The 72,089-nt window shown below is 40.7% G+C and overlaps 1 protein-coding gene across 3 annotated transcripts; it reads right to left on the bottom strand.

Moving 5' to 3' along the window:
* Nucleotides 1–34,985: 34,985 nt before the first annotated feature.
* On the bottom strand, nucleotides 34,986–62,794 carry LOC311003931 (polypyrimidine tract-binding protein 2-like). 3 transcript variants are annotated; one of them, XM_083995843.1, is made up of 14 exons: nucleotides 62,663–62,794; nucleotides 60,020–60,047; nucleotides 56,755–56,815; nucleotides 52,344–52,516; nucleotides 51,480–51,620; nucleotides 51,125–51,280; nucleotides 50,184–50,294; nucleotides 48,180–48,390; nucleotides 47,332–47,447; nucleotides 42,565–42,598; nucleotides 40,859–40,951; nucleotides 38,797–39,013; nucleotides 36,283–36,360; nucleotides 34,986–35,129 (listed from the first exon to the last, which is right to left on the bottom strand). In XM_083995843.1, the coding sequence occupies exons 1-14, from the start codon at nucleotides 62,668–62,670 to the stop codon at nucleotides 35,000–35,002; spliced, it is 1,557 nt and encodes a 518-aa protein (XP_083851969.1). In that variant the 5' UTR covers nucleotides 62,671–62,794; the 3' UTR covers nucleotides 34,986–34,999. The 3 variants fall into 3 exon arrangements, with proteins under 3 accessions (XP_083851969.1, XP_083851970.1, XP_083851971.1); XM_083995844.1 differs by having other exon boundaries at nucleotides 48,192–48,390; XM_083995845.1 differs by having other exon boundaries at nucleotides 56,797–56,815.
* Between the last annotated feature and the right edge of the window lie 9,295 nt (nucleotides 62,795–72,089).

Below are 72,089 nucleotides of genomic sequence, written 5' to 3'. Positions count from 1 at the left end.
AAAGGGCTGCTGGTGTGTGTGTGTGTGTGTGTGTGTGTGTGGGGTTGATTATTATTGTTCTGACCCGTTGACGCTGAAACATCAAAGACTGAGAGACTGAGGTCGAGTCAGAGGTGAACGGAGGGAAGTGAAGCTCAGTTGTGTTTGTGTTATTATTTTGTTTTTCTCTCGTTCACTCTGACTGGAAACAACTCTTTTCTTTTTTTTGCACTTCCCGGCTCTTCTCTTCTGTCCCTCCTGGGTACCCGTAGCTCAGTGCTGAGGTTGAAGGCATAAAACAAGATGTTTAAAGAGGAATTCTGCAGGATTTTTCACCTTAACTCTGCTCCATTTGTATCTTAAGGCAGAAGTAAGGTGAATGTTTGTGTTAATATAAGTCTTAAATAGTTCTATCTTCCGACAGCAATCACTTCTATAGAGTGTTTGGTCTGAAACACGGGTCTGTCAGTCACTCTGCTCTGAGCCCAGGAGAAAACTTTCCTTGTATCCTACAACCTTTATCCAATGAGGAGAGAGAACGGCATAAAGGGGCAGTCCTCTCTGTGAGTGCAGCCAAGGGATGCGCCTGAATGTGGTGATGTAGGGACGAGGACCAATAGATCCATGACGAGGGCGGGGACTGCTAACTCCATCTGCTGACAGGAAGTTAGACAAAACCACCGGATCGCTTACTACTGCTTTAACTCTGCTCCATTTGTATCTTAAAGGGATAGTTCAGCTTTTTTGAAGTGAGGTTGTATGAGCTACAAATGCCCATTAACGGCCGTGATATACTTGCTGCTTGATCGAACGTACGCGTACACGTCGTGTCTTGTCTGTGCCAGTCTGTGCATATACTTGTTGCAGCACCACACAGCCAAAACGCACAATACCGGCGGTCTCCACTTGGGGCAGACAAGAGAAATATAACCCGGTCATTGTGTAAAGCCCCACGATGTCTATGAGGGATGATTAATCAGCGTATTTTCACCGCCGACGAAAAGTCCCGTCTCAAAATAATACAAGAGTACGATCTAAAGTAAAAACTTATAATGCATCAGTTGGTCCGAAAAGAAGTTAGTTTATCTGGAACTAACCAACTCACTCAGTATCCCTCAGTATTCCTCCACACAGAGAGGCTCCACAACAATTCAATTCAATTCAATTCAATTCAATTCAAAGAACTTTATTTTTCCATTAGGAACTTCATTTGTGGAAAAGCATCAGTGCAAGTTTAAACAAGATAAATACATAGATAAATACAAATGTTAAAAAACGCGCCGTATCCCTCCGCCTATCACCGATGTGGGAGAGGCGGAGTGATGCAACGCGTTGCAGAGCAGTGGGGGACACATTAAAGGAGAATTCCGGCCATTTTTTACCCCTAAATCGTTGTCCTGATGGTCACCCGGTGTTGGTTGGAGCAAAAAAACGCGACTAAAATTGATGCAGGCAAACCAGTGTTACCATGGCTACCCGGCACTAGGGATAGTGACAATGCTAACCTATGTGGGCAATTCTTTCAACAACAACAAACACTCAAATATCTCTGGTACATGACTGGAATCTCGAAACACTGCGTGACCATCAGGAAAACGATTTAGGCGTCAAAAATGGCCGTAATTCTCCTTTAAAGTGACAGACCAGACATTTACATTTCTCCTGAAACGTGTGTGTGTGTGTGTGTGTGTGTGTGTGTGTGTGTGTGTGTGTGTGTGTGTGTGTGTGTGTGTGTGTGTGTGTGTGTGTTTCTTGTATTTGTGCTTCATCCTCTGCTGTGAGCACCAGAGTGTGTGTTCCCTGCTGCTGTCTTTATGTCTACACACCTTTTTCCCCCCATGTGTGTGTGTGTGTGTGTGTGTGTGTGTGTGTGTGTGTGTGTGTGTGTGTGTGTGTGTGTGTGTGTGTGTGTGTGTGTGTGTGTGCGTGCGTGCTGAGAGGACAGTGGGCCTAGTGGAGTGGATCTGGTCAATGTAGTGTGGAAAGAGCTGCAGTCAACGCTGTGGAGTCAATGACCCCTGAGCCGGGGGAGGAGGGAGAGTTACACTGCAAAAACTCAATATCTCATTCTACTTAAAATAAGACTCATCACATAAAAAGCAGCTTGTTTTTATACACTTTTTACTTCTTTCAATGATATTTTCACTTGAAATAAGTAGAAAAATCTGATAGTGGAGTAAGTTTTTCTTTCTTATTACAAGCAGAAAAAACCTGCTTTCACTGGCAGATTTTTCTACTTATTTCAAGTGAAAATTTGTTTGAAACAAGTGAAAATGATCTAAAAACAAGTTCATTTTTAGGTGATGAGTGGAAAGAGATTAGTTTAGACTAGAAATGAGACATTTTGACAAGAAATAATACAAATATTCTTGGAAAGATTTTGAGTTTTTGCAGTGTAGTTAGGCTACTTTATAATAATATCACTCAAGTGAAGGTAAAAAGTAGCCATCCAAATATTTACCCAAGTAAGAGTAAGAGTAAGTAAGTAAAATTTCTCCCAAAAAAATTCGAGAAAAGTGGTAAAATTTCTAAAAATAAAAATAAAAAAAGTAGAGAAAATAATATTACAAAAAAAAAAGTGGTAAAAATTTCTCAAAAAGCATTCAAAATTCTAGAAAAAAATGGTAACATTTCAAGAAAAAGTGTTGTGGGCCCCCTTGAACCCTCCCGAGGACCGCTGGTGGTCCCCGGACCTCATGTTGAGAACCGTTGTACTGGTTAACTGCAGTGTAGACAGTGAGTTGATGTTTATCTGCTATGATGTTTGAGATCTTCATCAAAGAGCAGCAGCTCCTGAACGCCTCACAGAGACGCGAGGGTGCGTTCACTGACTCGACTTCAGCTGTGAACAGACCATAGACTCTAGGAACAGACAGAAGCTGCAGCAGCCGTTGGTTCCCACGGAGACGGAGTCAGGAGATCAGACCGTGGTGGCTGATGGGAAATGAGACAGAAAGAGATGATGTGAGTGTCCCGCTGCGTGATCCATCCCTCTCTGCAGGAGTCGAGTACAGCACGGATTATCTTCCTCCTCCTCCTCCTCCTCCTCCTCCTCCTTCTCCTCCTCGCACGGCGGCGGCCATGTACGTATATATATAACTGCATCATACAGTGTCATGCAAAAGTTGATGAACTGTTCACATTAACAGACATTTTAAATCAGGGCTTTCCAACTGTAGTTATCTATGGTAAAAGCTTATTAAAGTAAAAACATCTGTGATTTTCCGGTGGTGCAACAGGTTTCACTACAACAGACCGACATTGAACTCACCACGTTGTTACTGGACCAGACGGTGACGTCGACTCGTGTTCCTCTGTGAGTCAGGATCAGTTCACGACTTGTGTTTACAACAGTGGTGTAAAAGTGAAGTAGCCTACACTCTGCAACTGAAGGAGGAACACATGAGATAAGATAAGATAAGATAAGATAAGCTACCATAAGATACCATTCAATACCATTCGATACCATTCGATACCATTCGATACAATAAGATAAGATACCTTACCATAAGATACGATACGATACGATGCGATGCGATGCGATGCGATGCGATGCGATACGATGCGATACGATGCGATACGATGCGATGCGATGCGATGCGATGCGATGCGATACGATGCGATACGATACGATGCGATACAATGCAAAACGATACGATGCGATACGATGCGATACGATGCGATACGATGCGATACAATGCAAAACGATGCGATACGATGCGATACGATGCGATGCGATGCGATGCGATACAATACAATACGATACGATACGATGCAATACGATGCGATGCGATGCGATGCGATACGATGCTATATGATACGATGCGATGCGATACGATGCGATACGATGCGATATGATGCGATACGATACGATGCGATACGATACGATACGATAAGATGCGATACGATATGATGCGATACGATACGACACAATGCAAAACGATATGATGCGATGCGATACGATACGATACAATACGATACGATACAATACGATACGATACAATATGATGCGATACGATATGATGCGATACAATAAAATAAGATCATCCTTTACTCGTCCCATGATGGGAACATTTCATTACTTAACCTTTATTTATCCAGGTAAAATGTTAGAGAACAAATTCACTAGGAACAGCACAATTCACTGCAAAAAACTCAAAATCTTACCAAGAATATTTGTCTTATTTCTAGTCAAAATGTCATTTCTAGTCAAAACTAATCTCTTTCCACTTAAAATAAGACTCATCACATTAAAAAGTAGCTTGTTTTTAGACACTTTTTACTTCTTTCAAGCAGATTTTTCGCTTGAAATAAGTAGAAAAATCTGATAGTGGAGCAAGTTTTTTCTTTCTATTACGAGCACAAAAAACTTGCTTTCACTGGCAGATTTTTCTACTTATTTCAAGTGAAAATTAGTTTGAAACAAGTGAAAATGATCTAAAAACAAGTTGATTTTTAGGTGATGAGTCTTATTTTAAGTGGAAAGAGATTAGTTTTGACTAGAAATGAGACATTTTGACAAGAAATAAGACAAATATTCTTGGAAAGATTTTGAGTTTTTGCAGTGTCCTCCTCAGTGGAGCTTTAATATGTGACATTTTTCTTTCCCAGTTTGTTATTACGATCACAGATAAACGATAAAATAAATTCATATCAGAGGAAAGGTTGAAGTGTCGAAGCTGATAAGTGAAATTTAGAAAACCACATGTAGTAGAGTGAGTGACACGATGCTGCAGGAGGAGAGAGGATCGGTATCATCCCCCTCCTCTGTAACCTTCCACATCTTTATCTCTGTCTGTTCGCGGCAGCAGCAGCAGCAGCAGCAGCAGCAGCGGTAGATCTCTCCGTCTCTCTAACAGCTCTGGGACCTAGCGTCCTCGTCCTCTGTAGAACAAAGACTCTGCGTCTCAAACAGAGATAAAACAAACAGAACAAACGCACACGGCGCCTCGTGTGTGCACGATAAACTCACAAAAGGAATTCCTCCTCTCCTCCCTTCTTCAAGACTCGGAGCAGACAAAGACCAGCGACCGTCCTCTGAAACTCTGCTATTACAGGATGTGTGTGTGTGTGTGTAGTTGGTTTGTGTGTGTGTGTGTGTGTGTGTGTGTGTGTGTAGTTGGTTTGTGTCTGTGTGTGTATTTATGAAAAGATTCCTCCTCACACACTCTAATGTAGATTTAGATTCTTTTTAACAGCAAGTCGACAGATAAAAGTCTGAACTCGTCATGATCGACCAACATCACTCTGTGACAGAGTGGGCGGTCATTTTAGCTCTAAACTCTGTAAATATATCACTTTATCCACATTTCAAACATGTTTAGGAGAGAAAGTAGCCGTTTAGATCAGCAGTGTGTCGTTAATTTGTCTAAATACCAGCTGTTTACAATTTTGTTTGGACGAATCCGGCGCTACTCAAGCTAGCCGTTGTGACCAACGCACTTCCGGTTACTTTCACAAAATAAAACACCCGTTGCCCTTTACATACAGAAAACTATGAGGATAGAATTTGTGCTTTTACTTTGAAATAGGAAGCTAAACTACCCTCGATGTAGCTAGCTTGAACCAAAATAAAGCGTCTTAGCTTGAACCCTCCGTTTTGACCGATCTCGTCCCGTTAGCGGCATTTGACCGCTCAAGATGCCTTACCGGAGAGTTTTGTCAGCTCTGAGACGAAGATCGGCCCGCCGGTTTCCGTTTAGAGTTGCTGAAGAGTTTCTCTGATGACTTTAGGTGGAGGCAGGCTAACACTACCCATACACTTCCAGTGTTTGAGCTAAGCTAATTAGCGACTTTAGGTGGAGGCAGGCTAACACTACCCATACACTTCCAGTGTTTGAGCTAAGCTACTTAGTGACTTTAGGTGGAGGCAGGCTAACACTACCCATACACTTCCAGTGTTTGAGCTAAGCTAATTATAATAATAATAATTTAGCTAAAATTTTTCCAAAAACTTACACCATTGGTGCTTATTTGAATTGACTAAGAAAGTAACGTTCTTCAGTCTCAGAACAAATATTTGTGTAGCCTATCTCTGGCGTTTGTTTCAAAATTTTGTCCAATGGGGTCCGTGGTCTAATTTATGTCAATTTAGGGTCCTTGATGTAAAAACGTTTCAGAACCACATGGTTTAGGTAATGTCAGAGGAGTGGACGGTTCAGACCTCTGAAGGAGTCTGAGTGTTCAGATTTCCGATGCGTCCTGAATGCATCTTCCACACCTGTTTCACCTGAGACAGACGTTGAGTCGATGCTGTCATGTGACCAGAGCTCAATTTCCTCTAACGACCCCTCCTCCTCATCCTCCTCCTCCTCCTCCTCTTTCCTTGTTGTTTCCTTGTTGTTCTTCTCCCTGATGAACTCAAACTCACCGTCAGAACCGTCCAATCAGAAGCGTCCGAGCTGTTTTTGTTCTGTTCTCCGTCCTAATGAGAAGACGAAGCCGCGGCGTCTCGGGTCAGAGTTGATGTTCTTTACGTGGGACGATTAAGGCGGCTGAGAGAGTTAATTGAGATTTTCTGCCTGTTGACTCGTTTCAACGCCTCCTAAAAAAAACTAAAAGAAAGTGGTGTAAATCCGTCGGTCGGTCGGCGGCGGGATGAAGAAGACGCTGGTTAATTGTGAAGCTGTCTCATTTGCAGATGCCCCGCTGCTAAAGGTCTCCCAGACTCACCTTCTCTCCTGTCAGACATCCCAACTGGTAATTACGCACTAATTACAGACACACACACACACACACACACACACACACACACACACACACACACACACACACACACAGGCTACGTGGTGAGTCTCACACTTCTCTGGGAAACTTTTTGTTACTTGGAAACGTCCAACAGAGAAAACGACTCCACTTGTTTTATTTTGTTCTTAATTAAACGTGTTGCATGACTCCGACTGTTTTAATGTTGTTGATGTGAAACCTGAAGAGTTAAAACACTTTAAATAACAAACACAACAGCAGCTCAACACCCGGGACGTCCTGAAGATCCTTCAGAATAAAGGTAGATGTTTGTGTTAAAGCTCCTTCAGAATAAAGGTAGATGTTTGTGTTAAAGCTCCTTCAGAATAAAGGTAGATGTTTGTGTTAAAGCTCCTTCAGAATAAAGGTAGATGTTTGTGTTAAAGCTCCTTCAAAATAAAGGTAGATGTTTGTGTTAAAGCTCCATACAGTATAAAGGTAGATGTTTGTATTAAAGCTCCTTCAGAATAAAGGTAGATGTTTGTGTTAAAGCTCCTTCAGAATAAAGGTAGATGTTTGTATTAAAGCTCCATACAGTATAAAGGTAGATGTTTGTGTTAAAGCTCCATACAGTATAAAGGTAGATGTTTGTATTAAAGCTCCTTCAAAATAAAGGTAGATGTTTGTGTTAAAGCTCCTTCAGAATAAAGGTAGATGTTTGTGTTAAAGCTCCTTCAGAATAAAGGTAGATGTTTGTGTTAAAGCTCCTTCAGAATAAAGGTAGATGTTTGTGTTAAAGCTCCTTCAGAATAAAGGTAGATGTTTGTGTTAAAGCTCCTTCAGAATAAAGGTAGATGTTTGTGTTAAAGCTCCTTCAGAATAAAGGTAGATGTTTGTGTTAAAGCTCCTTCAAAATAAAGGTAGATGTTTGTGTTAAAGCTCCATACAGTATAAAGGTAGATGTTTGTATTAAAGCTCCTTCAGAATAAAGGTAGATGTTTGTGTTAAAGCTCCTTCAGAATAAAGGTAGATGTTTGTATTAAAGCTCCATACAGTATAAAGGTAGATGTTTGTGTTAAAGCTCCATACAGTATAAAGGTAGATGTTTGTATTAAAGCTCCTTCAAAATAAAGGTAGATGTTTGTGTTAAAGCTCCTTCAAAATAAAGGTAGATGTTTGTGTTAAAGCTCCTTCAGAATAAAGGTAGATGTTTGTGTTAAAGCTCCTTCAGAATAAAGGTAGATGTTTGTGTTAAAGCTCCTTCAGAATAAAGGTAGATGTTTGTGTTAAAGCTCCTTCAGAATAAAGGTAGATGTTTGTGTTAAAGCTCCTTCAGAATAAAGGTAGATGTTTGTGTTAAAGCTCCTTCAGAATAAAGGTAGATGTTTGTATTAAAGCTCCATACAGTATAAAGGTAGATGTTTGTGTTAAAGCTCCATACAGTATAAAGGTAGATGTTTGTATTAAAGCTCCTTCAGAATAAAGGTAGATGTTTGTGTTAAAGCTCCTTCAGAATAAAGGTAGATGTTTGTGTTAAAGCTCCTTCAGAATAAAGGTAGATGTTTGTGTTAAAGCTCCTTCAGAATAAAGGTAGATGTTTGTGTTAAAGCTCCTTCAGAATAAAGGTAGATGTTTGTGTTAAAGCTCCTTCAGAATAAAGGTAGATGTTTGTGTTAAAGCTCCTTCAGAATAAAGGTAGATGTTTGTGTTAAAGCTCCTTCAAAATAAAGGTAGATGTTTGTGTTAAAGCTCCATACAGTATAAAGGTAGATGTTTGTATTAAAGCTCCTTCAGAATAAAGGTAGATGTTTGTGTTAAAGCTCCTTCAGAATAAAGGTAGATGTTTGTATTAAAGCTCCATACAGTATAAAGGTAGATGTTTGTGTTAAAGCTCCATACAGTATAAAGGTAGATGTTTGTATTAAAGCTCCTTCAAAATAAAGGTAGATGTTTGTGTTAAAGCTCCTTCAGAATAAAGGTAGATGTTTGTGTTAAAGCTCCTTCAGAATAAAGGTAGATGTTTGTGTTAAAGCTCCTTCAGAATAAAGGTAGATGTTTGTGTTAAAGCTCCTTCAGAATAAATGTAGATGTTTGTGTTAAAGCTCCTTCAGAATAAAGGTAGATGTTTGTGTTAAAGCTCCTTCAGAATAAAGGTAGATGTTTGTGTTAAAGCTCCTTCAGAATAAAGGTAGATGTTTGTATTAAAGCTCCTTCAAAATAAAGGTAGATGTTTGTATTAAAGCTCCTTCAGAATAAAGGTAGATGTTTGTGTTAAAGCTCCTTCAGAATAAAGGTAGATGTTTGTGTTAAAGCTCCTTCAGTATAAAGGTAGATGTTTGTATTAAAGCTCCTTCAGAATAAAGGTAGATGTTTGTGTTAAAGCTCCATATAGTATAAAGGTAGATGTTTGTGTTAAAGCTCCTTCAAAATAAAGGTAGATTTTTGTGTTAAAGCTCCTTCAAAATAAAGGTAGATGTTTGTGTTAAAGCTCCATACAGTATAAAGGTAGATGTTTGTGTTAAAGCTCCATACAGTATAAAGGTAGATGTTTGTGTTAAAGCTCCATACAGTATAAAGGTAGATGTTTGTGTTAAAGCTCCTTCAAAATAAAGGTAGATGTTCGTATTAAAGCTCCTTCAAAATAAAGGTAGATGTTTGTATTAAAGCTCCTTCAGAATAAAGGTGGAAATACTAAAGAGTTAAGGTGGAAATCCTGAAGAATTAAAGTGAATAAATTACTTATGTATTTATGTGAACGTACATGGTTCAAATGTTGAAACTCATAATAAATGACAATAAATTCATCTTATAGATTTTTTTAAAATAAACTTCATTCACCCAGCTATATGTTCTTCATGTGAAGGTGATAACACCATGTGACATATTCGCTGACATCACGCAACACATATGTTGTATATCACACGTCTGCAGCTGATGAATAAACAGCATCCGTGATGCTAATTAACTAAACGTATGAAACAGATAATTAGACTTCCTGTGAGTGTTGAGGAGAAGCTGCTGCTGCTCAGCTTCACCTCGACCCCCCGACCCCCCGACCCTGATCCACAGCGACTTCCTGTCAGCTGCTCATCTGTGATTGACGGCTGAACTGTGACGGCCGAGTCACAGACAGAGAGAAGAGAAGAGAAGAGGCAGCGAGCGATGACGAGTTGATCTGTTGCAAAGTGACAGTTACAGTCGCTTTAATTAGTCAAGGTTCAAAATTCTGTCAAAGGAAAAAAAAAGAAAAAGAAAAGAAAAGTCTCATTCCTCAGAGTGAAAGCAGGAAGGTGTCAGAAGCTGCAGCTCCGATGTGTTTCACTCACTAACTCACACAATTATAGTTCTTTATTTTTACATTTGATTAAACTCATCTGGTTTGATCTGTTTGTTGTGACTCGACGTGTCAGAAACTTTTCCACCTTAACTCTTTAGTATTTCCACTTTAATTCTTTAGTATTTTCACCTTAACTCTGTAGGATTTCCACCTTAACTCTTTAGTATTTCCACCTTAACTCTTTAGTATTTCCACCTTAACTCTGTAGGATTTCCACCTTAACTCTTTAGTATTTCCACCTTAACTCTTTAGTATTTCCACCTTAACTCTGTAGGATTTCCACCTTAACTGTTTAGTATTTCCACCTTAACTCTTTAGTATTTCCAAAACAGAGCAGATTTCAGAATGAAACACTCAGAGAAACCAAATCCTGCAAGTTGCTGTTGCATGGATGGATGGTGGGTCCAGGTGGTGAGGGGGCGGGGCTTAGTTGTGACATCACAAAGAGACAGGAAGTCCTGACGGCTGGTTTTTAAAGGCTCAGTTTCTGAATCCAGGCTGTGTGCATTTCTCTGTGGACTGAGGCTTTGATACTTTCACAGTATTAAGGAATAGAACATTGTTTAGATTTATATTTATATTTTGAAAATGTTTCTTATGCAAGCGTCTTTGAGCATTTACAAATGAAATATATCATTCATTTATTCATTTATTAACTGTTTGGAGACGAACTGGACCAGCTGAGCTCTGGAGCTGCTGGTCTCTGATCAGTTAATGGACACGGTGTCTGTTAAAGTCCGTTTGTCCCCCGAGGACGTAGAAACTGTGTGAAATGTAAATGTCACTAATAAAAACACTGTCAGATGAAACTCAGCGTCTCTTCTCCATCGTCCTCGGGGAACTTCCTCCACCTCCTCCACCACCTCGTTTTCTTTTCTTCCTCGGTTGGATTTAATTGTGCGGTTGAACACACTGACATCTTTGATCCTAAATTATTAGAAGCTTTAAAAAAAGAAAGAAAGACGAAGTGCGTGTCGGTGTCATGTTCGTTGGGATGTGGATTCCTGACAGAACATGTGAGGGATGTTTCAGCAGCAGCAGCAGCAGCAGCAACTCGTCTCGTCTCAAGCAACACTTCCATAACCCTGTGATGGCCGCGCTGTATTTTTAGAGCGGCTGACGGATGATAATGAGCATGTAAATGTTTGGTTTCCTCCCAGAGAGCCGCATGCAGACTCTTTTTTCCCCGCGCGCACACGTAGCAGCTACACATTTCTCTGGTTAAATCATCCCAATTAGCCAACAAACCCAGACGGTGTCTCGGGGGAACATGCTCCCAGCAGGAGGGCCGGATTAAAGGAATCAGACTGTGCAGCTACGCTTGTGCTCTACAAAAAGAAAGAAAAAAAAAAGGAGAGAGAAAAGAAAGAAAGAAAGAAAGAAAAACAACACATTTTTATTCTTCTTTGATTCCAGACTGAATGGATTTCCAACACAGACATTTAATGATTGTGTTTTCCACACCTTCATGACTCCATATACAGGATGTTTGATGGAACATTTTCACATCACACACGACGACACGACACTCTGAAGTCTGAAGACCTTTTTAAAGTCACAGTGCAAAGCTTGAAATTCCCTTTTGTTCGCCGCTAAAGTGCTGTTTTAATATCTTATTTAAAGCCTGTGAGTTTCTGTAATTTAAGCTTTTGTTCCAGTCGACAAAGAAACGACGACGAAGACGAGGTCGAAGGAGGAGGAGGAGGAGGAAGCTCCCACATCAAGCGTCGTGTAGATTCTCTTTCTCCTTCTCTCTGCGTTTTATTTCTAAGAAGAAGGTTTTAATATCTCATGCTGAAGCACTTTGATCACACGCGCTCCGTTCATCTGAGGGTGTCACATGGAGTTTAGTCAAAGTTCAGTTCAGTTGAGACTTCCAACACTCTCTGTCTCTTCATATCTCTGCTGCTGCTGCTGCTGCACCGCCGTCGCCTAGAAACCGCTTCATATATAAGAAGCAGAGAGTTTCTATAGAGCAGGAAACGACATCACAGCCTCAAGCCGCAGTTTCATTTATGTTGGAAATGAGTTCGGATGTTATAATAAAGCTCCATACGGTGTAAAAGTAAAGGTTTGTGTTAAAGCTCCTTCACAATAAAGGTAGATGTTTGTGTTAAAGCTCCATACAGTATTGTGCTATTTTATTATGTATAGTTTGTTCTTTATATTCTTATACTATATGTTGTTATCGTCAATGTGTGTCTGTGTAATGCTGCTGCTGCACTGCAATTTCCCAGCTTGGGATCAATAAAGTCTATCTATCTATCTATCTATCTGTCTATCTATCTATCTATCTATCTATCTAGGCTAAAAGCTCCATACAGTATAAAGGTAGATGTTTGTATTAAAGCTCCTTCAAAATAAAGGTAGATGTCTGTATTAAAGCTCCTTCAAAATAAAGGTAGATGTTTGTGTTAAAGCTCCATACAGTATAAAGGTAGATGTTTGTGTTAAAGCTCCATACAGTATAAAGGTAGATGTTTGTGTTAAAGCTCCATACAGTATAAAGGTAGATGTTTGTGTTAAAGCTCCATACAGTATAAAGGTAGATGTTTGTGTTAAAGCTCCATACAGTATAAAGGTAGATGTCCATGTGTAGTGTGATTATAAAGCAGCTCTAGGTTCTATATTAATACTGTGAAAGTATCAAAGCCTCAGTCCACAGAGAAATGCACACAGCCTGTATTCAGAAACTGAGCCTTAAAACCAGCCGTCAGGACTTCCTGTCACTTTGTGATGTCACAACTAAGCCCCGCCCCCTCACCACCTGGACAACACCATCCAACAACTTTCCTCTGAGTGTTTTATTGTATTTACCAGTGGCTCTGAGCTCTGATAACTCTCTAACTCTCTGCCTGTGTGTAATATTCCCTGAGCAGCTTCATTAGTAGAATCTGTTCTTCATTGACTTCCTGCTGCAGCCTCAGAGGAACCGCGACCCTCTGAGCTCTGATAAAAGCACCCGACCATGCGCCTGAAATAAACTTATTATTATAAACCAGCGCCAATTAGGCCCGACATTTTGTTTTGCATGCTGTTGCCGCGGAGACCTTGTTAAGGCGTCGCGGCGAGCAGGCGGCCTCGGTGTGACGACGACGACGTGGCGGCTGCTCTCGGACCAAAATATTTATTGGCTCTTTATTTTCCATATTTACTGTCTCTATGGTAAAAAAGGAAAAAGGAGCCGCAGCTATAATAAGAGTCGTAGTCGCAGTACATCACAGTGTCGAGGATCGCCTAGCTGGTTGCTATAGGCAACGGCTGAGGGTTCATCACCAACATCCACGTCTGGTTCCACAGGAAACTCATTAGTTCTATACATCTATACATGTGAATATGTTTATACAGATATATAAATAAATGACCAAGCTGCATATCACTTCTGTTTTAGCGTCTTTACACTGACTTCCTGTTTGGTTTGGAACTATATATATATTATATTATGTCATTTTATGCATTATTATGTTAGAGTTATGTTATGTTAAAGGGATAGTTCAACATTTTGTCAAATTGGCCCATTGCCATAATCCCTATAGTCATAGCAGTAGGTTCGTTACCTTTAATTGTTGGTGCAAGCTGTTTTTAGAACGGCGGAGCAGAGCCGTGAGCTGCTCAGAGTTGTTTTAGAGGGAAATACAGAGACTGCTTGATGAAAAACTGTCCCTGAAGGCAACGTGCATCAGTGGTTTTGCATGAATTTCCCTCTAAAACAACTGTGTGGTAACGTAGTGTTATTATCTCATAGCGTGGTGAATGTGCAGCTCACAACTTGTCCACCAGAGCGTTGTGGAGTTGTTGGATTGTGTATTTGATGAGTTTGATGAGGGAAACCAAGAAATCCCATGAAATCCTCACGTTCTAAAAACAGCTTGCACCGGCAATTAAAGGTAACGAACCTACTGCTATGACTATAGGGATTATGGCAATGGGCCAATTTGCCAAAATGTTGAACTATCCCTTTAAGTTATGTTATAGTAATGTTATATTACTATGTTAGAGTTGTATAATGTAGGATATGTTGTAATGTTAAATTTGTGTTATTATAGAGTAATTGTTATGTTATGTTTGAGTTTGAGCTGCGATCTAGAATCTGAACGCTGGATGTCACGGTTTTCTCCCCGTTTTTTACAGACTGGACCTTTAATGAGCCTCAGACTGTGGAGCTGCTTTAATGAGACGGAGAGTTTCTGACTTATGTAACTCTCTCTCTCTCTCTCTCTCTCTCTCTCTCTCTCTCTCTCTCTCTCTCTCTCTCTCTCTCTTGCATGTTGTGAAGTCAGGTCCTTGTTTGTCCCGTGTTGTTGGCACGGTAACAGATGATGGGGTTGATAATAAAACACATCGCAGCTCTGGATCCAATTAGAGCAGCAGAGAGAAATATTAACCATGATAAGATCGCTGGCCTCGGCCGCGGTCACGCCTCCTCACGCCTCCAACACACAGGAAATTAAACTTGTTTTTCCTGCCTGGAGTAATCTCCAGGCAGGAAAAACAAGTTTAATCATCACCACGGCGACCTGGCCGTTATGTCGGCGTGGCCCTCGGAGGCCACCGTACACTGCAAAAACTCAAAATCTGACCAAGAATATTTGTCTTATTTCTAGTCAAAACTAATCTCATTATAATTAAAATAAGACTCATCACATTAAAAGCAGCTTGTTTTTAGACACTTTTTACTTCTTTCAAGCAGATTTTCACTTGAAATAAGTAGAAAAATCTGATAGTGGAGCAAGTTTTTCTTTCTTATTACAAGCACAAAAAAAAACTTGCTTTCACTGGCAGATTTTTCTATTTATTTCAAGTGAAAATTAGTTTGAAACAAGTGAAAATGATCTAAAAACAAGTGAATTTTTAGGTGATGAGTCTTATTTTAAGTGGAAAGAGATTAGTTTTGACTAGAAATGAGACATTTTGACAAGAAATAAGACAAATATTCTTGGAAAGATGTTGAGTTTTTACAGTGTATCCTCGTCGTCCTTCCTGCCAATAATCAGCCCATTAAAACCAACGGTTCCTTCTCTACATAATCGTCAATTAGCCGTCGCCGTGGAGACGACCTCCCCCGGCTCACCTCACCTCGTTACCGGTGGTGACTCACCGGCCGTCGCCACGGCAGCAGCGCCATGTTCACGACCTCACACGGCGAGCGTCCACACGGAGACACGGGGGTTTAATGAGACGGTGAAGCTTCAGGTCAGACAGCTGGGAGGAGAGTAATAGATTACATGTAACAAAGGGTAACTGTAATCCGTTACAGTGTGACTATAATGTTGACAAAGAAATCTGGAGTTCATACATTGTGTTTTATTTTGAAACGTACAGGACACTCAGTGTGTTTGACTTCCTGTTTGAAATGATCTTCATCTACGACAGTGGTTCTCAACCTTTTTTGATCAAACGCCCCCCTGACCATACCATGATCCTCTGACCCCCCCCCCCAGAAAAAAAAAAGAAACAGATTACACATATCTGTTACTTTATTCATATTTCACTGCTTTTGTGAAGCTAAGACTCTGGTAAACATATTTCAAGCACCAAAACAGTTCGTCCTCATGACTGAAGGTGTGTTTTCACAAGGGATTTGAACATTTTCAAAAAGCAGACCTCAAATTTCCAGCATTTGGCCTAAATTAGTTATTTTTTACAGTTCTCTAAAACAAAAATGAGCCGTAATGATGGTAATGATGAGGGAGCTGTCCATGGTTACTTGGACCAAAAGTCTCTTGACATATCAAACAAAGAAAACTACGGACTATGGAAGTTTTATTGCTCAAAATACAAACGATATCATGATGTTGAACCCTATGTTGCGGTAAAAAAAAAAAAGATTGTTGATTCGGTGGAAACCTAGCTTTACAGGCGGGGGTGGGGGGTATACTTCACGGCCCAGGTGTTGTTACATCTACAATTGTCCTAAATGTTTGTTGGCCTACGCACCTGGAAAGAGAGTTTCTTTTTTTGGACAGTGAGTAAGAGCACAAACAGCTTTTCTCCTTTTTACATCTGCAATTAAAAAGGTGAATTTAGTGGAAGAATTGAGAAAATGGCCTTCAGCCTCAGAGGGTTAAGGGCGTGGATGTTAGGGCTGGGCTTCCTTGGCATGACAGTGAGTAGATGATTGGTGAATTGTCGATTTTGGGTGAAGTGACTCTGATGAGTCATCATCATTTTCTACGCCGGCAATAAGGAGGAAAAGGAGGGAAAGGGGGGAGGAGGAAGAAGAGGAGGAGGAGGAAGAGGAAGACACAAGGACGACAGGGTGGGAGAGAGAGAAACGAGCCAATCAGCTGCGAATGTGCAGGTGAAGCTCCGCCCCCTCCACCTGGTTAACGGACTCGATACTAGATACTCTGATAGATGTGGAGGAAAAATATATAAATTATTAAAATGAGCTCAGTGTGTGTTTGTGTTGGGTGGGGGGGGGGGGGCATTTGCATTTAGATAAACTTCAGTTTAATATAGAAAATCACCGTTTTATGTGTCGATCTGGTTTAAATCTCTATAAATGTCTCACTGGGTTTTTATTATTATTATTAGTGTTATTTCAGACCACCTGGGAGGGAGGAGGTAGTGTGTGTGTGTGTGTGTGTGTGTGTGTGTGTGTAGATATCACACAGGAACAGGCTCCCCGTTGGTTTCGCTGCCTCTCCTTTAATTAATAGATTATGTACACACGCACACTCCCGTCAGTCTGTCATTACCACGGCGACCTCTCCCTCTGCTGCCCGGCAACCTGAGACACACACACACACACACACACACACACACACACACACACACACACACACACACACACACACACACACACACACACACACAGCAGCTCGTGGGGGTTGAATGATGAACAGAGGAGTTGGAGGAGACATCAGAGTCTGAAATTCAAAATAAAAGTGTGATACAATATACACACACATATAGGCCATTATACTATTTATTTACATATTTATTTACTTTGCCGTCACTTCCTGTTTGGTAAAACCGTTTCATTGGCTCATTAATTGTAATAAGTTGTTTTATTTTATACGTTGCCTTTTATCTTTTTTACTGGAGCATTATTATCGTTTGTGTTTTTCCTTTCCCTCTTTATTTGTTTTATCATTTTAATTGCTTTTATTTAGATCGTCATTTTAATGATTTAATTTTTCGCATTTCGAGTTCAGTTTTGGTTTTTACTTTAAATCTCTCGTAAAACTCTGAGTTGTGTTTTGATCTGTGTAAATAAAGTTTGATCAAATAAACTCACTTTGTTTCCTGTCGTTTCCTCAGCAGAGAAGAGATGAAGTAGAATAAAACTAAACTGAACCGTGGTGAGTTCATGTTGTGACTGTGAGCTGGTTGTTCCAGATGTTTCCAGGTGCAACGACGTCGTTAACGAGTTGGAAACTGTAGATTTAGTTTCTTTATCGTCGTCGCTCGTCAATCAATAAATAAATAAAACTCCACTGAGTCGGTTTGTGTTTGTGAACGAGCAGCTTGTGGTTTTAACTGTGAACAACAGATGAACATGAATTAAGGCGACAAACTAACAGGCAAAAACAATGTTTTTTTAGAGATTAAGAGACACCAAACCTTCCACTTTGATCCCTTTCTATATTCTGGAGGTTTTTACAGAGGGGATTGTTGATATATCATTCACAGCCTCATTTATACAACATTTTATTACTAAAAACATGGAGACATTAGATGTTTTAAAGGGCTGGTGACAGTATTTTCTCATTTACAGAGTGATAAAAAGAGATATCCACAATCCTCCTCTGGAAAAACTAAAGACTCTAATGTGTTGACAAAATAAAACAAAGTAGCTTTATACGTACCTTGTTCAGATTTCTGTTCTGGAAATATATGCAAATTAGTGCATATTTCATCAGATATGGCCTCATTTACATATTTAAACATAAAAAATGACAAAACTTTTAATCTGAGTGATAAACTTAGGTAGTTTCATGGTGATCATGGCAAAAACTCAAAATCTTTCCAAGAATATTTGTCTTATTTCTTGTCAAAATGTCTCATTTCTAGTCAAAACTAATCTCTTTCTACTTAAAATAAGACTCATCACCTAAAAATGAACTTGTTTTTCGATCATTTTCACTTGTTTCAAACAAATTTTCACTTGAAATAAGTAGAAAAATCTGCCAGTGAAAGCAAGTTTTTTGTGCTTGTAATAAGAAAGAGAAACTTGCTCCACTATCAGATTTTTCTACTTATTTCAAGTGAAAATCTACGGAAGCTTATTGCATTCATTCAATAAAAAAAAAATACAGATCCTGTTTTTCTGAGTAATTTTTTCTGTTTTTCTGAGTAATTTTTTTGGGGGATGAGTTTTTCTGAGTAATTATTTCTGTTTTTCTGAGTAATTTTTTTTGGATCAGTTTTTCTGAGTAATTTTTTCCTGTTTTTCTGAGTAATTTTTTTTGGATCAGTTTTTCTGAGTAATTTTTTCTGTTTTTCTGAGTAATTTTTTTTGGATCAGTATTTTTGAGTAATTTTTTTTCCTGTTTTTCTGAGTAATTTTTTTTTGGATCAGTTTTTCTGAGTAATTTTTTCTGTTTTTCTGAGTAATTTTTTTGGATCAGTATTTTTGAGTAATTTTTTTTCCTGTTTTTCTGAGTAATTTTTTTTTGGATCAGTTTTTCTGAGTAATTTTTTCCTGTTTTTCTGAGTAATTTTTTTGGATCAGTTTTTTGAGTAATTTTTTTCCTGTTTTCTGAGTAATTTTTTTTGGATCAGTTTTTCTGAGTAATTTTTTCCCCTGTTTTTCTGAGTAATTTTTTTCCCCCTGGTTTTCTGAGTAATTTTTTCCCCTTGTTTTTCTGAGTAATTCCCCCCCCCCCTGTTTTTCTGAGTATTTCCCCCCCCCCCCCTGTTTTTCTGAGTAATTTTCCCCCTTGGCATTCAAAACATTGGACACATTCACTCCTTTAATTGAGAGGTCGATTTAATGGCAGCAGACATGACCTGCTTGTTTACTTTAATCACCCTGTCAACACACCCATGTGGGGCCCATGTGGGTTGCATATGGGCTGGTGAGTGGGCCCCATCTGGGCTGCCCAGGTGGGTCCCAGTCAGTTTTGTCCGGGGGCTCCATGGTGGCCCCATGTGGGCAAGCCCAGATGGGCTGAAGGTGGGTTTTACATGGGTCCTATCTAAAGCCCACTTGGGCAACCAAGGTTTCTCCCACATGTGGGCTGATTATGGGTCCCTACTGGGTCTTACACTGTACCCATAAGGGTAGTAACCATTATTATTACGGGCTAACAAATTTATTTTTGGGGGTTCTGCTGTTCGGCCTACTGCTTATTTCACAGTAGGCCCATACAGTACTTAAATCAAGCTACAATAATGAAGAGACAAGCAATAGAATTAATTATATTTTTATTTTATAAAAATGAGAATAAACATCCTTGTTCGTCACTCTGGGGTTATCTGTCTGGCCTGTCTTTTGCCTCCCCGGTCCCTCGCGCCAATGAGCCACTTCGACACCGCCCTCTCTCCATCTTTGCGCGTGATCTGGCTTGTCAGTGGGTTTTTCTTCAAGCCTCCTGCAAGAAAAAGAATATAATGGTCACTTACTTCACAGTGTAGACAAGGTCGCGCACATCCAGTTTAAAAGGTGCTGGCCTCAAAAATGTAGACAGGAAAGGCAAAAAAGGAGACCGCATTGATGTGCTAATAAATCTGCACATAAGGGAGCTGATATGTGCGGTCTCCACATACTTCATAGTGCCAACACAACTCTCAGCCAGGATTGTAAAGTGAACTATGTTAAAGGGATACTTCACCCAAAAATTATGATTCTTACATCAATTACTCACAACTAAAAATTATAACTTTTGGGTGAAGTATCTCTTTAAGAAAAGTGCTATAAAGGTACATTGTGTAAGTTCTCCTGTTATCTATTCACGAAAATCAATCATTTCGTTCAAAAGTACGTTTTTCATTCATCAATAATTACCCCCATCAACAAACTGAAGTGTTCCGGTAAGCTCTGAATTTGCCGTTCATATCATTCATATCTACATGGAGCGGGTAAGCTTCGATAATTCGATAATGTAGCTCCAACATCTACGGTGTAGGAGTGAATAACACATTCTGTTTTTCTGTCCAGCTGTGCTCTTAGATCAATATGTATAAATGTAAGGTGGTTGATGAGATACTCTGTTTGAAAAAGGAGACCAACTGGGGTGGGGGGGGTGGGATAATGTTTTGTATGTTTTCTACTTGTTAGTTTGTTTGTTTGGGAAAAATCACACATCTATTTGTAAAGGTCATGTAACATGATGTGAAGTGTTTCAATAAACAGATTAAAAAAAATAATAATAATAAAAAAAATACCACATCGCCATGACAACATATTGTCACATGTATTGTTTTGCCTCGTGCTGACGGGCCACTTGTTTACATAGAGGCTTGTTTATGCCGTTACGTGCAGTGGCTGTCGTCCGTCTGCCATCTAACCGATTTCACGTGATGCAGCATGAAAAATACGACTGAGTGGCTTGCGATCTACAACCACACCACTAGATGGGAGTAATCCTTACACAATATACCTTTAAAGTTATGGTCTACAATCTGAAAGATGATGAGAAAAAAAATCCCTGTGTTTTTATCGATCGATCAGCTGTGTTTACACAGAGCGATCAGCTGTGTTTACAGTTTCAGGTGTCATAGTTGGAGTCCGTCTGTCGCACTCTAACCGCTGCTGTTCGGGTGGAGTGGGTGCTGTGTGCTCGCTGTGACTCTGGAGCTGTGTCCCAGCTGCAGCCTGAATTGACACACAGCTTTGGACTAGGATGCTGCGTTAGCTAATGTTAGCTTAGCTCGCCGTCATGCCGTGCTCTGACCTGTCTCGTCCTCTTCATGGAGCGTGTTTGATTACATGTAGGACGCTAGAGGGCACCGAGTGCTTTGTTGTGCTCTGTCTTTCAATTCAATTAAACTTTATTGATCGCTCAAATGTTGTGGGAACCATATATATCTATGGTGGGAACTGTGTGCCGTTGTAAAACCTCACCAGAACGAACGGAAAAGAACGGAGTAATGCAGCGTTCGGTAACGGAAACGTTATTAGTTACTGAAAAAAGTAACGGCGTTACTAGGCTAATAACGCGTTACTACCCAACACTGCTCATAGCCTATGAGTCATAGGCTACGATTAGCATATAGCTTAATATTATGACGGCATGGGCTCGTTTTATTTGTGCCAAGCCAATAAAATGGAAGAAAGGCGATTCACTTTTGACAAAAGAAACTGTCCGGCATGATGGAAACAAAACTGTTAGCGGCTAACTAAACTGAAATCATGTGTATCATACCCTGTGTGTAACTTGCCTCACCTTAATTGACCCCGGTCAGAGACGTTGCCCCGGTGGAGTAGAGAGCTGAAGACGGGTCATAGCAGGAGCAGGAGCTGCAGGAGTCACTTGCAAGTGAGGTGTTATCGCGAGATTTCGAAGTAGAGAAAAAATTACTCAAAAAAACAGGGAAAAAAATTACCCAGAAAAACAGGGGGAAAAAATTACTCAGAAAAACAAGGGGAAAAAATTACTCAGAAAAACAAGGGGAAAAAATTACTCAGAAAAACAGGGGGAAAAAAATTACTCAGAAAAACAGGAAAAAAAAATTACTCAGAAAACAGAAATAATTACTCAGAAAAACTGATCCAAAAAAAATTACTCAGAAAAACAGGAAAAAAATTACTCAGAAAAACTGATCCAAAAAAATTACTCAGAAAAACAGAAATAATTACTCAGAAAAACTGATTTAAAAAAAAATTACTCAGAAAAACAGAAAAAATTACTCAGAAAAACAGGATCTGTATTTTTTTTTATTGAATGAATGCAATAAGCTTCCGTAAAAATCTGCTTGAAAGAAGTAAAAAGTGTCTAAAAACAAGCTGCTTTTAAAGCAGAAGTAAGTGATATATTTGTGTTAATATAAGTCTTAAATAGTTATATCTTCCGACAGCAATCACTTACATAGAGTGTTTGGACTGAAACACGGGTCTGTCAGTCCCTCTGCTCTGCTCTGAGCCGAAGAGAAAACATTTATCGTATCCTACAGTTTTTATCCAATGAGGAGAGAGAACGGCATGCAGGGCTGTGTGTGCAGCCAAGGAACGCCGTGAATGTGGTGACGTAGCGACGAGGACTGTTATGGTGCGTTCAAGGAAACTCGTATTTTTCCGACCGTGAAGTGGTACCAGTTCGATCTGGTACGAGTTCACGGGTCAGAAGTTACGAGTGGCCGTTATAGTGACTTTCACAGGTAAAACAGGTCGGAGAAACACGAGTGGGTTGCCTGGAACGCTACAAAGTCGTAAGTTGTGACTTGAAGCTGTAATTTACGATTTCAAAAGCCTGCCTGGAACGCAGCATTAGCCAAAACGACCGGACCACTTACTTCTGCTTTAATGTGATGAGTCTTATTTTAAGTAGAATGAGATTTGTTTTGACTAGAAATAAGACAAATATTCTTGGAAAGATTTTGAGTTTTTATTTTACAGTGCACTTGTAGTGTCTCAGCTTAATGAGTGAACCAGCAGGTTTTTAAACCGTCACAGTCGACGGGTTCGAAGCCACACACACACACACACACACACACACACACACACACACACACACACACACACACACACACACACACACACACACACACACACACACACACACCAGGTGACCTCCAACGTGTCCTGTGGATTTCATTTTTTCAGTGTGAATAAACCTGTGATATGAGGAGATGTTGAGATGTTTCTTCTGGTTTTTATCTGGAGGTTTTCCAGCCGAAGCAGCTGGAGTCAGATGCTGATGTGGATCAGATCATCAGACGTCTTCCTGACCTGAGGCCTGTTATGTGGCAGCGGGGGGGGGGGGGGGGAGGAGTGGGAGGAGGTGATAATGTACTGGTGTGATAATGGTGCTACACCTTGATGATCAATGCGAGTCATAAAAGGCTCGGTGACATAAAGAAGTGATAAATCTCGCGGCTTCTCCTCAGTGAAGCAGCACAGACACATAAAGGCTGCAGGTTTCCATGGCGCTGGACCGATCCGTGTCCTCACCCCGGGGGAGGAGGAGGAGGAGGAGGAGGGGGAGGAGTGTGTGTGTGTGTGTGAGGGGGAGGAGGGGAGGGGGGGCAAATAAAACACAGATTATGAAGAGGATAATGTGTCGGCTGTGGAAGACGAGGAATGAAAATATCAGCGGGTTCTTTTTGATTTGTACGACCAGAGGCGACACTTGAGATGAACGAAGCGCGTCGCAAATTACCATGTAATAAAATCTTTACCTGGGGGGGGGGGGGGGAGGGGGAGGAGGAGGAGGAGGGAGGGTTACACACATGTAGAAAAAACATAATCCAACATCAGAGGGGGAGCATACGTCAGTCCGACTGCCCATAAGTCGGACGGCTCATTTCTCCGACCACCCGTTCTACAGTGTTAAGGTTAGGTTTAGGGTAAGGTTAAGGGTTAGGGCTACTGAAGTCGGAGAAGTGGGAGGTCGGACTAATGGACGCAAAAATAAAGAAATGTATGGTCGGAGAAATGGGTAGTCAGACAGACGTCATGCGCCCACATCAGAGCTCAGTCCAGTTCACACACAGAATAACTTCATTAGTTTGACCAAAGACGGTTTATAAACCAAGGCAATCTCCTCCTATCACGGATGTAGTGCTCTAACTCTATAGTGTGTTCAACATGTTGTAGTGTTGTTCCAATTCTCCGTGATTCATTTCATCCACTATGTAGTGGACGACAAAACACCCACAATGCACCGCAAAATTGAGTGAACAAGCGATGTAGCCTACACTACTTTCTACTCCCGTATCCCACAATGCAATGCGGTCGTGTTTTGCCAGAGAAGAAGAGCGAGCTAATTAGCATGTTAGCTAGGATTTCTTTAGGTTATTTAGCAGTAAACTCTTGGCTCCGTTTGCCTGAGCAGCAGGAGTTGGGCAGCAGCATCCCAACATTAACAGGCAGCATTAAATAAATCTAATAAAGAAACTGTAGTAGAATATGGAGGAAATACGATCTAACGAGCTAATTAGCCACAGCTCATGGTCGGGACACATAACAGTAGTCGACCAAACCAAACTTCATATTTCAACAGTTTATTGTAGAGAAACACAACCACACAGAATCACATCCTCTAATGTTCCCACAAGGGTCTGGTTTTTATTATTTTATTTTTATGTGTCCAGTTTGTTTACATGATTGTCGGCGCGTCTGCTACGTCACAGCAGTAGGCTAACAGCTAACACGCTAACACCTGGAGCATCAGCTGATGCAACCACGTTCAGAAAATGACCGTCTAGTGTCCGAATTCTCCTCCCGTTGTTCCCTACATCGTCTACATGATGTAGTCCACTATATCATACATGATGTAGGCTAGTGGATAGGGAGTGAGTGAGTGGATGATTTCGAACACAGCCATTGGCCCAATTCCAATCCGACCCCTCACGGACTCACTGACTTAGAGGTGCGTTCACGGGAAGTCCGTGAGTGTGTGAATTCTGTTCCGTTGTCAGATCATCAAGTCCTTACTGCCCCCCCCCCCTCCTTACCGTACAGCACCGATGCTGACTCTGGGTAGGGGAATTACCCACAGTTCATAGCGTTGTGAAGTCAAACCATAACACATGGGATGCCGTCGGAACGCAAGTGTTAAAAAAAAAAGTAAATTACCACACGTAGTCAGAGAGAACTCCGCTGTCTCTTTATTGTTAATGGACAGGAGCAACAACCAAAAAAAAGAAAGAAAGAAAGAAAAAAAGAGTAAGTTTCCTGTCAGTATTAACGTGCAGTTTGTGATTATTGATGATGATTTGATCAGATCTGATCCAGGAACATTTAGTTTTGAGTCCGTCCCCCTCACACACCTTGTGCGTGTTGAAAGTACGGTAAATTATCAGTCCCAGACCGGAGTCAACAACATGTTGTTGTCAAGGTAACGTGTGGTGAGAGTGGGTAAGTGCTGTTCCATTCATGTTTACAGCATCTGGACCCTCACACACTCTCACACTCTGTCACTTAGAGCTGACGTCACTTTAGTCAGAGAGGGTTCAGGGCCGGAGTCTTTAGGGAACGGATTGGAATTGGGGGATTGAATATCTTTGATCGTGTCCCTCACTTTATTGTGTCTGTTCCCTCGTTTTATTGTGTCCCCAGAAACACTTCCTGTTGGCTCATCATCAGTAACTTCCTGTGTGTTTCTTACCGTCAGAATGATTTAATAATGAACTTGCACCTGAGCAGCTTCTGGCCCTGAGGACCACGGTCACCACGGTTACCATGGTCAATTTGTGTCTGTGTGTAAACGGCTGAACGTGATGGACTTCCTGTCAGGGCTCGGCTCCTCGCCGCGGCCCCGGGAGCCGACACAACGAGCTGATCCATCACCACGACGACGCTCCGCTCTCTAAACAACGATGAGATGATGTACGAGGGCGGAGCCAATCAATAGCCGCCGCAGTCGATGCATCAGCGGCACTGGACGCTGAGCTGCTGCTCCATCACAGAAAGGGGGCGTGGCCTAAACAGGAAGTTGTTATATACATGATCAAAAACAGTCTCATCTCCTGTTTATAGTAGTTTCTTTTTTAATGATTCAGATTTCAACCCAGATTTTACCCGAAAATAAAGATTTCCTCCGTTCAGAAATCAATGCACTGCAAAAACTCAAAGTCTTTCCAAGAATATTTGTCTTATTTCTTGTCAAAATGTCTCATTTCTAGTCAAAACTAAACTCTTTCCACTTAAAATAAGACTCATCATCGAAAAATGAACTTGTTTTTAGATCATTTTCACTTGTTTCAAACTAATTTTCACTTGAAATAAGTAGAAAAATCTGCCAGTGAAAGCAAGTTTTTTGTGCTCATAATAAGAAAGAAAAACTTGCTCCACTATCAGATTTTTCTACTTATTTCAAGTGAAAATCTGCTTGAAAGAAGTAAAAAGTGTCTAAAAACAAACTGCTTTTAATGTGATGAGTCTTATTTTAAGTAGAATGAGATTGTTTTGACTAGAAATGACATTTTGACTAGAAATAGGATAATTATTCTTGGTATGATTTTGAGTTTTTGCAGTGTTTAATGATATTTAATGCATTAATGCAGCAGCAGCAGCAGCAGCAGCAGCAGCAGCAGCATTAACAGCTTTAATTCTGATGTTTTACCTTCAGTGTGACGGAGCGGAGACTAATAAGGTGCAAAGGTCATTTTTCATTACAGTGTGTTTCCATTTGCATTAATTATTTATTGATTAATTTGTGTCGGCGAGCCAGCGAAGGAACGGCGGCGGCGCGTCAACAGCTCTCGGCTGATTCGCTTAATTTCACAGCAGCTCTCTGATTGGCTGCAGCCGCTGCAATTAATGACTGACATTACTGTAGAGTTGATGTTGGACCGACTTATAATTGATCATTGATTATTTCCATCTTCATCAGAGCGGCCGGACTCAGCAGCAGCAGCAGCAGCTACAGTACAGACGGTGTATTATGGTCTGTTACAGTGGATGAGGATGAAGATGAAGTGTATGGCAAGAGGATTTAACATTTAAAAGCAAAGTTTGACTCTCCAGAATTAACATTGTAGATATCAACAACATCTTTCTGACTGGTCGTAGCTACATTTTGAATAGTTCGATTTTTTATTCCAGATATCTGTAATTCAGTTTTGCCTCTTGTCAAAAAGAACATTTCAGATCCACAACTACGTTCTTCCTCTTTAACCATTCATGTGTATGGGGTTTGTCATTACAGATATCTACAATTCAGTTGCAGATATCCACTATGTGAATTACAGATATCTGTAACTGAATTACCACTAGTACTAATTCCAGTTTGAGATATCTACAACATAATTTCTCCTAGTCAAAACTTAATTTAAGATATCTGAAAAGGGACATGTAGATATCTTTAAAGGGACAGTTCACCCAAAATTGAAATTTCCCTCATGATCTCCTCCCCCTCATGTGGACTAAGGGCTGGGAGAAGTTTCAGAGTCCTCCGTGGCTTCTCTGAGTTACAGGGGGTCTCGGCGTAGCAGTGCATGTCCATATGACGGTTGCAAATGGATACCAACTGTCTTCGTAACAAAAAGACACACCAAAAAACATCCAAATACCTCCATGCTGCTCGTATGTAATGTCCCTCTTGTAGTGAAGCCCCAACATGAGAAATAGTTCCGAAAAAAATTAAATAAGTCTATATTTCAAGCGTCAGTGATGCCGGCGCAAATCACGCGAGATTTGAACGAACCGGGAAGAGGAGCTTTGAGAAGCTTCCGCTACAAACAAGCTTGAAATATAGACTTATTTCATTTTTTTCGGGACAGTTTCTCATTTCGGGGCTTCAATACAAGACGGACATTACATACGAGCAGCATGGAGGTATCTGGATGTTTTTTGGTGTGTCTTTTTGTTACGAAGACAGTTGGTATCCATTTGCAACCGTTATATGGACATGCAATGAGTGCAATTTTAATTTTGGGTGAACTATCCCTTTAAGATATCTGAACAGGAACATGTAGATATCTTTAATTGAGGTGAATTCAAGATATCTAGAACTGGAATTATGACGAGTCAGAATCAAGTTGTAGATATCTGTAACTGGAATTAGTACTAGTGGTAATTCAGTTACAGATATCTGTGATTCACATAGTGGATATCTGCAACTGAACTATAGATATCTATAATGATAAACCCCATACACATGAATGGTTAAAGTGACGTCATTTGTCCTAGGAAGAACGTAGTTGTGGATCTGAAATATTCTTTTTGACAAGAGGCAAAACTGAATTACAGATATCTGCAACTCATCTCCAGTCTGGCTTTTAAATGTTAAAACGTCTTGTTGCTGTAGAAGTGAAGTGAGCATCGTGCAGCAGGAGGAGGATCTGTTGACGGATCCACTGACCTGGGGTCAGTCCAGACCTGAGTGGGCTGTGCATAATTTAAACTGAGAAAACTAAAGAAGAAGGAGCCAACGATGCCGTGGTTTTATTTAGATTTGATTCAGTCAGAAAAAAACAAAAAAACAACAGGTTTTACACTGCAAAACCTCAAATATCTTACCAAGAATATTTGTCTTATTTCTAGTCAAAATGTCATTTTTAGCCAAAACAAATCTCATTATACTTAACTCATTGAGTGCCAGACCTTTTATAAAATGGTCAGTGCCAGGTGCCAGCGTTTTGGGGCATTCTGAGTAATATGTCAAGACCCAGAGAGTATTTTGTACTATGACTCTGAAAACACCAAACAGCTCAAAGGAAAGAGGAGACTCTCTATTTAACTAGGGAAAAAAACATTTGTTTGTACCTTGTTCCATTCTTGATATATCTTAAGTTGAATAGAGCCTGGTTGCACCAAAAAGACCACTTTTTTTCTAGAAAGCTGAGAAAAATGCATTTTTGTGAAAGAGAGTCTCTCAAGAAAAATAGTGATTTATCCGTTTTAATTTTGGCTTCAAAAACATGTAAGACATCTGAAAATTTCATTTCACATGTTTTTTTCCCCCCCCCCCCCCAAAAAAAAAAAAGACTAAACAAAAAACAACAACAACAACAACAACTAAAATACAACAAGTACGAGCAGTTGCTGCCTCTCCTACGCCCCCCTCCCCCTCCCTCCCCTCTCCCCCCTCTCCCCCCCTCCTTCTCCTCCTGCTGCTTCCCCTCGTCTCTGAAGGAGGGAGGGAGACGTCATGGCGTCTTCAGCCTCTGTGCTGGACGCGGCCGCGGCAGCGACTCACCGCGCTGATCTCTCGGTTCGTCGTCACGTCGGTTTACAGCAACTGGTGAAACTGACTCCGCGATCCGCCTCCGCTTCGGCATTTCGGTGCTGATCATCTAGATCAGTTTACTTTTCCTGCCTCCTCCGATCACTTCATGCTGGAGATGCTAATAGCATCCGTGGCTAAGCTTTCCTGCAGCTCCACGTTACACTTGTTCCAGGCTCTGCCCGTCGTTTTCCTCTAGAAATAGAAACTTTTTCCGACTTTTTTATCTCTGTACCGATCGCGCTCGTCTTCTCCTTCTTCTTCACTTCTTGCTCTGATCTACCGTCTTCTTCGTTCTACACATCCCAGAAGTCCCAAAATTACTCACAGTGTGCGCGAGAGCGTCCCCATTTACCAGCCGCAGAAAAGTGCATTTGACGTCTATGGACGTCAATGGCACTCAAGCGTTGGATTTTGATTGACGTCCATAGACGTCAATGGCACTCAATGAGTTAAAATAAGACTCATCACATTACAAAGCAGCTTGTTTTTAGACACTTTTTACTTCTTTCAAACATATTTTCACTTGGAATAAGTAGAAAAAGTTTTTCTTTCTTATTACAAGCACAAAAAACCTGCTTTCACTGGCAGATTTTTCTACTTATTTCAAGTGAAAATTTGTTTGAAACAAGTGAAAATGATCTAAAAACAAGTTAATTTTTAGGTGATGAGTCTTATTTTAAGTGGAAAGAGATTAGTTTTGACTAGAAATGAGACATTTTGACAAGAAATAAGACAAATATTCTTGGAAAGATTTTGAGTTTTTGCAGTGTATGAAACAGACGAGGATCTGACAGCGTGTTTTATCAGTTTAATATAATTATTGTTCTTTTGTCTCCTCATGAGGGAAACTCATGTTCTGGTTTATAATCCGTCTTCTCCTCTGAGGCTTTTTAGCTAATTACACATCATATCTGATGATTCCTGTATGTGCTTCTGTTCATCTTTATGGTGTGATGTCCTGCAGCTGTTTTTTTGTTTTTTAATGGAATCTGCCTTAAGACTATAGGGATGTAATTCTGGCTAATTATTTACACTGATGCTCTCTGCTGATGTGTTGATTACTGTAATGTGCATTGTCCTAATTCAATAAACACAATAAATATATATTATATTTTTATTCATATTCTATACTGTGTATTTTAACGGGAGAAGCAGCTTTTCAATTCTTCTGTTTGTCTTGAAATAAAATAATATAGAAAACTGACAACTTGAATCTTGAATTAATTAAGCAAAAACAGATTTAAAACTGTCAAACATGACGATATACAAGATTATGATGGAGGTGGGGAGTGTTTTTCTTTCTGCAGATGGTTGCAAGTGTTTTATCATTTGATATAATTATATACAGTACAGTAACTACTGAGGACTCAACTGTACAGAGAATATTAACAAGAGGTGGATGAACTTTCTGGCTTGTTTTAAAATCTGACGGTCGGGTCGTTACCAGATGGAGTGAGAGAGAAATTACATGTAAAAGCCAAAACTTAGATTCAGTTTCAGTGGGACAGTGTTGCTGCTGTTCACCATTTTTTTTTGCCAGTGCATCAATTTTGTACCAATATTTGAGGGGCCGGATTAAAAAGCCAAACACAACTCTTATTTTTGGCCTGAAAATGTTTATTATTATTTAACTGGATCAGTCAGAAACTTCCCAACGTAACTCAGTATTATAAAGAGATTTTTAAGTTAAAAGGAAATGACATCAAGGATGTTCACTTGTTGCTTTCTCTCTTTCTGTTTCAGTTTTGGTTTTGTCTTGTTTTATTCTTTTCTTATCATTTTCTACTCTATTTAATTTTGATAATAATAATAATAATTACTGATGTATAATGGGCCGTAGTCTGCTCGTAGCCGATTGAACCCAACCTGTGGATCTTTGGACAGTGTTTCAGATGGTTTGGGGCTCAGCCTCTAAATTATGGGATGTAAAACTCACTGAGTTGCAGATTCTCCTAAATTGAAGGTTGAACTCTAGACTCCAAACTCTAAATCAAACACAGCGACGCCTCGGTACCGTCCAGACTCAGAGCAGCTGTTTACAGATGTGTGAGGATGACGTCGTCGGTTCGGCATCTCGTTCCCATAGCAACGTCAACCGGCTGCTGTTATACAGCATCACAGTGTGAGAGGAAGCTGAGAGACCAGACGGAGACCTGAGACCTGAGGGCCGATAACGTCGCCATTCAGGAAACTTTAAATGTAATGTAATAAAGTTAATAATGTGATAAAATGTTTGAGCCAATAACGTCATAACCAAGTTATTACATTATTGGCCTAGTATTCCACAAGTTTCCCAACGTCATCTATGGTCCGGTTTTGTATTTCCGGTGGAATTGTGCGTTTGCGTTTCCATGGTTTTCAGTCGTTGTCATAGTTGCGGTAAACGCATCATGGATCTATTAACGTTGGCTTTTAACACGGATGTCAGTCTGTGTGATATCCACTGTTAAAAGCTGCTGTGATGATCCATGCGTTTTACAGATTTTCATTGAAAAAAAAAGAAAGAAAAAAAATTCCATGCATTTACCGCGACTACTGAAACCATGGAAACGTAAACATAAAATTCCACCTGAAGAGCAAAACCGGCAAAACAGGCTACGTTGTTGACGTTCGGAAAAAGGTGGATTAACAAAAAAAAACTGTTACCACTGTAACAACTGGAGCAGATAATGTAATAATATACGTATCGCTATGAGTTAGTTTTATTTTTTCAGGGTAGAAGACGTCAGAGTTGTGAAACAGTTGAAGTTGTGTGTCTGTGTTGTGTAGTAAACTCCTCCCACGCTTCATGATGGATGAGATCTGTTTGGCCGTTTCTCACATGTCTGAAAACAGAGGAAGTTCAGTAAGAATAGTCGGTTATCAACAACCTGGTTGTAAAACACTAACTTGATCTTCTACCCTGAAAATAAAAATGAATAAAGTGGAGCATATTATTACATTATTGGCTTCAGTTATTACATTTACAAATAGTTGAGAAATGTAACAACCAGACAATAATGTAATAAAATGTTTGACCCAATAACACAATTACTTTTTTTTTGGCCAATAATGTAATAACTTATTACATTATTGGACTACTATTAATAACCCTTTGAAAATGTAATAACTGGTGCCGTTAATGTAATAATATGCAGCATTTTATTATTTTTTAAATTATTTTCAGGGTAAAAGATGTCAGTATGTTGATAAGACAGACGCACAACTTCAAATGTTTCACAACTGTGGCGTCTTCTACCCTGAAAAGTAATTAAAAAAAACAAAAACACATAGTTATACATATAATATTAAATTATCGGCTCCAGTTATTACAATGACAAAAGATTTTTTAATACTAAGCCAATAACGTAATCATTTCTTACATTATTGGCAAAAAAAAATATGTTATTGGTCCAAACATTTGAAGTTATTTTTACATTTAAAAAGGCCAAAACGATGACATCATCTGCCGTTATGACTTATGGTTTCAGGTTGCTACGGCGCCGAGCGAGAGGAGAGCAGAGCGAAGCGAGACTTCAGAGAAACAGAACTGTTGTCAGTCGGCAGAGTGGGAAACACATCCAGAACCACACTGCACAAAATCTAATGTCTTACCAAGAATATTTGTCTTATTTCTCATCAAAATGTCATTTCTAGTCAAAATAAATCTTACTATACATAAAATCACATAAAAAGCAGCTTGTTTTTAGACACTTTTTACTTCTTTCAAGCAGATTTTCACTTAAAATAAGTAGAAAAATCTGATAGTGGAGCAAGTTTTTCTTTCTTACTACAAGCACAAAAAAACGTGTTGATTTTTCTACTTATTTCAAGTGAAAATTAGTTTGAAACAAGTGAAAATGATCTAAAAACAAGTTGATTTTTAGGTGATGAGTCTTATTTTAAGTGGAAAGAGATTAGTTTTGACTAGAAATTAGACATTTTGACAGGAAATAAGACAAATATTCTTGGAAAGATGGTGGTTCTTCTTCCCACCCTGAGACTGAAGAGTGAGGGAGGAGGAGGACGGACAGAACAGAACAGAGAGAGAGAGACGGAGGAGGTGAATGCAGAGCTACAGAAGAGTTTTATTAGGCATGCTACAGAGGAAATGCAGAGTACACCAAAAAGACCATGAGGGGGGGAAAAGGAGGAGGAGGGGAAAAAAACAAGTCAAAAAAAGCAGGAAACCAAGTCGCACCTCCCCGTGTTAGAAAATAATCCAACCTTTAATTGTTTGTGCCTCTTGAAAACTAAAACCAAACGGTTACATCATCATCATCATCATCATCATCATCGTCATCGTCATCGTCAGCTGTAGAAAACCAGACAGAGGAAAAATATACAGAAGTTTCATCTGAGCAGGAACCTCCGGGTTTTTATTGTATCAAAACAACGAGTGGGAATTTACTCGACACTTAAAACATTCTGGGCGTTTTCCTGAAATTCAACATTTCACTGTGGTTTTTTTTTGTTTTCATTTGTTTTTTCTGTTTTTTTTCTTATGTTAAAATGATTTTTTTTTTTTTTTTTAAGGGATAGTTCACCCAAAATTGAAATTGCACTCATGATCTCCTCCCCCTCATGTGGACTAAGGGCTGGGAGAAGTTTCAGAGTCCTCCGTGGCTTCTCTGAGTTACAGGGGGCTCCGCGCAGCAGTGCATGTCCATATGACGGTTGCAAATGGATACCAACTGTCTTCATAACAAAAAGACACACCAAAAAACATCCAAATACCTCCATGCTGCTCGTATGTAATGTCCCTCTTGTATTGAAGCCCCAAAATGCGAAATTGTCCCCAAAAAAATTAAATAAGTCTATATACGAACCGGGAAGAGGAGCTTCGAGAAGCTTCCGCTACAAAACAAGCTTGAATTATAGACTTATTTAATTTTTTTCGGGACAATTTCTCATGTTGGGGCTTCAATACCAGAGGGACATTACATACGAGCAGCATGGAGGTATTTGGATGTTTTTTGGTGTGTCTTTTTGTTACGAAGACAGTTGGTATCCATTTACAACCGTCATATGGACATGCACTGGATAACTCTGAAACTTCTCCCAGCCCTTAGTCCACATGAGGGGTAGTAGAGTAGATAATGATAATGAAATTTCAATTTGTGGGTGAACTACCCCTTTGAAAGGAACAGGAACTAAAGGCACAGAAACTTTGGTCCAACCGAGCAGCTCTCCCTCTCCTTCCCTCCCCCTCTCTCCCTCCTTCTCTATCTCTCTCTCAGTAAACTGTCACATGACAATGAAATCACAGTGGACTCTGAATCAGCATGCAACACCTTCTCCTGTCAGATCGTTATCGTATCGTCACTACACATGCTTAGAAAAGAAAAAAAAACGTCGTCACTTGACAATCACGTCTCACTGATATGAACAGAAAAAAAAAAACACACCGAGAGAAAGAAAAGAAAAGAAGAGGAAAGAAAAGAAACACTGAGCTGTGGAGTTCAACCTCTGAACGCACTCAACTCAACTCAACGCAACGCAACTCGAAGGAGAAAAAAAATGGAATTCATGTGAAACTGAAACTGTCCGTCAAAAAAAAAAAGAAAACTCTGACATGTGTCCTCAGGAATCATCTTCCTCCTCCTCCTCCTCTTCCTCGACTAAAAGAGAAAATGTTCTGAATCTAAAACCGAAACAAAGACTCAACAGCTTCGCCTGGTCGGTGGCATCGCTTCAAAAAGAAAAGAAAAGAAAAGAGAGAGGATGAAAAAACAGCCCCCCAATAATAATAATAATAATATTCAAAAATATTCAATACCAAATGAATGAAATGTGCCTCGAAGCTGATTGGGCGAGGGGTCGTTAACGCAGAGACGTCCATCATGTCAGGTATAAGGCACGTTAAGTACTTTATCTCGTCAACTAAACCCGGATTAAAGGTGGATCTACGTACGTACGTGGGACCGGCGGTCGGTCGGTCGGTCGGTCGGTCGCCGTAGAAACACGGAGCTCGTCGCCGTAGAAACACGGAGCTTCAGTAATAAAAACAGCTGCTGAGGATCCAGAGTGAAGTTTGTTTGTGTGTTTGTGTGTTTTGCTTCTTTTAAAAAAGGATGAAAGTCAAAGTTTCAGTGTCTCTCAAAAGGAATGACAGGATCATCGACAGAACCCCAACAACACAACTGATGAAACCACTGACCCCCCCCCCTCTACCCCCCCACCCCCCCTAGTGTCCAGACAGCTTCTGATTGGCTGCTGATGCTCTCCTTCCTCCAGATCAGATGGTGGACTTGGAGAAGGAGACTCGGAGGTGCTGGTTTCCTCCCATGTTGTAGTTGTGGAGGTCGATCAGCGCCTGAATCGCCTCCTCCACCGTCGACATCTGGATCAGAGCCATCTTACGGTCCCTGAGACAAACACACAAAGAGAGGCACACACAGGTGAGATCAACACAGCTGAGTAGTGGTGTGCATCTTCACCGGCCTCACCATTCAATTTTATTACGATTCACCAGACTATGATTTGGTTTGATTCAATTATTCCAATGGTTCTCATGGGTGAGATGGAGAGGGTTCAATGGGGTCCCCATTTTTTTCTTAGAAATGTTACCAATTTTTTCTAGAATTTTTAAACTTCTTTTCAGAAATGATTTACCTTTTGTGAGAAATTATAATTTTTTTATTTCGAAATGTTTACACTTTTTATAGAATTCTTTAAAAACATTTTTTTTGAGAAATTATTTACCAATTTTTTCAGAACTTTTACCACTTTTTCTAGAATTAAAAAAAAAAAAGTTTTTTCCAGAAATGTTTCCACTTTCTTCTAGAATTGTTTTTGTGAATTTTTTACCAATTTTTTCTAGAATTTTTAAACTTTTTTTCAGAAATTACATTTTTTTTATGTTTTAGAAATTCTTCTAAAAAGCTTTTTTGGATAAACTTTTCCACCTTTTCTCAACAATTATTTACCTTTTGTAAGAATTTATAATTTTTTTATTTCGAAATTTTACCACTTTTTCTAGAATTTTTAAAAAACTTTATTTTTTTGAGAAATTTTAACACTTTTTTCTGAAAATGTTTTACCTTTTTTTTTTTTTAAAGGAATCTTACCACTTTTTTCCAGAAATTTCTCTACAATATTGATGCCATCGGCCCTTATTTGAATGTACATTGACTAAAAAAGTAATGTTCTTTTGATTTTCAAATTTTAGACTTATTTAGGCTTTTTAAGACCCTGCAGAGACCCTGTAAAAAGGATGTGTGTGTCTGTTACTGTCTCTCTCCAGCTGTCCTTTCAAAATAAATGCATATAAAGCCCGTCTGCCAACAAATCTCTATGCAAGAAATACCCTGGCATTGTGCTGTAAAATAAAATAAATAACTATCTCTGTATGTGAACAACATCATCAAACTAAAATTAATTATTTGAATTTAAAAATCAATTATGTGATGTTATCTTTGAAACAATTATTTCCGGCGCCCCTACAGGTGAGACATGTTAGACAAACAAGACCAGGACCTGAAGGACCTGAAGGACCTGGATCAAAGCAAGTCGACCTACTGGAAAAACTTGAAGGCCTTCACAGTTCCTCCGGCGTTGGAGAAGAGCAGCCGCAGGTCTTCCTCCGTCACGTCTTGTCTGTTCAGGTGAAGATCACAGGTGAGACACAAAGACCAACAGGTGCCAATCAAAGCTCTACATCCTTTCACTTTTTACTTTTTATTTCATCTCCTTCAGAGAGTTGAAAGGTGTTTATGAATAAACTGTATCATCATTATTATGATCATGATCATGTTTTAATGCTTTCAGCAGGTAACTTTCATATCAAACCTCGACCTTCTGCACCACGAGAATATTAGTTAATGTTGAATTAATCCTCGCGGCTGCAGGTCGACAGGTGCTGCTATTATTCTATCCAGCTGCATTCAGAGCAGTGAAGGCTGGAGAAGCAGCTGGGACGCTACAGTCCAAGGAGAAAACTCAAGTGTCAGGTTTATCTGATCTTTTTATGGTCTCAAATATTTTTGTCCTTCTCCTTCATCTGAGTTTTTTAGTTTAATTTCAGTTTAAAATAAATAAATAAAATAAAATAAAATAAAAACACTTGTCTAGCCTCACTCCCGAGTCCATGACCAGCAGATAGACACCATCCTTTCCACTGTGCGTGCAGCAACAAGGGAGATAGAGCCGTATCGCACGTAATTAGCTTAGCTCAAACACTGGAAGTGTATGGGTAGTGTTAGCCTGCCTCCACCTAAAGTCGCTAATTAGCTTAGCTCAAACACTGGAAGTGTATGGGTAGTGTTAGCCTGCCTCCACCTAAAGTCGCTAATTAGCTTAGCTCAAACACTGGAAGTGTATGGGTAGTGTTAGCCTGCCTCCACCTAAAGTCGCTAATTAGCTTAGCTCAAACACTGGAAGTGTATGGGTAGTGTTAGCCAGTCTCCACCTAAAGTCGTTAATTAGCTTAGCTCAAACACTGGAAGTGTATGGGTAGTGTTAGCCTGCCTCCACCTAAAGTCGTTAATTAGCTTAGCTCAAACACTGGAAGTGTATGGGTAGTGTTAGCCTGCCTCCACCTAAAGTCGTTAATTAGCTTAGCTCAAACACTGGAAGTGTATAGGTAGTGTTAGCCTGCCTCCACCTAAAGTCGTTAATTAGCTTAGCTCAAACACTGGAAGTGTATGGGTAGTGTTAGCCTGCCTCCTACCTGAGCTGAAATCAGCAGTCAGAAGCTGATTTCATTTTAGCTCTAAACTCTGTAAATATTTCACTTTATCCACATTTCAAACATGTTTAGGAGAGAAAGTAGCCGTTTAGATCAGCAGTGTGTCGTTAATTTGTCTAAATACCAGCTGTTTACTATTTTGTTCCGACGAATTCAACGCTACTCAAGCTAGCCGTTGTGACCAACGCACTTCCGGTTACTTTCACAAAATAAAACACCCGTTGCCCTTTACATACAGAAAACCATGACGATAGAATTTGTGCTTTTACTTTGAAATAGGAAGCTAACCTACCCTCGATGTAGCTAGCTTGAACCAAAATAAACCGTCTTAGCTTGAACCCTCCGTTTTGACCGATCTCGTCCCGTTAGCAGCATTTGACCGCTCAAGATGCCTTACCGGAGAGTTTTGTCAGCTCTGAGACGAAGATCGGCCCGCCGGTTTCCGTTTAGAGTTGCTGAAGAGTTTCTCTGATGACTTTAGGTGGAGGCAGGCTAACACTACCCATACACTTCCAGTGTTTGAGCTAAGCTAATTAGCGACTTTAGGTGGAGGCAGGCTAACACTACCCATACACTTCCAGCGTTTGAGCTAAGCTAATTAGCGACTTTAGGTGGAGGCAGGCTAACACTACCTATACACTTCCAGCGTTTGAGCTAAGCTAATTAGCGACTTTAGGTAGGAGGCAGGCTAACACTACCCATACACTTCCAGCGTTTGAGCTAAGCTAATTAGCGACTTTAGGTGGAGGCAGACTAACACTACCCATACACTTCCAGCGTTTGAGCTAAGCTAATTAGCGACTTTAGGTGGAGGCAGGCTAACACTTCCAGTGTTTGAGCTAAGCTAATTAGCGACTTTAGGTAGGAGGCAGGCTAACACTACCCATACACTTCCAGTGTTTGAGCAAAGCTAATTAGCGACTTTAGGTAGGAGGCAGGCTAACACTACCCATACACTTCCAGCGTTTGAGCTAAGCTAATTAGCGACTTTAGGTGGAGGCAGACTAACACTACCCATACACTTCCAGCGTTTGAGCTAAGCTAATTAGCGACTTTAGGTGGAGGCAGGCTAACACTTCCAGTGTTTGAGCTAAGCTAATTAGCGACTTTAGGTAGGAGGCAGGCTAACACTACCCATACACTTCCAGTGTTTGAGCAAAGCTAATTAGCGACTTTAGGTAGGAGGCAGGCTAACACTACCCATACACTTCCAGTGTTTGAGCTAAGCTAATTACGGGCGATACGGCTCTATCTCCCTTGTTACTGCACACACAGTTGAAAGGATGGTGTCTATCTGCTTGTCATGGACTCGGGAGTGAGGCAAGACACGAAAAAAAAAAACTTACGGGACGTTGGAGAGATGCAGCGTGGCCGAGGGCGGGAAGATGTTCTGGAAGTTCTTGGACCCGGGTTTCTTGAAGCGGTGCAGCGGAGAGTTGGCGTAGTCTTTGGTCAGACCCTGGTCGTCGAGGCCGTCGCGAGGCAGCGCCACCGTCTGGTGCTTCGACAGCGTCACGCGGATGATCTTCCCGTACATCTTCTGACCGTTCAGGTGGCTCATGGCTGGAGAGGAAGAACAAGAGGAAGAAGAGGATGAGGAGGCTGCAGGCGACGTTTCACAGCTTTTTGTTGCTTCCAGTCGTTTTCTTTCATTAAGTTTCATTCGGTTTTGCTAAATTTAAAGCAGTACTAAAGAACTTTCAGTTTTGGTTGAGTTTGGCGGCGCCAGTGGCCCAAAGCGGTAGTGTTTTGCCTGAAGGAAGACTCCATCTCCCATGAGCACTAGCACGTGGAAATTAACAGAAGACGTCCAAACTAAGTTTCTGTTAACAGCAGATCATTTCTCGGATCATTTCTCAGTAAACACACTGTGAAATCCGACGGAAAGGTGCTGCATTGCTGCTCCCTCCTTGTCGTGACTCGCAAAAGTGAAAGTGAAACTTAAGTGAGAGCAGGGGATACAGTGAGATACAGACCCCCTCAGGCCATGACAGAGGTGTCATTCAACTTGTTGTAAGTCGATGTACCATCACAAAAGTTATGAAAATATTATATGAAGGTTGAAAAGTTCCTTAGTGTTGGTTTAAAAATCTAAATCCAACAAAAAAACCACCGTGAAACAATCCAGATTCATTCTGCAGGTACTAGTGATATAGATTTTCTTAATATAGAAATTATCACAGTATTATCACGATTATTATGCATTGAATAATTAATTACGACACTTTTTGTAACTGAGAATTACCATCGTTGGTATTACGTCTGCCACTGTTGCAACTCTTATGTTTTATTTTCACTATTACCATATGTATTTATTATTATCATTACTATGAATAATCATGCTGCTTGAGCACTTTGCCTACCTCATACATGTTTCGGTATTGTCTAATGTGTTGTCTATTGTCTAATTGTGTCTTTTTATGCCTCATCTTCGTATAGTAGCTTGTTGTCTGTGTAATTCTGTGTATTTTATCATTTCATGTTATGTGTAGGGACTACAGATGGAAATTAGCTGTGAGCTAATTCTGGTACAACCATCTTTTCATTTTTTCCTGCAAATGATTAATGTAATTGCACACTGTCCCTTATTAAACTAATAAACTAAAAACTAAACTAACGAATGTGTAAAATCTATTAATACAGGACCGATTATTAATCGCCTAGGGAAAAAGTCTGAATTATTTCAGTGATTATTTGTCATCTATACCAAATGTTTAAGTTTATTTTAATCATTTTTTTATAATTACAAATGACACGCTAACATTTGAATACCTACCAATTCAATGTTACCTTTGTTTGCCGATACGGTTCCAACACAGTCTTTTTTTTTTTGGAAAGTGACGGTACGTTTACGATTAATTAATTGTGGAATTCAATACTGCGATTAATTGTGAAAACAGGTTATCGTGACTTAACGGAAATACAGAGACTGTTGATGAAAAACTGTCCCTGAAGGCAACGCGCATCAGCGGTTTTGCATGAGTTTCCCTCTAAAACAACTCTGTGTGGTAACGTTGTGTTATTATCTCATAGCGTGGTGAATGTGCAGCTCACAACTTGTCCACCAGAGCGTTGTGGAGTTGTTGGATTGTGTATTTGATGAGTTTGATGAGGGAAACCAAGAAATCCCATAATGAGCCTCCGTAGCGTAGCTCTGAGCAGCTCACGGCTCTGCTCCGCCGTTCTAAAAACAGCTTGCACCGACAATTAAAGGTAACGAACCTACTGCTATGACTATAGGGATTATGGTGATGGGCCAATTTGACAAAATGTTGAACTATCCCTTTAAAATCTTCACATTACTGTGTTTTTATGGATGAAAAGGTTAAATTTCACATTTTAAACCATCAGGACACATATTGTGCATCTTATATGAAGTGTTTTTAGACGTGTCTGAGTCGTGCTCACCTAGCTGGGCCTGGTTGGCGTCCGACATCTGGATGAGAGCGCTGTCCTTCTTATTGTAAAGGATTTTCACCCTCTGGACATCACCATACACTCCTGCATCAGGAGGAGGTGCAGAAGGAGGTGAAGGTGGAGGAGGTGGAGAGAAAGCAGACAGTTAGACAATTAAACCAGGCAGCAACGGAGAAAAAGGATATTTACAGACAAGCAGCAAAGAAGAGAGAGAAGAAAGAGAGAGAGAGAACTGAGTACACACAAGAAATTTACTGTTGACTTTTATAGAGAAAAGAGAGTGAAGAGAGAGAAGAGAGAGAGGTATAGAAAGACGAAGAGAAGAGAAGAGGAGAAGAGAGAGAGACCCTCTAAACACATCAGTTAAAGCTGAGTCAGGTGCTATAAATAAATAAAAACAGCATGCAAACAGAATTAAGACTTAGCAGTAAATTAACTGTATTAAAGCCAAAGTAACAAACCAATAAACAGGAAGGGACGAGAAGCTACTGAGCTCCGATTAGGACTGAGAATTATCATAATTATAATCATTTGGTAACACTTTACTTATAACACCTATAGAATAGGTGTTCATAAGATTGACATAACACTGTCATAACCATGACTAAACATCAATGAATACTTATGAAAGCTGTCGTTAAGTGTCATTCGGTAAGTTATGTCACTTTTGATGCAAAGTTGACATTGTTGAGATGTTCCTTGTTATGAGAACTTGACTTGATAATTTTTTTAAGTTTGTCCATTAGGTCTGCTATGACAGTTTAAATTGTCTTTATGTCAAGTTGTCAGAACAAAAACATCTCAAACAATGTCAACTTTGCATCAAAAGTGACATAACTTACCGAATGACACTTACCAAGCACGTATATGAATGAGATCAATAGTAACGAACGAGAGTTTAGCTATATATCATATTTTTCAGGCCCTATCACCGTTTAGACAAATCTGAAATGATTGAAGAAACATTACTATTTCTGTGTGTGTTTTGTGTTGCTATGTGTTGTATTTACTCAGTTTGGGGGAATCACAGTGTCTAGAAAGCATCAGTGGCTCAGTGACAGGGACAGCTAACGGTGGCTAAGCTAACGGTAGCTAAGCTAACACCAGTAGCTAAGCTAACGGTAGCTAAGCTAACAGCAGGACGTCAGCTGTTAAAACCCTCCCGTTGTGGGACACGACATGAAACTACTCCAGTTAGCTCAGTCATGTTGGAACTCAGATATCCGCTGGAGAAAATATTTTTTCATGGAGCGTTTATTGAGTCACTGAGTTATTAAAGTTAAACAGGTAGCTAACCGTTAGCCCGGCTAATCTATGATAACCATGACTAATTACAAAAATGTGCACACAGAAATAGTAATGTTTGTCCAATCATTGGTTTTATCAACTTTACAAACATCAGATTAGTCTAAACGGTGATATAGTGACATGAAAAATTTGATTTATAGAGAAACTCTCGTCCGTCACTATTGTTCTCATGCTGGTTTTCTACCAGGAAGTAGTTGGAGATTCGTCCTATTCTAGTAAAGTGTTACCAATAATATCTCTAATAATCGTAATAATACTACTACTAATTATAATAATAATGACAAATGTGTCAAAGATAGAATGGAAATAGAACAAAAAGAGGTGGAGAGGTAGAATAGAGATAGAGATAGATAGATAGAGAGAGAGAGAGAGAGCTAACGATAACATACCGAAGAGGGTAAACAGACTTTGGGGCGTAACCATCTTTAGAGGGAGAGAAGAGCAACAAGCAGCGTGAGACAGGTAGAGAGGTAGAAGAGTCGGAGCGGAGCGGAGGTAGAGATGGACAGATCGATCCAGAACGAGGTAGGTAGGAGGAGGAATGGTGGTTTTTGTTTTCCCCCCGGAGAGTGATGGAGGAGGTGGTGGGTCATGGAGGAGGAGGAGGAGGAGGAGGAGGAGGAGGAGGAGGAGGAGGAGGAGGAGGAGGAGGGAAGAGGAGGGAGGAGGGAAGAAGAGGAGGAGGAGGAAGAGGAGGGAAGAAGAGGAGGAGGAGGAGGGAAGAAGAGGAGGAGGAGGAGGAGGGGAGGAGGAAGGAGGGAGAGGAGGAGGAGGAGAGGAGGAGGAGGGAAGAAGAGGAGGGAAGAGGACGAGAAGGGAAGAGGACGAGAAGGAGGAGGAGGGAGAGGAGGAGGAGGAGGAGAGAGGAGGAAGAAGGAGGGAAGAGGAGAGGAGGAAGAGAAGAACAGGAAGAGGAGAGGGGAAGAAGAGAGGGAAGAGGAGAAGAGGAAGAGAGTAGAGGAGAAGGGAAGAAGAGGAGGAGGAGGAGGAGGAGGAAGAGGAGGGAAGAAGAGGAGGAGGAGGAGGAGGAGGAGGGAAGAAGAGGAGGAGGAGGAGGAGGGGAGGAGGAAGGAGGGAGAGGAGGAGGAGGAGGAGAAGGGAAGAGGACGAGAAGGAGGAGGAGGGAGAGGAGGAGGAGGAGGAGAGAGGAGGAAGAAGGAGGGAAGAGGAGAGGAGGAAGAGAAGAACAGGAAGAGGAGAGGGGAAGAAGAGAGGGAAGAGGAGAAGAGGAAGAGAGTAGAGGAGAAGGGAAGAAGAGGAGGAGGAGGAAGAGAAGAACAGGGAGAGGAGAAGAGGGAGAGGAGAGAAGGAAGAGGAGGGAGAGAAGAGGGGAAGAAGAGGGGGAAGAGGAGAAGAGAGGAAAAGGGGAGGAGAGGAAGAGAAGAACAGGAAGAGGGGAGGAGAAAGAGGAGAGGGAAAGAAGAAGGAGAGGAGGAGAAGGGAAGAAGAGGGGGAAGAGGAGGAGGAGAGGAGAAGGTGTTTAAAATTACCCAGCAGCATGTGAAGGAGGGAGGGAGGAGGAGGGGAAGAAGGAGGGGAGATAGAGATAGAAAGAGAGGGGGGGGAGAGATGAAGAGGGAGGCAAATGCAAATTGGAGGAGGTTGGGGAGGGGAGGGAGGGAGGGAGGGAGGAGGGGGGTGGGGGGGGTAATAAATAAAAAGTGAGGAGGGGGGGAGGGAGGAGGAGGAGGGGGAGGGACAAAAAATAAAATACAGGTCAGTTACACTGGATAATGCAGCTTCTCGTTGGCGTCTTTACTCTAAATACACAGATCAATCAACTCAACTCAGCCAAATGTGGTGCTGTCACCATGGAGACAGGCATGGGGGGAGGAGGGGGGGGCAGGAGGAGGCATGAGGGGGGAGGGAGGGGGGGGGGGGGGCAAGAGGGCAACAAGGTACATTCTGTTGTCATAAAAAAATCATAACAAAACTCAACAATATAAAAGTGTAAAAAGTGAGAAAACCACATGCAGCAGTTGAAGATCTACAGTCTTTCAGCAGTGGGGGAGGGGGGGAGGGGAGTTAGAGGAGAGAACATGCAGTTTAACTGAGACTTCATCATGCACAGAGTTGATGTGAAGGCCACTGAGGGGAGGGGGGGGGGGGGCAGTGGCGTTCACACAAGTCTGAGAGGATAAAAGGAAAAAAACTAAAATAACAAAAAAGCAGAGAGAATCTCAACAGCTTCATTTCAACTGGTTCAGAGAGAGAGAGAGATTGAGGGTGGGGGGGGGACAAATCAGATGCAATCCAGTAACAGTTTAGAAAAAAAATGTAATTAAAATTTTAAATTAAAGGGCATTTCCAGTGGTAATCCATGTTTATCTCAGATGTCGGGTTTCATACCGTCCATTCTCCAACTGCAGCCTCTGGACGTTTAGATTCCTTTTTGTTCAACAATCTATCGTCTTTTCAGTAGGGCTGTCAAACAATAAATTTTTCTAATCGCGATTAATCGCATTTTTTCCATAGTTAACGCACGATTATTCTATATATTAAAGCAGAACTATGCAACTCGGCCGGAAATAGCTCGCTCCTTCGTTGGTTTCTCTTTTTTCCCTCTCCGGGGCTCCCCCACAGTTCTGGGAGGCACATGTCACTGTCGTAAAAAAAAAACTCGCCGCCACCACCTCCTCCACCCCCTCCCTACACGTGCTTGTGTTTACTGCTGAAGGTAGAGAGCGGTGTTTGCTAAGCCCTTCTAACACGGAGCTAACGCTAACACGGAGATAATGCTAACACGGAGCTAACACTACATCCATGAGCTAATGCTAACTCGGAGCTAATGCTAACACGGAGCTAACGCTAACGCGGAGCTAATGCTAACACGGAGCTAACGCTAACACGGAGCTAACGCTAATACGGCCACACACAGACAAAGACACAAAGACACAGACATACACACACATGAATAAAGGTTCCAAAACGCGAAGGCGTGTGTGTGTGTCATGATGTATTACATTATCTTATAAAAGATCCATGGTGTGTGTGTCCGTGTTAGCATTAGCTCCGTGTTAGCCACAAGCCGAACTTCTAAACATTTCATGTTTCCATGGTTTCCTCCGACTTTCCGAACTCAAACCAATCACGATTCATGACATGCATGACGTCATCTGCGTTCTTATCTCGTACTGCCGTAAGGCGGTTTCTCGCGATAGTTCTATCCATTGATGAGATTTGGGACACCGAGACGGACGACTGATCTTGCAAGTGCGGTTTTCAGCCAGTGGGGGGGGGGGCGCATTGGCCTAGACCCCATTCACCTCATAACAGGTCACTCTACCATCACAGTGTCTCTGAGCCACAAGAATTACAGCCCAAATCCTGCAGAGTTCTGCTTTAAAAATATAATATATGGGGCGGGGGGTGGGTGAGTGCTTTAGGACGCGGGCGGCCTCAGGGCAGCACCCGCTGCTCGTTGAAAACAGCCGTGATACGTGCTTTTACGTCGGAGTCTTCAAACCAGAAACGTTTGTAACACCACCGTGAAAGTCGCTAGATTTGTCGCTCGTCACTTTTGACAAAAAAAGCCGCCAAGAGGGTTTGGAGAGTCGCCAGATTTAGCAAGAAAGCCGGCAACACTGCTCAAAGCTCTGGTACATGGATGTATATCCGCTCTCATTCTTCTTCGTCTCGGGAGCTTAGTTTTTTTTTTATTAATCGCATCGCAATTAACGAGTTAATTATGACAGCCCTACTTTTCAGTGTTCATTAATGGGCTCCGGACTCGTTTTAAAATTGTTCTGTGGTTGCAAGTAGTGTCCTTTTGACCATCATTTAAATTTTAAAATTCGCTTTACAATTAAATTAAATCAAAATTTGGACGTACCGCAGCTTCCACATTGTTGCTTTCCGGGTTTCCTAATGTGGAAGCCGCGGTACGTCCAAATTTTGATTTCATTTAGAAGACGATAGATTGTTGAACAAAAACAAATCTAAACGTCCAGACGCTGCAGTTGGAGTATGGATGGTATGAAATGACCTGATATCTGAGGTAAACATTGATGATTACCACTGGAAATAGCCCTTTAAAGACAAGGCAGAAGGAGCAGAGAGAAGAGACGGAAAACAAGGTGAGAGACAGGTTCAGGTGTTCCCAGGAGGAGGAGGAATGGAGGAGGAAAAGGGGGAGGAGGGAAGGAGGGGGGGAAGAGGAGACCACAGAATGCTTTCATATGAGCTCAGAGAGAAGAACAGAGAGAGTTAGATACAGTCTGACAGGAGGAGGAGGAGGAGGAGGAGAGAAACAACAGGCCCCGCCCCCTCTGACAGGAACATAATGAGTCCCGACCAAAAAAGACAAAATAATAAAAAAATAAAACAAAACCAAAGCGTGAGCGACTGAGCGACTGAGCGTGAGCGCGGCCGTGGACGAGTAAAGACACTAGAAGATACAGCAAAGGAAAGGTTAGACAATACAACTGATTCATGTTAGAAAGGAAGAGGAGCAGAGGACCGATCACCGATCAATGATCAATGATCTCTATCACACATTAAAGGGATAGTAGCATTTTTTTTAAAGTGGGGTTGTATGATCTCCAAATAGCCCCTAAGTACTCTAATTGCAGTAGAAGACTCTCTGCACTCCTCCCGTTAGCAACGCCAGCCCATAATAGCCCTGCCCAGAGATTTACAACATACATTGTTGTGAACAGACCCAAAGAAACGGCCTATTTTCACGGCCTAAAAGAGGTTTTACCTGAAAAAAATACACAGTTCCATTGTTTGCTATAATATAATTTTTTCCAGCCCTTTAAAGTGCAGGAAAAACACAGTTTTTATGTTGTAAATCTCTGGGCAGGGCTATTATGGGCTGGCGTTGCTAACGGGAGGAGTGCAGAGAGTCTTCTACTGCAATTAAAGTACTTAGGGGCTATTTGGAGATCATACAACCCCACTTTAAAAAAAAAAAAAAATGCTACTATCCCTTTAAACCCTCAGAGTTATTGATCCAACTTTATTTAAACTGACAGGTGTGGACAAGTGTTTAACAGTGGAGCTTCTTCGTGTTTCCTGCATGGAGGACACAACACAATGAACATGGCAGCACAGAACCAACAGTAGAGAGAGGGAGGAGGAGGAGGAGGGGGGAGGAGGAGGAGGAGGAGGTGTAGGTGTGTGTGTGTGTGTGTGTCTGTGTGTGTGTTACTGACCTCCTCGTTGAGGTTGCTGACCAGCAGGACGCCGCTGGACCCGGTCTGTCCGGCCAGAGCCACTCGGCCCGCTGCTGCAGCCGCTGCTGCTGCTGCACTCAGAGGGTTCAGAGCTCCTAGAGGAGGAGAGAGGAGAGAGGAGGAGGAGAGAGGAGGGGGAGAGGAGGAGGAGGAGGAGAGAGGAGGAGTAGAGGAGGAGAGAGGAGAAAAGGGGGGAGACGACAATCATGGAGTGGAGAGCAGCACGACCAACTGACCCTCAAATATATATATTTTTTAATTCTAGAAGAAATTGATCTAGATGAGATCAAATTTCATCTAGATCAATGATGAAATTTTTTTAGATCAAATTTTTTTATCTCAAAAAAAGTAAAAAAAAAAAAAAAAAAATTCTAGAAAAAAGTGGTAAAATTCCTCAAATATATATATATATATTTTTAAATTCTAGAAGAAATTGATAACATTTCTCAAAAAATGTAAGAAAAAACAAAAAATTCTAGAAAAAAGTGGTAAAATTCCTCAAACATATATATTTTTTAAAATTCTAGAAGAAATTGATAACATATCTCAAAAAATGTAAACAAAACAAAACAAAAAAAAATCTAGAAAAAGTGGTAAAATTTCTAAAAAAAATACAAAAAAAAATCTAGAAAAAAGTGGTACAATTCCAGAAAAAAAAAAAAATTAAAAATTCTAGAAAAAAGTGGTAAAATGTCAAGAAAAAGACCCTGACTTTGAGAACCAATGTACTAAAGAACCAAACCTGAGCAGTGTTCAACTCACAACAACCACAACAGCAACAACAACAGCATGATAAAGGAGTAAGTAGTAAGTAAAGTGGCATGTACCTGGGATCTTACCGAGCAGCGAGTTGGAGTCTTTGCTGAAGGCCGCGGCCACCGAGTGGTCGATGCTCGGCTGGCCGTCGCCCGCCGGCAGCTCGGGCCGCGTGTAGTCGCGACTCTTGTCGTTGTTGTACTTGACGTTGAGGTTGACGAGCTTGGAGAAGTCGATGCGCAGCGTGCAGCACGAGTTGTAGATGTTCTGACCGTCCAGCGCCTGCAGAGACAGAGAGAGAAACACCATCATCATCATCATCATCATCATCAGTGTCTGGCGTTACCATGACGCTGCTGTGTCACGTGCAGGGCCGTTGTATAGGGGAGAAAGGTGATGATAACTCTAGATAAAAAGCCCCAGTAGTCTAATCTTTGTATGACTGATTTATTCTGCGTAAGACCCTGACTAATACTCATAGTACACTGTAAAAACTCTACATCTTTCCAAGAATATTTGTCTTATTTCTTGTCCAAATGTCTCATTTCTAGTCAAAACTAATCTCTTTCCACTTAAAATAAGACTCATAAAATTTAACTTTTTTTTTTAGATCATTTTCACTTGTTTCAAACAAATTTTCACTTGAAATAAGTAGAAAAATCTGCCAGTGAAAGGAAGTTTTTTGTGCTTGTAATAAGGAAGAAAAACTTGCTCCACTATCAGATTTTTCTACTTATTTAAAGTGAAAATCTGCTTGAAAGAAGTAAAAAGTGTCTAAAAACAAGCTGCTTTTAATGTGATGAGTCTTATTTTAAGTAGAATGAGATTTGTTTTGACTAGAAATGACATTTTGACTAGAAATAAGACAAATGTTCTTGCTAAGATACTTGAGTTTTTGCAGTGTAATGCTGCATTAGCATCAAAACGAAGAAGGCTAAATAAAAAACGATAATACATACGTAGTCTAAGAAAAGAAAACTGGAAAAGTTAGAGGGAGGGCCCACTTTAGTATTCTTTAAGGGGGCCCAGAATTCCTAGCAACGGCCCTGGTCATGTGACTAGGGGTGGGCATCGCCAAGGACCTCACCATACGATACGATATTGCAATATCCAAATTTTGCGATATATTGCGATATTCTACATAGTTCACTGAAAAATGTAAAAGGCTTTATGCATCTTAAAATCCGAGTTGTATGTACATCAGATGATAGCGATAATTCATGGGACAAACTGAGTCAAAACAATGTAATTCAAATTATCCATGCCATTTTATACAAGTGCAAGTTACAACAACATATCTGCATGAACAACACACTGTCTGAGGCAGCAGTACAGTGACACCTCGCGGAGCAGAGGTGCAGAAGTTTTTCTAGAATTCCTCAAATATATATATTTTTTAAATTCTAGAAGAAATTGATCAAATTTCTCAAAAAAGTAAAAAAAAAAAAAAAAAAATTCTAGAAAAAAGTGGTAAAATTCCTCAAATATACATTTTTTTTTAAATTCTAGAAGAAATTGATTACATTTCTCAAAAAAAGTAAAAAAAAAAAATCTAGAAAAAGTGGTAACATTTCTAAAATAAAAAAAACCAGTTAAAAATTTTCTAGAAAAAAGTGGTAAAATTTCTCAAATATATATTTTTTTTAATTATAGAAGAAACTGGTCAAATTTCCAAAAAAAGTATAAAAAACTAATAAAAAACAAAAAAATGTGGTAAAATTTCTAAAAAATAAAAAAAACATTAAAAATTCTAGAAGAAAGTGGTAAAATGTCAAGAAAAAGACCCTGGGGGTCCCTGGACCTCACTTTGCGAACCATTGTACTAAAGAACCAAACAATGTAATTCAAATTATCCGCGCCATTTTATTGTAACTATACAAGTTACAACAACATATCTGCATGAACAACACACTGTCTGAGGCAGCAGTACAGTGACGCCTCGCGGAGCAGAGGTGCAGAAGTCGTACTGGATTTACGTCTGAAACATGATTTATTATTTGAAAGAAATTGATATATCGATATATCGAAATTTTGAATATCGATATCGTATCGCGATACAAAATATAGCTTCTCACCAGCTTGGCCTGCTGAGCGTTGACGGGGTCGCTGAACTGCAGCAGAGCCTGGAACTGGTTGTTCTTGGTGAAGGTGATGATCTTCATCACGGTGCCGAACTTAGAGAAGATCTGGACACAGAGAGAGGAAACACACAAACTTTACTCTGGAGGATCTCATGCTGCTTCTTCCTCCTCCTTTTCCTCCTCTTCATGGTTCACACTCTTTTCTTGAAATCGAGTTTTCAAGGACATTTTTAGCTGCTACAGTCTGACAGACATGCTATTAGGCCATATACATCCCCTCGTCCTATTTATGTTTTGAGAGAAAAGAATAAATATAGAAACAAACTGGTTAAAGGAGAATTGCGGCCATTTTTGACCCCTAAATCGTTGTCCTGATGGTCACCCAGTGTTGGTTGGAGCAAAAAACGCGACTAAAATTGATGCAGGCAAACCAGAGTTACCATGGTTACCCGGCGCTAGCGATATTAGCCACAACGCTAACCCATGGGGGCAATTCTTTATAACCACAACAAACAGTCAGAAAACAATGAGATATCTCTGGTACATGACTGGAATCCTTAGAGACACCACTGAACTCATATAGTGTAGAGTAGAAACAGTAGAAACTTTGTGTTTCTGCATGTAGCCACTCACCTCAGATAGCCCAACTCTGAAACATCCCAGAAAGACATTACTATCCCATCACAGAGAGAAACTAACACTTTGTCCTTGTTGTGATGATTTCTTTACTAAAATAACCGGTGGAGCAGTGCAGTGGTAATGTCCAAAATATATCCAACCGTTTATTTTTTTTAAATAAGGTACAACTGTCCAACTACAACTTCTCCAAACCCAGAAGTCTGATTTAAAGATGTTGTTAAACCACCTAAAACAGCTGTTTGTCTCTATCTATCTGTCGCTCAGCAGAGAAGACAACAGGTCTCTAGTTTCCTCACCTGCTGCAGCACGTCCAGAGTGACGGGGTAGAACATGTTGTCGATGATGATCCTCAGCACGGGGCTGGATGCGGCCGCCAGCGCCTCCTGCACGTCTGAGCTGGGCGAACCGCCGGACTGGACCGCCGAGACGGCCTGCAGCACCGCCTGGGTCCGCTACACACACACACACACACAGTCAACAACACACCATTAATGCACTGAAAACACAACAATAGGGCTGGGACTGGGATACGCTTTTCTCCCGATTCAATTCTTCTACGATTTTTTTGGATGGCGATTCGATCGATCATTCATAAAAACCAATCAGCAGGTTGATAAATGATAAATAATAATAATAATAACTGATGGTTACCTGATTGCCGGAGTCGGTCTTGAGCTCTTTGTGATTGGAGTACTGGATGTAGACGGGGACGTTGCGGATGTGAGGAGTGACGGTGGTGTAGTAGTTCACCATGGTGATGGCCGCCTCCTCCGTGCCCATCTCCAGGAACGCCTGCAAACACACACACACACACAAAGCCCCCAAAAATATAATTATAAAACATTTCGCAGTCAAAACGTAGTTTCCAGTTGCCGTGATTAGACCGACCACGTCCGGTCCGGGCTTCAACACCCGCAGGTCGGACCAGAAATACACAAATATTTGTTCTGGGACTGAAGAATGTTACTTTTTTTAGTCAATGTACGTTGAAATTAGAGCCAATGGCATGAATTTTCGGAAATATTGAAAAGAAATTTCTGGAAAAAAGGGTACAATTTCTCCAAAAACATTTAAACATTTCTAGAAAAAAAGTGGTTAAAATTCTCAAAAAAAAAATCAAATTCTTTTTGATTTGTAAAAAAAAAAGAAGAAAAAAGTAAAAAGAATTCTAGAAAAAAGTGGTAAAATTCCTCAAATATATATATTTTTTAGAAAAAGTGGTAAGATTTGTAAAAAAAAAAAAAAAAAAGTAAAAAAATTTCTAGAAAATTGGTAAAATTCCTCAAATATTTTTTTTTCTTAAAAACTATAGAAGAAACTGGTAAAATTTATACAAAAAGTCAAAGAAAATATATATATATTAGCGATAGCGACTTAGCAGCTCCTGCATGGGCAGTGTGGCTCTGACTGAAGAAAAGCAAACTGGTTCTTTGGAGGAATGAGATTTAAACCAGTTAGAACTGGTAAGAAGCGCCAGGTTCTTATTGGTGGAGAGGGTAAAGGTGAACCACTCACCTGGTTCTTTCCCTTCAGCGTGAGGATGTTGGTGACCTTCCCGAACGGCAGCCCCAGAGCGATGACCTCGGTCTCCGACGCCTCGTTGGGAAGTTTCCTGATGTGCAGCACACGGGACGGCGGCGCTTCTTCCACCCGCAGCTTTTTACTGTCGCTGCCGTTGGACGCTCCGTCTACGAGAGCAGAACAAGCTACTGGTTAACGACACCGATCAATATATAGCAGTCAGCATTCATTACTTAAAGGGATAGTTCAACATTTAGTCAAACTGGCCCATTGCCATAATAATCCCTATAGTCATAGCAGTAGGTTCGTTACCTTTAATTATCGGTGCAAGCTGTTTTTAGAACGGTGGAGCAGAGCCGTGAGCTGCTCAGAGCTACACTACAGAGGCTCATTATGGGATTTCTTGGTTTCCCTCATCAAACTCATCAAATACACAATCCAACAACTCCACAACGCTCTGGTGGACAAGTTGTGAGCTGCACATTCACCACGCTATGAGATAATAACACAACGTTACCACACAGAGTTGTTTTAGAGGGAAATTCATGCAAAACCACTGATGCACGTTGCCTTCAGGGACAGTTTTTCATCAACAGTCTCTGCATTTCCCTCTAAAACAACTCTGTGTGGTAACGTTGTGTTATTATCTCATAGCGTGGTGAATGTGCAGCTCACAACTTGTCCACCAGAGCGTTGTGGAGTTGTTGGATTGTGTATTTGATGAGTTTGATGATGAGGGAAACCAAGAAATCCCATAATGAGCCTCCGTAGCGTAGCTCTGAGCAGCTCACGGCTCTGCTCCACCGTTCTAAAAACAGCTTGCACCGACAATTAAAGGTAACAAACCTACTGCTATGACTATAGGGATTATGGTGATGGGCCAATTTGACTAAATGTTGAACTATCACTTTTAACCGATAACGATGGAGACGTTTGTTCTCCTGATTCACACTTTTATACTTTCATTGTATAAAACACTAAACCAAACACTGCAGCGTGTGTGTGTGTTCATGGTTAGATATCACACATACATACGTCAGACTTGGCTTGGACCAAACCGTTGCCATTTTTTTTTTGCAGATAAAAGCTTTTATTTTGAAGGATCTGAGGCCACGGAGACAGATCTCAGGTGGCGTTTCGTTTGACGGAGCTCGTTAGCTGTGAATCTTTAATTAAGGGCGGCCATGTTGAACAAGCAGACGTCAACATGTCCTCTTTGATCCTCAGTAAACACACACACACACGCAGCTTGTTGCTAACCCTCTGAGCTGTAGATCAACAGTAACCGTATGTAGCAGCTGAGCTCATCATCCCCGTGTCTATATGTTTGTTACTGAGGAGGATGAGCTACTGTCTCCATGACGATCAGCCTTCACTGCTGCTTCCATCCCATCGTGGCTTTTTAAACCAACCAACAAACTGGAGAAGATTAGGATTAATTATTCTGATGTTGTCAAGTCTGAGTTGCTTCATTACAGCCATTTAAAATGTTATAAATGTATGTTTCATCTAGTGTATATCAGTGTTTAATAGGGATGTCACGATTACTTGTTTTTTAATTAACTGCGGTATTAAATGCCATGGTTTTAATTAATCATAAACATTCCTCTATACTGTCACTTTACAAAAAAAGGTTATGGAGGAAACGTACACAGGGTTTATACAGGAATCTTGAAGTTAATTTTAAAACCTTTTTAAGACTTTTTCAAGACCTTCTCAATATTTTTCAACACCTCACCGCCACTTCAAGCTGTGACCATTTACATCACAACAATGACACTTTTAACTTAACAGTTTTAGTTGATAAAGACTATAGACCACTATGATACAACAGAATTCAAAATAGGCTGGGATAAGAAATCAAAGGCAAAGTTTATCAAAAAAAAAAAAAAAAAAAAAATTGCTCCACTCTCAAAAAACAAAAACAACAATCTTCTTTTCTTTTTTATGTACCGGTTCATCTTTGTTTTTTAATAAAATGAATACATTCACACACTTTCACAGTGTTTTTTAGGACTCAAACTCTTGGACAGATAATTCAGAAAAAAATATCCTCAAAATTTAAGACTTTATAAAGTCTCAAAAAGACTTTTTAATACTTTTTAAGGGTCTTAGTTTTCCCAAAATTGATTTATCACCTTTTAATACTTTTCAAGACCCTGCGGACACCCTGGTACAGATGAATGAGCGCACGCAATGAAAACAAAGTTACACAACAACCGTTTTCGTTGCGTGTGAGTTGCAGAACAGAGATGTGACCGAGTGGTAAAGTTTGACACGTGGTAAAACTTTGCCTCATGTTTCCGTTAGACTGTAAAACATGAGGCAAAGCAGCAGCTGCATTTAAAGGTAAATGCACGATAACTGCGTTAAATTACGTTAATGTCAATTTACCTATCATAACATTGAATTGGTAGGACTTTAAATGTTATTGTGTCATATGTAATTAATTGTGCAGCTGTATTACACGGGTTTAGTTTTCAGTGCAGCGTGACAAGTTAAACATTGTTCACGTAATGTTACGTTATACGGATGCAGAAAAACTAACATGTCCTGAAAACTTTGATGGATAGTTTCACAGTTTGTGATTTTGTTTTGTCCACAAACCAAAGAGAGACTCAAGTTTATTGTCATAAAGGAACAAAGAAACCAGAAATATTCACATTTAAGAAGCTGCAATCAGAGAATCTGGACTTTTTTTCTTTAAAAACTACTCAAAACTGATTATTAAATGAGTCGTCAACTACTCTGATAATCTAATAATCAAGTATAGTGCGATAAAATCGATGAATTGCTGCAGCTCTAAAGTTAATTAATGCACAATAATCGTGATTATTTCTCTGACCAAGAGAATCTATAACCGTGACATCCCTGGTGTTGTATAGAGACTCGGCAGCGTTGGACTTAATGAAGCGTCTGTGGCCTGTCGCCTGTTGTCGTCGTTGTCGGTGGTTATTCTGATACTGTGAAGCCGCCACACACAAAGGCAGCCGGAGAATCTTTATCTCACTTTATTAGACGGCTCCCTGGGGCGACGTTAGGCTGGATGTGTGGCGGCGGCGGTGGACTGGGACGTTGATTAAAGAGACAATCACCTCCCACCTCTTCCCTCCCTCTGTCTGTCTGTTACTCTGTGTAACTTCACCATGTCGCCTTCTTCTCCTGTCGTTCTGCAGCTTCCTCCTCTGGTATCATCTACTGAGCACTACACTGGCAGTTAAAGGCAGAAAAAAGACCCCAAAAATATAATTATAAAACATTTCACAGTTCTGAGACTGACGAACGTTACTTTTGTAGTCAATGTACGACGTTGAAATTAGGGCCAATGGCGTGAATTTTTGGAAATATTGTAGAGAAATTTCTGGAAAAAAGGGTACAATTTCTCCAAAAATATTTAAACATTTGTAGAAAAAAAGTGGTTAAAATTCAAAAAAAGAAAAAAAATTCTAGAAAAGGGCGGTAAAAAAAAAAAAAAAGTAAAAAAAAAAATTCTAGAAAAAAAGTGGTAAAATTCCTCAAATATATATATATATTATTTTTGTTTTTATTCCAGAAGAAACTGGCAAAATTTCTCAAAAAAAAAAATATATATATAGGAAAAGTGACCTGTAATAAAAATATTTTCTAGAAAAAAGTGGTAAAATAGGCTATATGCCGCTGGCTGAAATCCAGGAAGTAGTGGTACTTCCTGGTTGGTACTTTCTGAATTTCAGCCAGCCAGGTGTGTCTGATTATTGTTTTTTAGGTCAGACACACCGGGATTAATCAGTTTGGCCAATCATGTACAACAGGAAATAAAGGAGCTGGCTGAAATTCAGGTAGTACCAACCAGGAAGTACCACTACTTCCTGGATTTCAGCCAGCGGCATATAGCCTATTCCTCTGTTTTTTTTCTTAAAAACTATAGAAGAAAATGGTAAAAAAAATTCTCAAAAAAGTAGAAAAAATATATACTACATTGGCAATAGCTCGTTCTGCAGCTTCCTCCTCTGATATCATCTACTGAGCAGCAGCAGCATTAACATGCAGAGGAATCCAGTGTGTGTGTGTGTGTTGGAGTCACATGCTGTGTGTGTGGGTGCCCTCCTACTGAGGAGCGTGATGTTATTCAGACACTAAAAAGCAAAGCTCCCCTGAGAGAGAGAGAGAGGAGTAAAACACCGCGCTGCCTTGTTTCACTTCTCAAACACCGATTCATCCTCTGATTCCTCTGAAAGACGCTGTCACAACCAATCACATGGCCGCATGCAGAAACCTCCTGTCAATCCCACTGCCAATCCCCTCCCTCCTCAGTCAGTCAGTCGGTCGGTCAGTGGTTGGTCAGTCATCAGTCAGTCGGTCAGTCGGTCAGTCAGTCAGTGGTTGGTCAGTCATCAGTCAGTCAGGGCGGTCGGAACGAACTCACCACTGATACTGCTCATGCCAGAGTTGGGACTGTTGTACATACTCAGCTCATCTGATCCTCTCTGCAAGAAAAAGACAAGAACGGTCAGTCAGACACGTGAAATAAAACTAAAAATTATCTTCACTTTCCAAGACAGGGTTCCCACTCTTTCCTTAAAACCATTTTCCAGGACATTTTCCCACCAAACACCAACACATCCTCCGTCCCATTCATAGTTTAAGGAAGTGTTGTTTTCAACATTTGTACCTTTAACCAGTTGGTTTCTATGTTTATTCCTCTCTCAGCCCCAGAACGATGTGGCTCTCTAACTCATCTATGAAATAATCTCTCATATGCTGAGAAATGATGACAAATTAATTTATCATAGAACACAAACATGTTGTTTTTGTTTTTAAGGGCTGTCAATCTTCCCCCCAAATCAGATTCTTATCAAAAAAATTCTAACGCTTCTTATAAAACAGTTTGTTTTATCAACATGTTTACTGCCCCGAACGTTGTGACACGCGGCGTTAATCTGCGTCGTTGTGGAAGGAACACGTTGGAACGTCAGTCTCCACCTTTCAATTCTGTTCGAATAGAGAAGTTCGTTCTGACGGCTTTAGACACAGGTGTGAAATAACGGGAGGATAAAATAAAAAACTAGGGCTGCAAGCAGCCAACGATTATTTTCATTATCGATTAATCTGTCGATTAGTTGTTTCCCAAACCACCAGACGACATCGTCCTCGAATGTCTTGTTTTGTCCACAAACCAAAGAGAGACTCAGTTTATTGTCGTAAAGGAACAAAGAAACCAGAAATATTCACATTGAAGAAGCTGAAATCAGAGAATCTGGACTTTTTTTCTTTTAAAAACTACTCAAACTGATCATTAGATTATCAGAATAGATGAATTGTTGCAGCTCTAAAGTTAATTAATGCACAATAATCGTGATTATTTCTCTGACAATAATCGTACCAAGAGAATCTATAACCGTGACATCCCTGGTGTTGTATAAGAAGACTCAGCAGCGGTTGACTTAATGAATTTTGACTTTTTTTCTTTAAAAACGACTCAAACTGATTATTTGACGATTCATTTAATAGTCAATGATTGTGCAATTAATCGATTAATTGTTGCATCTCTAGAAAAAATCTATTTTCATTTTCCAAGGCCGGCTGCTCTAAGGAGAGAGAACAATAAGAGAGATCTCTGAAGACAGTTTAGAGGAACAAAAGGAGGTGGTGGTGGACTCCTCCTCCTCCTCTTCCTCCTCCTCCTCCTCTTCCTCTGCTGTGGGTTTAATCTTGGTGAATTTAAGATGTCAAGATGTGTCATTTCATCCTGAGCTACAGCAGCTCCCAGAAGGCCGTGCTGCTGCTGCTGCTGCTGCTGCTGCTGCTCTTAAACCTGACTGATGGGATGACGGAGAGCCCGGCTGGGGAGCCATTACACACACAACTTTATAATAGCTTCATACAGCTCCTCTCCTTGTTTCTGTCTGACTGAATTTGAACCAATTGTTCTTCTGTCACTAACATTCTTTATGGTTACGATAAACTAGATGTTGTAGGCCCCGCTGCTGCTGCTGCTGCTGCTGCGGTGTCACAAATAAATTGAAAGGGTAATAAAGTTGTCTGACTTGGGTCAAAATGTGAGCACGGCGGTGCGCGAGCTACAAGAATCCCCACGACGTGATTTCTGGCCCAACAGCTGGCAGCAGCGGTGGCGACGCTCTGTTTTTTCTCCTTTTTTTGTATATTTGACGTTGAAATATTGATGAAATGAATTTTTCTTTTAAAAAGGGCGGCAAAGACCACCACATCAGAGGAATCAAGTGTTTTATCACCGCTCTGTTTCCTTTTGAAAACACCACTTTAACTTGCTTTGTGCTGCAGCTGGCACTCAGCAAATGTGTTTAGGTAGAAACAACAACGGCAACGACAACGGTGCATTTACACGGGGAAACAGTTTGTTCACTGATCAGCAGGGACACAAACACACACACACACATTTCATTAAAGCCGCTGTAATATTTAAAAGAAATCAGATTGTTCCCGTGTTAACCTGCAGATTCACTGTCCAGAGAATAAAATGAAACACAATGAAACATCCTGATATTGTGTTTTTATATTTAATTTATTTTACAGAGGTTTGCTGTTCTGTTCTGTTCTGTTGCATAAAATCTACTGTGACTCTGTTATTAACCATCAGACCAACAAATTAATGTGCCCAGAATTTCTTTAGAGAGATATTAGGAAAGAGCGATGACAGAGTGCTCATGTAAAATCAAGAAAGTACTCTTGTCAGTGTCTCAAATATGAATTTTATATCTTTCCAATAATCCAAATATATTATTAAATGATTCAAACTCTTGTTTTCCTCTGTCCAGCGGCTAAAACCCAAATATATCTCATCTAATCTGATAAAATAGCATGAAAAGCAGCAACGCTCCACATTTAAGAACTGGCTGGAAAATATTTAAATGATTTATCACTTATCAAAAATAGTTGTAAATTAATTCCTTCTCAATCAACTAACCCACTCGTCGTTACTTAACCTTGGATTTTGAACCGTTAACAAGTGGTTTGTACAGTAGAAGGAGCCTGGTTTTATCTGTGTTAATGAGTGACCGGTTAATTAAAAACCGTCCATCAGCGGTGGAGATAATCTCCATTTACAGCCATAATAATCTGCCTCTTTTTAAAAGAAATCAAGCAGAATAATATTAAAAAGAATGAGAGTTTGTGGCGCTGCCCCCCTGAAGTCAATGACATGAGTCATCAGTCACAAAGACCCCGGTTGACTCACAGTTTTTCCATTAAAATCACTGCAGTTTTCATTCTTTTCTTTTTTTTTTGTTCCTCCAGTGTCATTACAGCCGGAGCAACAGGACGACGTCAAACTGAGTCTCATCTCAAAACGACTAAACCATAAAACTAACGGCATCAGAAGCAGAGAGGAACAGAAACCAGCTGAAAAAAATGCCCATTATCTGCTGATTTCTTTCTCTTTTTTGCTTCTATTTTATTTACCAGCCCATGTGTGTGTGTGTGCGTGTGTGTGTGTGTGTGTGCTGCCCTCTCTGAGACCTTCACTAACGCTGCTTCAGTATCAGCTGTCTAATCTGAGGCAGCAGCTGTGGTATGCGAGTAAAAACAATGTGGATGTTGTTTCATAATGCAACAAGAAAAAAGAAAAAGAAAAAAAAAAAACACCTACAGAGTCCAAATCAGGCTCATGTGACTTGTGTTGAATTGAACAGTGGGAGAAAACTCAAACTCACCTTCACTCCAACCGCAACATCTCCCATGCTGAAAGAGAAAGAGAAAGACAAAGGGGACTTACATTTAGTCACAATGGAAACACAATAAGAACAAAACAACACTTATTTGACTGCTTTAATGTGGCTTCATTAAATCCACAGAACAGATGCCACATACACAATAACATCCAACACTAATCCCACTGAGCACCAACTGTATATAGTCTAGTCCTAATAGATTAACACCAGCCAACACACACAACTGGTCGTCCATTGTTTCCATCCTGAACCCAGAGCATTGGTTCATATCAGAATAATTCACTCTCTTCTCATTTAATTAAAGTTAAGTCTGTGTAGGTTATAACTCTGTATTATAGCTGAGCTCCATCCGTCCCCAAGGCTTCATCCTCATCTCAGGCTGAGGTCGACTTTACATTCCTAGAATGACGACACCCTAAAACACTGTACTCTTCCCGCCTGTTGCTATTAAGCTGTAATGTTCCCTATGTATACTGAGTACACTAAACGCCAAGTACATGTGCATATTTTTAACAAACCAAGTCTTCTTTAGCTGTATTTATTCACTATTTATTCAGGTTTTATCATGCTTTTATGGTGTTTAATTATCTATTTCTCTTTTTCAATTATGTCCTACTTTTAGATCATGTTTCAATGGCATTATTGTGTTTTCATCGTCTGTATGATTACTTTTTGACCTGGTGGTATCTAACCGTATGTGAATTAGGCAAGGCAAGGCAAGGCAATTTTATTTGTATAGCCCATTTTTACCACCAGTTTGTCTCAAAGGGCTTCACATCCCATCGTAACAACATCCTCTGTCCTTAGACCCTCACATCGGCTGAGGAAAAACTCCATGGAAAACCCTTTTAACAGGGAAAACCAGGAGAAACCTCAGGGTGAGCAACAGAGGAGGGATCATCACCCAGGACGGACAGACGTGCAATAGATGTTGTTACAGACAATTAATTAATGAATAAGCCAATTATAATAATATTTTTATTTATTCTGAACACTCTCCAAACTGTTTTAAGAATCGTGATGTTTAACTTCATCTGCCGTCTGAATAACTCGGACAATCAGATTGTTTTGGAGGTGACGAACATCGTGTACAGCGCCACACGCTGCACGTCGTCTATCTATCCATCTTATTCTTTTTATCTAATCTAATTTTGTTCTTATTCTGCTTTTATTTCAGTAATATTTTCATTTATCTTGATCCTGTTCAACTCCTATGTATATCACACTTTTTATTTGTTGATTTTCTCTTACTATTCAGGTTCCAGGGATCAATAACGTAATGCTGAATGTGAATTAATAATAGCCTAATGCCAACCGACTATCTGACTATTACAGTGGGTAGTGGTGTTAGCATATACTAGCTGTATGTGTTTGGTTAAGGCAGCAACCTTACGTATATAATATACCCTTTTTTTTTCTTTCTGAATTTCTAAAATGAGCTGATGGAAACTGCTAATGTAAGACAAAGGCAGAATAAGATGAAGCTTCAGCCTGCACCTGTTCGGTCGAGGTACTTTTGTTTTGTTTTGGGTTAATACTGCCAGTGCCAAACATTTTCTATTAGTTCAGAGACACATAATTACTCAACTAGACATGTAATAATGCTGCTGGAGGTTATTTTATTCTCAACGTACAGTAATATACAGAGCTACCTGTTCTCAGTGTTCATGGCATCTTTGTCTAACAGGATATACAGTAAATGTTTTGTGATGATTCAGTGTAGGTGAGCTTTGAATTTTTATGTTTGGTGTTTGTCTCAGGTGTGTATCTGTATATATTAAGTATGTGTCTTTTGTATGTGTTTTTGTTTTGTATGTATTAAGGCTATGTGTCGTTTATAGTTGGTTTGTATAGTCACTTATGAAAATGAAAAGACCCAAGGAAGCATAGCTGCTGCTTTGCAATAGGGGATCTCAATACACTAAACTTTAAAGGGAAAAAAGAAATAAAGAAATGAATTACTGTTTGTTTATTTATGTGTAAATCATATTTGTAACGTGATAATGCTGTTTATTGATGTGTGCACTTGATTCTACAACACCGACACAAACCAAACTGAACTAAACTAAACCATGGATGAGTGTTATTCCACGTACAGATGATATTTAATATAATAAAACCAACACATACATCATGTTAATGCTACTGTAGCTGTAGCCACTGAGCTACAGACAGTTAGCATGTTAGCTGCTAGCTTTAGCTACAACACAAAGGATCAACGGCTATCAACGGTCGTTAGCATAACGGGTGGCTAACAGCTGCTAGCTAGCCGCTTCGTTAGCACACAGCGATGAGACACGGTGATGGAGGAGGATGATGAGGAGGAAGGTGGATCAGTACCGACACGTTAAGCATTTTTAATCACATATAAACACAGCGAAGGTAATATAATAATAATAAAAAGAAGGATAAGAGGGCGTTAGCTCGGTGATGCTAACGTGCTAACATTAGGCACTTCCTTAATGGAAGGGGAGCGCGTGGCCATGGAAACCCGTTAACACCGAGCAGCATTTCTCCTCCTCCTCCTCGTGTTTTTATTAAAACGACGCATTTCACTTCGCAGTCGGTGCCGCGAACCGCTTCGTTCTGCATGTAAGATACCGAGGTGAAGTTAAAAGACTTTACCCGTCCATTTCTGTTCTGTAGAGGTTCACAACAACGCGTCCGCTTTCGATCCTGTTTCTCGCTCCAGTTTACACCTACACACACTCCGTCCGCGCACACACACACATACACACACATGCATGCACACACACACACATACGCCGGAGCAAAATGGAGGCAACACGAACGATGATGATGATGACGCTGCGGCGGAAATGACCGAAAACTGCCGAAGCTGTTGAGCGCGGAGCAGCAGCTGCCAAGAAGCTGTAGGCTACGGTGGCCTGAACGACACATCTCTGCCTTGTGTTGGTCAGTAAGGAAGCTGCATCTTTTTACAGTCTATGATTATAATACATCTATGGGAAGCTGCTGTGATATCCCTGTTTAGCATGGAACTACAGATACAACAAGTCCATAACATGGACCCATAATAACCTTCAGACCGTTGATAACTATAAATAGATGACCAACTAATCCACCAGAGTCACAAAAGTGAAATATTAAACTACAAAATGTTATTAATCATCCAGTTTGCTAGTACCAGATGACATATTGTTGGCTATTGTATAGTGCTGCCAGGACTGATTTCTGCATTGTGTTTTGGATGATGTCAGAAAATCAGCTCTGACTAACACAAGTTTATGATAGGCTACTTGAGTTTTGTTCAGCTAGATAATCTTCACATAATTATGAACACCTTATAGCCTACCGTAGACTACCTGAAGCTTAAACGTGATGGCCAGAAGTAAATGCAAATGTTAGGCTTTAACGGTCACATGGTAGGCTATCATCACATGACTTTTAAGCCGCTTTTAAAAACATTGTCTAATGGGGAAATGGGACTGTTTTTACTTGTTGAAGAGCCATAAATAACATCAAATAACCTCCATAAGACACTCTGGCCTGTTGGGGGTGATGACGTTTAATGTCCCCGACAGGGTTTGTAGTCGTATTGAGCCTTTTTTACAACACATAAAAGCTTCAAAATTCACAAGTAGGGTATTTGCTGACGTGTTTTATGTCATAGAACAAAACCTGAAACTCAACTTTGTTTACTAGGCTATACAAACATAATTTGAGGTAGCCTATTTTACCAAAATCCCATTCAAAATACGTTTTGACTTTTAGACGAGGGAACAGGAAGTGATAAAAGCGCTAATGGAGTTCAGGGTTTACTGGCAGACTATAGGAAAAACACACAATCAGTTGGCTAAACTGCAAATTAGAGCCAAAGCAAGAAACTATCAAACATTAGTGAGCTGAAGCACAAATCAAAGATAAATCTAGAAACTAGTTCACATAGCTAGTAAGTTAAACTGTAAGGTAAAGCTACATTTAGAAACTAGCCAACATAATTGAGCTAAATTGTAAAGTTGACTAACTAGCTTAGCAAACTGTAGGCTAACTTAAAGCCAAAGTTAGAGGCTATAGGCTAGCTAACATAAGATTCACACATGAATATGAGAGAGGATGTTGACTAAGCCCTGTTCAATAAAATACTCAATAGTTTTTAGAATTCATTGTAGGCTATGGATTTCAGATAGCCTCATCATATAATGTCGATATCATTAACAAGTAGGCCTATAGCCTATTGACTGCAACAACAAAATTAGCAATTAGCACTGTATTGAATTGTATTTCACTCCATTCCTTGTTGCTGATTTTTAGTTTTATTGTCTTCCGTGGGTGGATCATTCTGTAGCCTAATAGCCTATGGATGAAAAAAATGATAATTGAAACATAGACTCTGATTTATAGAAGTGATGACACAACGTTCAACATAGAACAGTAGGCCTATCCTGCTAAATAAATTCAGACTAGCTATAGCTTCCTGTGGAGACACTTTAATGGTTTAAATCTGTGTTTCTCTGCTCCTCCTCCTGTCTTTGGTCTACAGAGCTGCTGCTGCTGCTGCTGCTGCTGCTGCTGCTGCTGAGAGATTCACAAATATTTGAAACATTTGGATTTGTCTGCATCTGAACCTTTCTGAAGGCGAGCAGCAGATGTGAGCCACTCAGAGCCACCGTGGACGTCACATCCAGCTCAAACGGACTCATCACCATGACACAGCCCTATCTGCTCCTCTCATATCCGTCCCTGCAGAGCTCAGGATAATTTTCCTGCCTTACAAGGTAACACATTAACATTAACACGTTCAGTATGAGAGCGGTAACAGTAACAGGTGCAGCTTTGACACACTGTGATTGACATGAGGACACCAAGGGAACACCACTCTACAAGATATTTATTTTATTTTTATTGTCCCTTCCTGAAAAAGTATGATTAACACTAAGAAAAGCTTTTCCCAGAGTGTCGAGGGAACCTCACGCGGTAACACCGTGGGACTGTTAATTTGGTCCATTCAGACGAGCTGGTTTCTCTTTCTGCAGCGGCCGGGGCAGTTAGGGACTCGTGCTTCGTGCAAAGGTAAAAAGGAAAGAGAGGAAAAACAGGGCAGTTTTTTTGCATAATGATTAATCTTGACAGACATACGTCATGCTCCTGGGCTCCTGACAACAACGTCACACCCTGGGTGAAATTAACGCCTAACTGCTTATCTTAAAGGACCTGGGATTTAATTAAAAATGACATTTCCCCAAAGACATGCGCTTCTGAAGCTGCCATGTTGAAATTAGCTGATGAGGGGCCCTCTGAGCCAAAGGGAAATAAGCAAACTGTCAAACGCTCAGCAAATCACTGCCGTTTATCAGTCCTGCTCGCTCGCTCGCTCGCTGCTCAGGAAATAACAGTGGACTGACATCCTGCACGGCGCCCGCTGCACCACCGATACAAGTCATATTGTTATTAACCAGGAGGAGGGGGGGGCGGGGAAAAAAACAAGCCTGTCAAATGTGATACGGAGACAAACAATGTGGTCGAGCTAAATACGGGAATAGGTTGCTGAAATGAGCCCTTAAGTCAGCAGCACGGACGTAGCTGTTCCACCTCTGACAAAGACGAACGTTATTATAGGACTCTGGAAATTTCTGTATTTAGTGTGATTGAGTGCCACTTAAAACAGCAGCAGGTCTTCAACAGAATGAAAGAAACCAGAGGAGGGAAACAGGAAACCGACTCTGCATCCAGTCCATTAACGACGACCTCACGGGTCAGAGGTGATGAAGAGGAGGAGGAGGAGGAAGGAGGAGGAAGAAGACGACAGCGACAGAATGAGACGTGTCCTGTTTTATTATACAGTAGTAGCAGAAATTATGACTGTGACAACAGAAAACCATCACTTTTATATTAAAAAGACTCAAGTAAGAAGAGATTTGTTGGTAACCCTTTCATTTACAGGCCACCAATTACGTGATAATGTCAAGAAATAACCCAGAAATAACGGTTAATTGCATCATAATGTCTAGAAATAGCCAAGAAAGAACAGTTAAATTTCATAGTTGAGAAATATAGCCAAGAAACAACAATTGATTGCGTAGAAATAGCACAGAAATAACAGTTAATTGCATCATAATGTCTAGAAATAGCCAAGAAATAACGGTTCAATGTTGATAAATATAGCCAATGAAATAACGATTGATTGCGTAGAAATAGTTGATTGTAATTGACAATTGCAAGGACTCGGTGGAGAAAAATTCTGGCCTTTCATGAAAAACATGACAGACAGTACTATGAGATTAACCGTTATTTCCATATCTTGACATTATGACCCAATTAACTGTTATTTCTTGGCTATTTCTTGACATAATCACGTAATTAGCGGCCTGTAAATTAAACAGTTACCCATTTGTTTTGTAGGCTACGTTTCCATATATTTCCTTAGGTTTACTGAGAGAACTGAGATATAAAGTATTCTGTTCCTAAACTTAGAGCTATCTTATATATCTCTAGTTTTACAACTATAAAAATATCCAGCCTTACACTGATAATGTATTCATAATAACAGTCTTATGCAACATATGCACAAAAAGTAATTGGCCTCAAATAAAGAGCTTCTCTTATGATCTCATTAGGATGTGATAATGTTGCAGACACTAATGTTTCCTCATGTTGAGTGAAAAACTGAATTTAAACACTGAGACGTGTTACATCCAGAGGTGTGAGCTGTTGTGGGCTGCAGGTGATTAAGTCTGATTAACTGACGGCTGCACTCTCCATACCGGGTTGTGTGCTCTTCTTTTCATCCCAGGCCCATTAAAAAAAAAAAAAAAAAAAGAAGGAGCAGAAATTATACCTTTAATAAGCTCCGAGTCTCCCACTGACTGTGCTTGTACATCTCAGATCAGCACAGAGAGGAGCCATTACAGGGTGAGGAGAGTTAATCAAATGATCTTTTTCCTCCACAAGTGGGAACAAATACAGAGTTTTTAAGGTTGAATCCTCTTCACAAACACAGACGGAGGTGAAGGCTGGAGGTAAAAACAGCCTGTTATTTAAAGGATATGCCAACATTTTTTTTTCTTGTCTTGCCTCACTCTCGAGTCCACGACCAGCAGATAGACACCATCCTTTCCACTGTGCGTGCAGTAACCATGGAGATAGAGCCGTATCGCCCGTAATTAGCTTAGCTCAAACGCTGGAAGTGTATGGGTAGTGTTAGCCTGCCTCCACCTAAAGTCGCTAATTAGCTTAGCTCAAACGCTGGAAGTGTATGGGTAGTGTTAGCCTGCCTCCACCTAAAGTCGCTAATTAGCTTAGCTCAAACGCTGGAAGTGTATAGGTAGTGTTAGCCTGCCTCCACCTAAAGTCGCTAATTAGCTTAGCTCAAACGCTGGAAGTGTATAGGTAGTGTTAGCCTGCCTCCTACCTAAAGTCGCTAATTAGCTTAGCTCAAACGCTGGAAGTGTATAGGTAGTGTTAGCCTGCCTCCACCTAAAGTCGCTAATTAGCTTAGCTCAAACACTGGAAGTGTATCGTTAGCCTGCCTCCCACCTAAAGTCGCTAATTAGCTTAGCTCAAACACTGGAAGTGTATCGTTAGCCTGCCTCCCACCTAAAGTCGCTAATTAGCTTAGCTCAAACACTGGAAGTGTATAGGTAGTGTTAGCCTGCCTCCTACCCGAGCTGAAATCAGCAGTCAGAAGCTGATTTCATTTTAGCTCTAAACTCTGTAAATATATCACTTTATCCACATTTCAAACATGTTTAGGTGAGAAAGTAGCTGTTTAGATCAGCAGTGTGTCGTTAATTTGTCTAAATACCAGCTGTTTACAATTTTGTTAGGACGAATTCGGCGCTACTCAAGCTAGCCGTTGTGACCAACGCACTTCCGGTTACTTTCACAAAATAAAACACCTGTTGCCCTTTAGGACAGGGGTACTCAAATACATTTGTCGAAGGGCCAGAATTTTTCTTAACAGACACCTTGGGGGCCGCACATTCAAATAGGCCTAGATTGAAATTAAATGCACCTTTTTCGTCTAATAGCCTAATTTAATTATTTTACTTGTAAGCACATGATTTTTATTTATACATGGTGTTTTGTATGATATGAAAAATCTTGACATTATCATATCATCATTTCCATATCATGCTGGAGTTTTACACTGCTGACTTGTATCCTCAGACATGTCCTGTGATTTTCAGCTTAAATATGAAAGGAGGCTGACCATCACAGGACATGTCTGACTCTGTTCTGAGGATACAAGTCATCGGTCCTGAAATGTGTGTTTCTCTTCTATAATAGGCTACACATTCTCTCGGAGGCGACGTCTTTCCACACACGGGCTTCCTTCACCTTTCAAACGAGACAGAGCTCAGTGGGAAACAGTAGGAGAGACACAGGCCGATGGAACCGGGACACAACAGCGGGGGAGAAGCAGGTCGTGCAGCTGTGCGCCGCAGACGTGCACGAAAAAACAATTGCGTCTCATCAAATGCGCGCGGCTACGGCTTTTGAGTTGTGAGCGTGCATGACGCGCGGCTACATTGAATGGGTTTGAGCGCGCGCAAAAGACGCTTCATCTGAACGGCCCCCCATGCATGATGCACACACAGTTGAACCAAGACGGCGGTGAAAATCACCCACGGTCTCTGCAGACAGGCAGGGAAAACCCTGCAGTCCAGCCCGCTCCCCGAACACTCGCGCATGGTGATTTGGGTTCGTCAGCGTTTCTGTATCCCAGTGCAGGGCCTCACAGGCACACACAAACGCTCCGCACGTGTTTCCATGTCCCAGCGCATTGACTTACAGGCGCACAGAGCCCGAGAAATACAGTATACAGTAATATGTAAACTAGTAGAACTCAGTCGCGGGCCTGATTGGAAGGTTCGGCGGGCCGGATGCGGCCCGCGGGCCGCCTATTGAGTACCACTGCTTTAGGATATTTAGGATTGCCCGATAGGATTTGTGCTTTTACTTTGAAATAGGAAGCTAACCTACCCTCGATGTAGCTAGCTTGAACCAAAATAAAGCGTCTTTGCTTGAACCCTCCGTTTTGACCGATCTCGTCCCGTTAGCGGCATTTGACCGCTCAAGATGCCTTACCGGAGAGTTTTGTCAGCTCTGAGACCAAGATCGGCCCGCCGGTTTCCGTTTAGAGTTACTGAAGAGTTTCTCTGATGACTTTAGGTGGACGCAGGCTAACACTACCCATACACTTCCAGTGTTTGAGCTAAGCTAATTAGCGACTTTAGGTGGAGGCAGGCTAACACTACCTATACACTTCCAGTGTTTGAGCTAAGCTAATTAGCAACTTTAGGTAGGAGGCAGGCTAACACTACCTATACACTTCCAGTGTTTGAGCTAAGCTATAGGCGATACGGCTCTATCTCCCTTGTTACTGCACACACAGTCAAAAGGATGGTGTCTATCTGCTGGTCATGGACTCGGGAGTGAGGCAAGACACGTAAAAAAAAAAAAAAAATGTTGGCGTATCCCTTTAAAATCTGTGTGTTCCCATGTGAACGCACAGCTTTCATCTCTCATCCACAGACGTGTCACAGTGAAGGCGTCGTCAGGAGCTTTGTGACAGGCTCAGTCAGAGCTGATGTCATCACAGTGCGACCTGTGAGAGGACGAGGGCACGGCGAGGAGGAGGAGGAGGAGGAGGTGGAGGAGGAAGAGGAAGAGGAGGTGTGAGGTGTGTGTGTCAGCGCGTGTCGCCTCCAATATCTCCCTCACTTCTAATCAGCCACATTAGTTTTGAGTGTGAGCTGATACGTTGGCTGCACGAGGAACACACAGACACACACAGAGCCTCCTGAGTACACTGCAAAAACAAGACTATTTGTCTTATTTCTAGTCAAAATGTCATTTCTAGTCAAAAAAAATCTCATTCTACTTAAAATAAGACTCATCATATTAAAAGCAGCTTGTTTTTAGACACTTTTTACTTTTTCAGCCAGATTTTCACTTGAAATAAGTAGAAAAATCTGATAGTGGAGCAAGTTTTTCTTTCTTATTACTTGCTTTCACTGGCAGATTTTTCTACTTATTTCAAGTGAAAATGTGTTTGAAACCAGTGAAAATGATCTAAAAACAAGTACATTTTTTGGTTATGATTCTTATTTTAAGTGAAAAGAGTTTAGTTTTGACTAGAAATGAGACATTTTGACAAGAAATAGGACAAATATTCTTGGAAAGATGTTGAGTTTTTGCAGTGTAAGCCATCATGGCCGATGCACAGCTGGTATTTAGGTTGGTAATTTAGCCCCTTCACATCTGAAATTGAAACATTTAGACGGAGAACAGTAATGTCATCAAATGTCATTTGTGTCATGGCAACCAGCCGAAAGATAAAATATCATCTTGTCTCAGAATGAATATTTCTGCGGGGTCGGGGAACCGAGTTATTAAACCGCTCTGCTAAAGAGACAGGATTCCCTGTCATGTTTCACACACAGACCCTCCAGCTTGACATTTGGATTTCTCTCATTTTGTCCTTTCCACTTTTTCTCTCAGTGCGACGGACGGATGCGTGAACGCCAGCGCGTGTGTGTGAGTGTTTGAGTGTGTGAGTGTGCCATAGAATAAAAGCTGCCGATGGTAAAAGGCAAAAAAAAAAAAAAAAGTGAACGTTAGAAATGTCAGGACGCCAACATGGCCGCCGGTGACATGGTGATGCGCCAGGCAGCCGTGGAAGAAGACGTCTCCACTTCTTCTCTCGCTGCTGGACATTTATGAAGCCGAGACTTTATTTATATAGCACCTTTAAAGGGATAGTTCAACATTTTTGGCAAACTGGCCCATTGCCATAATCCCTATAGTCATAGCTGTAGGTTCGTTACCTTTAATTGTCGGTGCAAGCTATTTTTAGAACGGCGGAGCAGAGCCGTGAGCTGCTCAGAGCTACGCTACGGAGGCTCATTATGGGATTTCTTGGTTTCCCTCATCAAACTCATCAAATACACAATCCAACAACTCCACAACGCTCTGGTGGACAAATTGTGAGCTGCACATTCACCACGCTATGAGATAATAACACAACGTTACCACACAGAGTTGTTTTAGAGGGAAATTCATGCAAAACCACTGATGCACGTTGCCTTCAGGGACAGTTTTTCATCAACAGTCTCTGTATTTACCTCTACAACAACTCTGTGTGGTAACGTTGTGTTATTATCTCATAGCGTGGTGAATGTGCAGCTCACAACTTGTCCACCAGAGCCTTGTGGAGTTGTTGGATTGTGTATTTGATGAGTTTGATGAGGGAAACCAAGAAATCCCATAATGAGCCTCCGTAGCGTAGCTCTGAGCAGCTCACGGCTCTGCTCCGCCGTTCTAAAAACAGCTTGCACCGACAATTAAAGGTAACGAACCTACTGCTATGATTATAGGGATTATGGTGATAGGACAATTTGACTAAATTTTGAACTATCCCTTTGAAAAAAAACAAGTTTACAAAGTGCTTCACAAAACAACATGTAAGAGACAAGTCACAAATGCCATAAAACCATAAAAGTGACACTGCAATAACACAAGAAACCAACAACAAACTGAAACCAGGAGGAGTCAAATTAAAAAGCAGGATGCAGTTAAATAGATAAAATACATAAAAATCGGAGTATACATGATAGAAAATAGATAAGATGAGATACAATAACATAAGAAGAGGAAGACATCACATAAAAGGAAGTCTGTAGTGGGTTTTCTCCTCGGTTCCCGGCTCATCGCTCCACGTCCACACACACATTTGAGCGATCCATCATGTGCTGACAACGGCTGTAGGAAGAACGACAATCTGATATTATGCAAAATGCAAAATGTGTTCACTGCAGAATATCACCAACATTCATGGATCGTGGTGTTTGTGTGTGTGGTTGTGTGTGTGGATTTCATGGCTTTGACACTGAGCTGCAGAACTAACGGAGCAGCACTGACCTGTCTGCAGGAGGAGCTGAGAGACGGAGCGGCTGCAGACTTCAACACTTTATTTGATCAAAGCCGTAAGTTACTGTCACAGCAGACTCATTCAGCCTGACAGAGAAGTAGACGGTGCTTTGTGCTTTGTGCAGCGCTGAGCCACACAACCAACAACACAACACAA

This window comes from Trachurus trachurus (assembly GCF_905171665.1).
Source record: "Trachurus trachurus genome assembly, chromosome: 20".
NCBI classification, from domain to species: Eukaryota; Metazoa; Chordata; class Actinopteri; order Carangiformes; family Carangidae; genus Trachurus; species Trachurus trachurus.
This window is presented reverse-complemented; position numbering and strand designations above follow the sequence as displayed.

Excerpts from the sequence above, each read along its gene's own strand:
- LOC311003931 (XM_083995843.1), bottom strand. Across the intron at positions 52,517-56,754 it reads TGGCATGAGCAGTATCAGTG|ACGGAGCGTCCAACGGCAGC; the intron begins GTGAGTTCGTTC and ends CTGCTCTCGTAG. Across the intron at positions 51,621-52,343 it reads CGCTGAAGGGAAAGAACCAG|GCGTTCCTGGAGATGGGCAC; the intron begins GTGAGTGGTTCA and ends GTGTGTTTGCAG.